The sequence below is a fragment of the Thermobia domestica genome, chromosome 11 (assembly GCF_964235325.1).
Source record: "Thermobia domestica chromosome 11, izTheDome1.hap1.1, whole genome shotgun sequence".
In the NCBI taxonomy this organism is placed as follows: Eukaryota; Metazoa; Arthropoda; class Insecta; order Zygentoma; family Lepismatidae; genus Thermobia; species Thermobia domestica.
This window is the reverse complement of record NC_137464.1, coordinates 96,545,735-96,617,823: the sequence shown is the minus strand read 5'-3', so window position 1 is coordinate 96,617,823 and position 72,089 is coordinate 96,545,735. Positions and strand designations below refer to the sequence as shown.

The 72,089-nt window shown below is 35.3% G+C and overlaps 1 protein-coding gene across 1 annotated transcript; it reads left to right on the top strand.

Moving 5' to 3' along the window:
• Positions 1–20,040: 20,040 nt before the first annotated feature.
• LOC145665220 (uncharacterized) lies at positions 20,041–62,022 on the top strand. The gene is made up of 2 exons (XM_081732505.1): positions 20,041–20,235; positions 61,390–62,022. Exons 1-2 carry the CDS (start codon positions 20,041–20,043, stop codon positions 62,020–62,022), a joined length of 828 nt encoding a protein of 275 aa, XP_081588631.1.
• Positions 62,023–72,089: the final 10,067 nt, after the last annotated feature.

Below are 72,089 nucleotides of genomic sequence, written 5' to 3'. Positions count from 1 at the left end.
CTAACTGGCAACTATGCGACGCAGGAAGAGGACCGAGAGAGAGGACTTTCATTCTCTTTCAAGATGTAAAGATGCTAGTGTTTCTATTTTGAGAACGGACAAGATTGATCTCTAACCACTCTCAAAAGAGAGAGTATAATTCTTTCAAAATGTGAAAATAAAAATGTTTCATAATGTCAAGCTAGTGCAACGTACTAAATTTACATGTTCAAATATTAATCTGCATCAAGAGACATTGGAACAGTGCTACCTGTATAAATGATGTTTCAATAGCAAGGAAAAAACATGCGTATGTGTTAATAAGAGTTATTCTTACGCATTTCCCTCGCCATATAGCGATTTTATAGAAGAACCCTGTTGTATGTCAAGGAATGGGACATTCAACTCATCACTTTCCAGCAATGGAAGTCGACCATTTAATAGTGCACTAGTGAATTTTATCCCGTGTAGTTGCCGAAATCGTCGTGCGCGCTTACGTATCGGTTCGTATATCGCAGTGATTGGGCCATCTTTTCGTTTAAGTGAAATTTTGTGCTTTGTGTCCTCATACGTTTGTAAATGTTTTATATTCATTGAAGTTTAAAATTAAATATAAGTGTTTCGCAAATATCTCTTTTTTAATATGCAGTGAAAATAATATTTAATAATTTCAAAGTGTGTGACCTATATTGTCTCTTTCTCAGCAAATAGAGAATATTACCTTTTAATAGTGTACATGGCTTAGAGTAGAATCAAACAGGTAAGGTACTTCTAAGCAGTGGAGAACAAACATTACTTTCGTCTCCCACTATCCATCTGGCGTGAATCATGCATTGCTGCCCCACTTGTATTCTTTTACAGATACCGACCAGTGAATCTTGGAGCTGACGTACCAGCGACGGTGGGTATACGGCTTATGCCTCTGATATGCATAACGCCCGAATCCTTGGACCGTGGAAGTGGTGTTATTTGTTTCGTTACCAGTTTCTTATTTCAATGTACTAATTTGTGCAAATGAATGATGTTCTTAAGAAGACTCCTAAAGAGATCCAAGGTTCGAATCCCAATATTATTATATCTGGCTTTCGTCACGCGAACCAACTCCTCTTATAAAACAGGAACAAACGGTAGTTTAACCCAACTACTTTCATAAATGGCGCCCGAACAGGGACAGGTAATGAACGAACCCACTCCTTTTATAAATGGCGCCCGAACAGGAACAAACGGTCTTCGAACCCAGAACCATCATAAAATGACGCACCGAACAAAGACAGATGTTTAGTGGGGAGAAAGCGAATTTTTGAACTTCACTGTTTTGTATTCAATGCCATTCAATGCGATAAATTTTGTGGTATAATATTTTACAATGTCAACGCTCAGTAAAATGGAAACACTGCTCGAAGCGGTGAAAAAATTATCCGTAGACTTGGCTGCAACTAACCAAATATTAAAATCAAATCAAAAAGAGTTGACCGAACAATTTGAGATTTTAAGAGCAGACGTGGTTGAATTACGTGAAAAGGTTGAAAGTAATTCTCAGGAGCTGTTAAATCAGCCAAACACTGCTGTACAAAAGCAGGTAGGTCCTAGTGTATGCATACAAGAATGCGAAACAATTACTGAAAAGGCAAATTGTGAACTTAGCAATTAATGTTCTGCGAAAGAAATATATCCTTACATTCTTTTACATGTAGTATTACTTACATTTTTATATTTTTGTGTTCGTTTTAGAATATATAATTTGTAAATCCACGTACAAAATGCTAGCGCTGAATTTAATGAATGTAAGAGCACAGATAGAGTTAGAGTACGCTAACGCAATAAATGAATATAAATATAGTACTGTTCCATTTTGCTTAGAAGAGTTTCAAAATGTTTTAGGCCTCAATGTAGAAACTCATAGTTTCAGTAGAACAGCGAAAATCGCAATTTCTGAATCTGTATTTAATTTTAATTGTGAATATAGGAGAGATATCGAAAAAGAGATCAATCTCCGCGTACGTGGTATTAGGAAATCAATTCAGTACGAGAAACTGAAAGAGAAGTGTGCTCGCGGTAAGTATATATATTTCAATTATGTAGCTAGAAAGTTGAAACTTCAATGTGATGACGTCAATGTCGAGAATAAGGTTATTGAAATAATAGTTCAACGGCTACAGAAAAAGTATTCTGATGTCAGTTCTTTTAGTGATCATGATAGTACGTTCAATGGAGAGGAGAAAGAATTATTTTCAAGTAATGTTGAAAATTCTCCTCAAACTAGTTCCAATAGTATCAAATCTATCCTCAAAAAACGTAGCAAGGATGTTAGTTTACATACTATGTTAGGTAATGTGGGTCAAACCGAAAAGGAAAATAAAATTCCAAAAAAAGTTAAATTCGCAGATGAATTTAACGTGTACCCGTTAGCACATGTTCGCCATAGTTGTCCTTCTGAGGTTAGAACTAAAAGCTATAAGAGAAAATTGGAAAATGTTGCCGATGATACTGAGATATTCAAATCCCATTAAAAGAAGTAGGTTATCTGAAGTCCAAAAATTGCATTTTGTTCAAATTAATGAAAGTGAAAATGTTAGGTGGAATGAATTGTTTCAGTTATTGGATAATAATTCTGTACAATTACAAAGCATCAAAACCCAACTGGAAAATGTATCTGTTCTACAGAGTAATAATGTCTTTATTCAGGGAAATGAAGTAAGTAATGAAAATGTCAGTGTAAATGTAAACACCGTGGAGGTGACTTCACGGAGGCTACCTCCAACAGTAGTACGAGTGTGGTTAGCGTAACCACCACTAGGGAAATAAAAAGTGATACTGTTGTAGTATTTTTAGACGAGATTAAAGTCTGCACTTGTCCCTTATGTGAAAGGAAGTGGGTGGATCAGCTGTTTCCCCCGTCCGGCTCAATGCTACTTGTTCATAAAAAATGTTTGTCTACAAGTCCTGTAGTTTTTGTGGTGTATACACGGCATGTTACAAGGTATCCCAGAGTAAGCTTCATTAGGCAACCAGTTCAGATTGATGAGTTGCGTTATTTTTCCAGTGGTAATATATCTTTAGTGTTGCTAGAAGGTACAGTGTGTATACTCGTAATTGTATGTTCTAGTAGAAATGAAACCATTCCATGTTCGCTTGGCATACATCGTGCAACTTGTAAATCTATGAAATTTCGATTCAGAAGAGGTAAGGAAAAGTGTATTGAACTAAGTCAGAACGTTCAGATTGACTATCCACCAACCAATACTTTATACTCAACTCGAAATGTTATTGAGAAATTCAGAAACAGAAATTTTTGTCTGGAAAACAAAAAAGGCAAGCAAAGGTTTTTCCACCGTGCGAAAATGAAAAATAACCTTAAACTTTGCAAAAAAGTGCGTAAGTTAGGTAAGGTATTGCGCCTATGTAGAAAGCATAAATTCTTCACTACTAACATTTGCAATGACACTCAAATAGTAAATATTCCAAGTGTACAAACAATTCGTAAGGTAACTGCTAGTTCTCATGTTAAGGTAGTACATAAATCTACTGCTTACAGAATGTTGCGTTTTTGCACAAACAAAATCCAATGGATGCCTATTGTGGAAGTTAAACTCAAAATTTTTGAATGTATGAGAATTTTAATCTACGATGTTGTACTAAATGCAATACGAAAAGGAATTGGGTAAACGACATTATTACATAGCCGGATTGCCCATTTTCCATATTTTGACCTTGCAATGAAAAATGAATATATATCCATTGCAAAAGTTCTTTTATACAAAATTCTTTGTTGTTAGTTATTATTTTTCATGCTATAAATATTTTTCAACACTGTTAGTGTTTTACAAAATTTTGAATGATTAGATAAAAGCAATAATATTTTATTGTGTGTATCACGTTAACGGCTATAGCCGATAGATACAGGAAAATTTTCAATATTAATTTTTTCACTTCATACATTGTTGCACCTTATAATATATTGAAAATGTTAAATTAGAGATACCATTTAAAAAAATCTTGATATTTCAAGCATACGTAATACGAAATTACTTGTAATAGTATATTATTCGTTAATGCATTCACAACGAAATTTAATTTTCGAATCATAGAAAATATAGTATTTCTTTTCGAAGTGCAAGAGTGAATTTGCGCAGTGAAAATTTTCAAATATAGTGAAAAGAAATAAATTTAAATTGTGAAGATGTGGAAAATGTATATAGAATATTCCATCACAGTGTTGCAATTTTAAAAATTAAAAAGGTTGTGAATCACAAATTTAAATATTTTGGTGAGAAACCATTCGGTAATAAATCTGAATAAGCACATTTTAACTTAATGAATTAAAGATTTCAATTTTTAAATAACAACCATGCGTCAATTAATAGTAACGTATACTAGTAGAGTGGGGACACTTGGGCGTGTTTTTTTTCCTACTGCGCATGCGCAAACCCTGGACGCTGATTGGCTGGCGCAGGTCACGTGACCCCGCCACGCCCCCTGACGCTGATTGGCCGACCACGCCCCTTCATGCTGATTGGTCAGTGCAGGCCACGCCCCCGACCACGCCCCTTCACGCTGATTGGTCGGTGCAGGCCACACCCCTGGCCACGCCTTTTGACGCTGATTGGCGGGCGTCGCTCACGCCCCTTGACGCTGATTGGTCACGGTCTTTTACGACCTCCTATCTACTGCGCTGACTGGCTGGCAGCGGACCCCGCCCCGTTCACGCCGATTGGCTGGCGCAGAACCCCCACCGATTGGCTGGCACCGGACCCCGCCCCGTTCACACCGATTGGCCGGCGCGGGACCCCCACCGATTGGCTGGCACCGGACCCCTCCCCTTAACGGCGATTGGTTACGCTCTTTTACGACCGGCATTTTAGGAGTATCTACTGCGCTGACCGGCCGGCGCAGGACCCCGCCGATTGGCTGGCACCGGACCCCGCCCCTTTAACGCCGATTGGCGGACCACGCGCACGGTCTGCGCAGATCGGTCGACGCCGGATCCCCGTCCACGCACATGCCATATAAGATCCGTTCCCTTTTATGAGCACTTTTAACATAGCAGATATTACACAGAGACTACGAACACATAACATAACACATATTACATAAGACTATATAGCATAGCAGGGGTGCACTCGTTCCCTTTTATGAGCACTCTTTTTAAACATAGCGGAGAATAATGGGGGAGTATTCGCCCTCCATTTTTGAGACCAATTTTTGACCTACTGCGCATATGCGCAAAACTGTTCCGATTCCGCCGGAGCAGAACTGTCGTTCTATTTATCAATGGTACCAGAACAACACACACACACACACACACACACAGCAGATCGCAGACTATTCCAGTTCAGGAGCAGATTACGGCTATGCGCAGAAACATAAAATAAGACATAACACTCCGTTCTCTTTTACGAGCACTTTATAGCAACATAATATAGCAGACCGCAGACTGTTCCGGTTCAGGAGCAGATTACGGCTATGCGCAGAAACATAAAATAAGACACAACACCCCCGTTCTCTTTTACGAGCACTTTATAGCAACATAATAGAGCAGAGAATAAAAAAATAACAACACACACACACACACACACACACACACACACACACACACACACTTGATTGCTTATGCGCAGTAAAATTAAATTTCCAATTAATTACACATTGCACGCATGCGCAGAAAAATTACACTAGACTACAGACTGTTCCAGTTGCAGTGCTGGTTCCGGTTCAATAGAGCAGACTACGTGCAACAAGCAGGTCATAAAAGACTATGACCTATTTTTCATCCCCTAAATAACATAGTATACACCCACACATGGTTGGGTATGCCAAATCCGATTTAGTACAAATAACACGCATGCCCAGAAACATTTACATTTCCGATTCGACCATGCTGGTAAAGAATACCACACTTATTTCTACAAGGGTCTTATAGTTTATGGGGGATACGCCCTTTCTGACACTTAAAACCTAATAACTCAAAAACGGATCCACATATTGAGGTGGTGTTTCCAAATCTAGTAATTGGTCATCAACTAGTACATGACGTACCGACTTTCGAGGTCAAAGGTCAACATACTTAAAACCTAATAACTCTTAAATGGATCCACATATTGAGATGCTGTTTCCAAATCTAGTAATTGGTCATCAACTACCACAAGTTCCAAAATAATGACCATCGAGGTCAAAGGTCAACATACTTAAAACCTAATAACACGAAAACTGAGCCACATATTGAGATGCTGTTTCCACATTGAGTAATAGGTCATCAGGTACCACAAGTCCCAAAATAGTGGCCATCGAGGTCAAAGGTCAACATACTTAAAACCTAATAACTCTTAAATGGATCCACATATTGAAATGTTGTTTCCACATTTAGTAATTGGTCATCAGGTACTACAAGTTCCAAAATCATGACCATCGAGGTCAAAGGTCAACATACTTAAAACCTAATAACACGAAAACTGAGCCAAATATCGAAGTGGTGTTTCCACATCTAGTAATTGGTCATCAGGTACTACATGTTCCAAAATAATGATCATCGAGGTCAAAGGTCAAAATACTTAAAACCTAATAACTCGAAAATGGAGCCAAATATCGAAGTGGTGTTTCCCCATTTACTAATTGGTCATCAGGTACTACACGTTCCAAAATCATGATCATCGAGGTCAAAGGTCAACATACTTAAAACCTAATAACACGAAAACTGCGCCAAATATCGAAGTGGTGTTTCCACATCTAGTAATTGGCCATCAGGTACTACATGTTCCAAAATAATGATCATCGAGGTCAAAGGTCAACCTACTTAAAACCTAATAACTCGAAAACGGATCCACATATTGAGATGCTGTTTCCACATTGAGTAATAGGTCATCAGGTACCACAAGTCCCAAAATAGTGGCCATCGAGGTCAAAGGTCAACATACTTAAAAAATAATAACTCTTAAATGGATCCACATATTGAAATGTTGTTTCCACATTTAGTAATTGGTCATCAGGTACTACAAGTTCCAAAATCATGATCATCGAGGTCAAAGGTCAACATACTTAAAACCTAATAACACGAAAACTGAGCCAAATATCGAAGTGGTGTTTCCACATCTAGTAATTGGTCATCAGGTACTACATGTTCCAAAATAATGATCATCGAGGTCAAAGGTCAAAATACTTAAAACCTAATAACTCGAACACGGAGCCACATATTGAGATGGTGTTTCCAAATCTACTAATTGGTCACCAATAACTACATGTTCCAAAAATACTGACCATCGAGGTCAAAGGTCAAACTCGAAAACGAAGCAACATATTGAGGGGCGGTTTCCACATTTTAGTGACAGGTCATCGACTACTACATGTCCTAAAGGTACTTACCACGGAGGTCAAAAATCAGACTAGTAAACGAAGCAACATATTGAGGTGCTGTTTCCACATTTAGTAATTGGTCACCAGCAACTACATGCCCAAAAAAGGTCAAATATTTAAACCAGAATAACTCGTAGATTGAGCGTCGGAAAATTTTTTGTACCAAGGAGAAAAAGTGAAGGAGGAATAAGTTTGAGTGCCCTATTGAATTTTGTACCAACGAGAACTCTCATTTGCAACTAGCTTAGAATTTCTGTACCTGTTTGGGTTATTCAAAATTTGGATAGACTAAGAAAGCAAGATATGCCATTTTAGCTAGCTGAGAATTTAAAGAAACAAAGGGAACCTACTCAATTTTCTATCAACGAGAAATGCCATTTCATCTACCTCAGAATTTATGTGCCTTTTTGTGCTAAGGTCTGTTTTAACTCTTCTTGACTAATAAATAAACGAAGGAATATTGTACCAATGAGAAATGCCGTTTTTTCTAGACCATGTTCTAATATTTAAACAAACGAAGGGGTGAATTTGAGTGACCTATTCAATTTTGCACCAACGAGAAATAATTGCGTATTTTAAACAAACAATCGGATAAATTTAACCGGCTCAAAAGTGTACTATTTAAACAAACGAAGGTCTCTTGAGTGAGATTTCCAATTTTGTAGCAAGAAGGACTATTTTCTAACTAACTCAAATTTGGATGGAGTGTTTAGTTTTGTTCGAACCAGAAAAGTTTGATTGGATTATTTCCTTATGTACCAACTGGAAAAAGTGAAGGGCCATTAATCAAATAAACGAAGGAATAAATTTGGGTGTTCTACAGAAGAAAACGGGGAAGTGCCATTTTATTTAATTTTGTAGTACTCAAAATATACAAAGATATAAATTTGTGTGACCCGTTCAATTTTGTACTAAGCGGAAAATTTGTTGGCTCTTTTAGAAAGACCATTTTATCTTTTGTATTCAGATTATCCGGCTACTTTTTGTGCTCTACAAATAAACGGAGGAAAAGCAAAGAGAGATCATTTTATGTGCCTTTTGTAACGAAGAAACAAATTTGAAGGAGGTTCATTTTAACTAATCCTGCTGCGAGTAGTTCAATTAGTACATAGTAAAAAAATAAAACAATATGGCATTATTGCGACTTTCATTTTCGAATACATACGGATTAAGCCACTATGGCAAAAAATACTACTCTCTCCTTATGCTTATTTGGAGCAGACTTAAGAGGACCAAGCATTAGAAACCCACTAGTAGGGCGTCGATTCAGTAAACTCTACATCTAGTAAAAGAAAACGAACCGATAATTTTGAGACAGTTCCATACGGGTAAATACTGTATTAGTAGAAACGATAGTTTTTAATTAAGTAGAGATAAGGAGAGAGTGAAAAAATGGAAAATTAAATTTTAAATCGTTATTATTATTATTTTAGAGGTCAAAAGGAAGAATAAATGAATTTGAGTGGCATATGTACGGAATTTAGTTTTTTACTGGGCAGAAAAAAATTGAATGGAATATTTTATTTTGTACCAGCTGGGAATTTAGTGTTGTACCATTGTATCAATTTAAGTATTTTTGTACTATTTAGTACCACCGAGAAGGTGTAGAATATTTAGTTTTGTACCAAGCAGAAATTTGTTGGCTTCTTTATTTTGTATTAACGACTAAAACCTTTAACACATACTTGGTTGTGTGCATTACAATGGCCGAAGTTTTTCATTTCCCTGTGGTACAACGTAATGGTCGCCCCGCTTATTCTAGGTCTACAGTTAAATATTTTCGATTGGATAATGGTATAAAGCCACGTTTTGTTGAGCACAATGCCCACTATAACGATGTGGTAGACAATTATTTGATGGATAGATATTTGTTTAATAGTCGCTATAACAAATGGTATATGATAGAATTTGTTAAGCATTTATCGCAGGTAGATATTAAGATAGACTTTTTGTCGTTGGTTACTCGTTTAACCTCACACAGTTCTCTTTTCCAATCAGCTACCTTTTTTGCCATGAAAACTAAGGGTAATAGTTATTCCGTGATAGCTTTCTTTCGCTATGGGGGAACGCAGGACACTTTGGATGAGTTATTAAAGTTTTGGAATCATGTGTGCGAGTTCAGGCCAAGTATCCAGATTGCAGATTTACTTGGTTGCTTTACACGATGTGGTAAAACTGGCCTTTTTGCGGTATCTCCTGATACCTATCTGTTGGACCTCGCGGTATTTGGAAACTTGGTGAAAAAGAATAACAAATGGTTTTTCTCACAATAAAGCTATACATATAGAATTATCCATTATGGCAAAAAAATACTACTTTCTCCTTATGCTTAGTTGGAGTAGACTTCGATAACAAGAACGATACATTGTGTAAGAATTTCCAATTAATAGCGGTATTGCACTGTACTTATACTAGTCTGTAATAGTGCGGTTTATTGTAGTCTACCAGCAATAATGATCTCTAAGAGAGTTATTAGGTAAAGATAACAATTACACCGTCATTCGATCGAACACATTTATACGATCCAATTTCTCAGATTTAAACAAAGAAAGACCATATTCTGTTACTCAAACAAACGAAGGAATAAGCTCTGAATTTCTATACTTTTTTGTGCTATTCAAATAAACGAAGGAACAAACCTATTCACTTTTAGTTTTGTACCATCCACAAAAAGGGAAAAAGGACCATTATAACAAGCTCACTATTTTTATACCATTTTGTATTATTCTATTTCATTTTTGTAACAACCAGAAGAAAAGTGAAGATGATACATTTTATATATGTTTGGGTCATCCAAAGAACAATGTTTGTAATATTACAATACTACAGATTGATCCATTTAACAGTTCAAGTTCTTCTATTTTTACACAATCAAATGCATATGCTACAGTGGACTCAGTGTTCATTTACAGAATTAAATAATTGTTTATCTTTTTCTAAAAACATTTCTACTATTTTGTTGATATAATAATCACACTCTGTAATGTATTCATATACCAGATTAAATTTTTTCTCCAAAGTATAAGTGTTCTTAATATTGCAACCTTTAAAATGCTTCTTTAAATAGAGTTTATAGATTTTCTCTCTCATTTCACGTTTAATTAAGATTGTCCACACCTTTTGCAATAATTCGTAATCATACTGCAGCAAACAGTTGTGATCTTTTTCATTCTCATTATGTTTAGAACATGCCTCACATAATAATACCGAATTTGGTGTATACTCATTAAATAATTGTATAACACATGTATGACTAATACTTTCACTAGTACACTCGCACTCATTAGCTTCCACTCCAAAACAGGTAATATTTGAAACACTGTCATCATCACTTTCCGGGAGTATTTCATCATTATATCTATTATAGCGTCTAAAATAATACACTTCTTCTATTTCTTGTGTTGGATATATGATTCTCACTTTATCACGTAATTCATCTGGCAAATCAGGGTCAGACGGCTGGATTAACAGTATTGGTTTCTCGTTCTCGCGCTGAATTTCTTTTTCTCTAGGTGAAACATAAGCAATTTCCATGCTAGTCATTTTTCTACTCTTCCGCAAAAAAAAAATCAAGTGTGACACATCTACTTATATACCTACAATAAAAGCATTCTATGCATTCGCCGTGTTTAATAATATGTTTCAAGGCAATGCAAAATAATTCGTTAATATAACGTCATGATGTATGTTCTATTATTTCCAAATATACTCCATAATCTTATATTCCATTATAATAAAATACATAACTGCAAAAATATATATTTGTCTTTTTTGACTTAGACGAGGAAGGAAAGTCTATAAATAATTGAATCGTTGAACAATAGGCAGTACCTTAGCAATACAAATGTTAGGTAACGCATTCGTAACGTTGTTTAAATATCTGCAGCAACATGGAACTTTTAAAACTTTTCTTACTTTGATATGATCTCTTCTTCTGCTGTGATCAAAAATGGCCATGCATGATGTTACGCAAATTGCTATGGAGTCTGTTCTACACAATTATGACGCAATTTAGTTAGTGACCGGGAAACTTTGGACTTTAGCGTCGCCGTTAGTATTTTGTAAACCTAATTCCCTAAACACACGACAATACCCATATAGTGACGGGAGAGGCAATTTAAATTGTTCTCTGGATGACCCAAACATATATAAAATGTATCATCTTCACTTTTCTTCTGGTTGTTACAAAAATGAAATAGAATAATACAAAATGGTATAAAAATAGTGAGCTTGTTATAAAGGTCCTTTTTCCCTTTTTTGTGGATGGTACAAAACTAAAAGTGAATAGGTTTATTCCTTCGTTTATTTGAATAGCACAAAAAAGTATAGAAATTCAGAGCTTATTCCTTCGTTTGTTTGAGTAACAGAATATGGTCTTTCTTTGTTTAAATCTGAGAAATTGGATCGTATAAATGTGTTCGATCGAATGACGGTGTAATTGTTATCTTTACCTAATAACTCTCTTAGAGATCATTATTGCTGGTAGACTACAATAAACCGCACTATTACAGACTAGTATAAGTACAGTGCAATACCGCTATTAATTGGAAATTCTTACACAATGTATCGTTCTTGTTATCGAAGTCTACTCCAACTAAGCATAAGGAGAAAGTAGTATTTTTTTGCCATAATGGATAATTCTATATGTATAGCTTTATTGTGAGAAAAACCATTTGTTATTCTTTTTCACCAAGTTTCCAAATACCGCGAGGTCCAACAGATAGGTATCAGGAGATACCGCAAAAAGGCCAGTTTTACCACATCGTGTAAAGCAACCAAGTAAACCTGCAATCTGGATACTTGGCCTGAACTCGCACACATGATTCCAAAACTTTAATAACTCATCCAAAGTGTCCTGCGTTCCCCCATAGCGAAAGAAAGCTATCACGGAATAACTATTACCCTTAGTTTTCATGGCAAAAAAGGTAGCTGATTGGAAAAGAGAACTGTGTGAGGTTAAACGAGTAACCAACGACAAAAAGTCTATCTTAATATCTACCTGCGATAAATGCTTAACAAATTCTATCATATACCATTTGTTATAGCGACTATTAAACAAATATCTATCCATCAAATAATTGTCTACCACATCGTTATAGTGGGCATTGTGCTCAACAAAACGTGGCTTTATACCATTATCCAATCGAAAATATTTAACTGTAGACCTAGAATAAGCGGGGCGACCATTACGTTGTACCACAGGGAAATGAAAAACTTCGGCCATTGTAATGCACACAACCAAGTATGTGTTAAAGGTTTTAGTCGTTAATACAAAATAAAGAAGCCAACAAATTTCTGCTTGGTACAAAACTAAATATTCTACACCTTCTCGGTGGTACTAAATAGTACAAAAATACTTAAATTGATACAATGGTACAACACTAAATTCCCAGCTGGTACAAAATAAAATATTCCATTCAATTTTTTTCTGCCCAGTAAAAAACTAAATTCCGTACATATGCCACTCAAATTCATTTATTCTTCCTTTTGACCTCTAAAATAATAATAATAACGATTTAAAATTTAATTTTCCATTTTTTCACTCTCTCCTTATCTCTACTTAATTAAAAACTATCGTTTCTACTAATACAGTATTTACCCGTATGGAACTGTCTCAAAATTATCGGTTCGTTTTCTTTTACTAGATGTAGAGTTTACTGAATCGACGCCCTACTAGTGGGTTTCTAATGCTTGGTCCTCTTAAGTCTGCTCCAAATAAGCATAAGGAGAGAGTAGTATTTTTTGCCATAGTGGCTTAATCCGTATGTATTCGAAAATGAAAGTCGCAATAATGCCATATTGTTTTATTTTTTTACTATGTACTAATTGAACTACTCGCAGCAGGATTAGTTAAAATGAACCTCCTTCAAATTTGTTTCTTCGTTACAAAAGGCACATAAAATGATCTCTCTTTGCTTTTCCTCCGTTTATTTGTAGAGCACAAAAAGTAGCCGGATAATCTGAATACAAAAGATAAAATGGTCTTTCTAAAAGAGCCAACAAATTTTCCGCTTAGTACAAAATTGAACGGGTCACACAAATTTATATCTTTGTATATTTTGAGTACTACAAAATTAAATAAAATGGCACTTCCCCGTTTTCTTCTGTAGAACACCCAAATTTATTCCTTCGTTTATTTGATTAATGGCCCTTCACTTTTTCCAGTTGGTACATAAGGAAATAATCCAATCAAACTTTTCTGGTTCGAACAAAACTAAACACTCCATCCAAATTTGAGTTAGTTAGAAAATAGTCCTTCTTGCTACAAAATTGGAAATCTCACTCAAGAGACCTTCGTTTGTTTAAATAGTACACTTTTGAGCCGGTTAAATTTATCCGATTGTTTGTTTAAAATACGCAATTATTTCTCGTTGGTGCAAAATTGAATAGGTCACTCAAATTCACCCCTTCGTTTGTTTAAATATTAGAACATGGTCTAGAAAAAACGGCATTTCTCATTGGTACAATATTCCTTCGTTTATTTAATTAGTCAAGAAGAGTTAAAACAGACCTTAGCACAAAAAGGCACATAAATTCTGAGGTAGATGAAATGGCATTTCTCGTTGATAGAAAATTGAGTAGGTTCCCTTTGTTTCTTTAAATTCTCAGCTAGCTAAAATGGCATATCTTGCTTTCTTAGTCTATCCAAATTTTGAATAACCCAAACAGGTACAGAAATTCTAAGCTAGTTGCAAATGAGAGTTCTCGTTGGTACAAAATTCAATAGGGCACTCAAACTTATTCCTCCTTCACTTTTTCTCCTTGGTACAAAAAATTTTCCGACGCTCAATCTACGAGTTATTCTGGTTTAAATATTTGACCTTTTTTGGGCATGTAGTTGCTGGTGACCAATTACTAAATGTGGAAACAGCACCTCAATATGTTGCTTCGTTTACTAGTCTGATTTTTGACCTCCGTGGTAAGTACCTTTAGGACATGTAGTAGTCGATGACCTGTCACTAAAATGTGGAAACCGCCCCTCAATATGTTGCTTCGTTTTCGAGTTTGACCTTTGACCTCGATGGTCAGTATTTTTGGAACATGTAGTTATTGGTGACCAATTAGTAGATTTGGAAACACCATCTCAATATGTGGCTCCGTGTTCGAGTTATTAGGTTTTAAGTATTTTGACCTTTGACCTCGATGATCATTATTTTGGAACATGTAGTACCTGATGACCAATTACTAGATGTGGAAACACCACTTCGATATTTGGCTCAGTTTTCGTGTTATTAGGTTTTAAGTATGTTGACCTTTGACCTCGATGATCATGATTTTGGAACTTGTAGTACCTGATGACCAATTACTAAATGTGGAAACAACATTTCAATATGTGGATCCATTTAAGAGTTATTATTTTTTAAGTATGTTGACCTTTGACCTCGATGGCCACTATTTTGGGACTTGTGGTACCTGATGACCTATTACTCAATGTGGAAACAGCATCTCAATATGTGGATCCGTTTTCGAGTTATTAGGTTTTAAGTAGGTTGACCTTTGACCTCGATGATCATTATTTTGGAACATGTAGTACCTGATGGCCAATTACTAGATGTGGAAACACCACTTCGATATTTGGCGCAGTTTTCGTGTTATTAGGTTTTAAGTATGTTGACCTTTGACCTCGATGATCATGATTTTGGAACGTGTAGTACCTGATGACCAATTAGTAAATGGGGAAACACCACTTCGATATTTGGCTCCATTTTCGAGTTATTAGGTTTTAAGTATTTTGACCTTTGACCTCGATGATCATTATTTTGGAACATGTAGTACCTGATGACCAATTACTAGATGTGGAAACACCACTTCGATATTTGGCTCAGTTTTCGTGTTATTAGGTTTTAAGTATGTTGACCTTTGACCTCGATGGTCATGATTTTGGAACTTGTAGTACCTGATGACCAATTACTAAATGTGGAAACAACATTTCAATATGTGGATCCATTTAAGAGTTATTAGGTTTTAAGTATGTTGACCTTTGACCTCGATGGCCACTATTTTGGGACTTGTGGTACCTGATGACCTATTACTCAATGTGGAAACAGCATCTCAATATGTGGCTCAGTTTTCGTGTTATTAGGTTTTAAGTATGTTGACCTTTGACCTCGATGGTCATTATTTTGGAACTTGTGGTAGTTGATGACCAATTACTAGATTTGGAAACAGCATCTCAATATGTGGATCCATTTAAGAGTTATTAGGTTTTAAGTATGTTGACCTTTGACCTCGAAAGTCGGTACGTCATGTACTAGTTGATGACCAATTACTAGATTTGGAAACACCACCTCAATATGTGGATCCGTTTTTGAGTTATTAGGTTTTAAGTGTCATAGAAAGGGCGTATCCCACATAAACTATAAGACCCAGGTAAAAGTAGGTGTGGTATTGGTAATCAGCATGTCCGAAAACCCCCATATGCCGAGTTTCATCCAAATTGGATAAAATTGTCATAGAAAGGGCGTATGCCACAAAAACTATAGGACCCGGTTAAAAATAAGTATGATATTCGTACTCAGCATGGTCGAAAACCCCCATATGCCGAGTTTCATCCAAATCGGTTAAAATTATTATAGAAAGGGCGTATCCCACATGAACCATAAGACACAGGTAAAAATAAGTATGATATTCGTAATCAGCATGTTCGAAAACCCCCATAAGCCGAGTTTCATCCAAATCGATTAAAATTGTCATAGAAAGGGCGTATCCCCCATAAACTATAAGACCCTGGTAGAAATAAGTGTGGTATTCTTTACCAGCATGGTCGAATCGGAAATGTAAATGTTTCTGGGCATGCGTGTTATTTGTACTAAATCGGATTTGGCATACCCAACCATGTGTGGGTGTATACTATGTTATTTAGGGGATGAAAAATAGGTCATAGTCTTTTATGACCTGCTTGTTGCACGTAGTCTGCTCTATTGAACCGGAACCAGCACCTCAACTGGAACAGTCTGTAGTGTAGTGTAATTTTTCTGCGCATGCGTGCAATGTGTAATTAATTGGAAATTTAATTTTACTGCGCATAAGCAATCAAGTGTGTGTGTGTGTGTGTGTGTGTGTGTGTTGTTATTTTTTATTCTCTGCTCTATTATGTTGAAGTAGAGATACCATTTTAAAAAAATCTTGATATTTCAAGCATACGTAATACGAAATTACTTGTAATAGTATATTTTTTCGTTAATGCATTCACAACGAAATTTAATTTTCGAATCATAGAAAATATAGTATTTCTTTTCGAAGTGCAAGAGTGAATTTGCGCAGTGAAAATTTTCAAATATAGTGAAAGGAAATAAATTTAAATTGTGAAGATGTGGAAAATTTATATAGAATATTCCATCACAGTGTTGCAATTTTATAAAATTAAAAAGGTTGTGAATCACAAATTTAAATATTTTGGTGAGAAACCATTCGGTAATAAATCTGAATAAGCACATTTTAACTTAATGAATTAAAGATTTCAATTTTTAAATAACAACCATGCGTCAATTAATAGTAACGTATACTTACTATGCGTTATGTCAAGTTATTTATTTTAACTAACTAGTATGCCTCTGGGATTACTAATCAGCTGAGGATACTTGAAGTTTGGTCTGGTAAGTTATGGTAGTTACCCGTACCCACCTCCATGGCGCGTTGTTTACTTGAAAAGAAAATACAACGAAACATCTTACTATAAATGAGTACCAAGTAAGTTGTGTACATGTTGATTGTTAACAACTATTGTTGCATTCACTTTGTTTTAATCTTTTCGTTGAATACGAAAATATTTCAAGTAGTACTTGAAGACATTGAAGCAAAGGTCCCTCCAATATTATGGGTTATTCATATTATGTAATGCCCGGAGTAGGCAATTTTCTTATTAGTCCCCTCTGTATTATTTTTGAATTTTAACCAAACGTTCTATCTTTTCACTTTGCTTCGGGGATGGAAAGATATTAAGTAATAATTGGGTTAGGGTCTTGCAAACTTAATGCAGGCAGTATATTTTTATATACGTCGAGCGTGACGAGCTCGCATATGCCCAGTTTATTTCATTTCATAGTAAATGAAATATTTTTAGTGTTATATTTACACATGTACTTTTAATATGTAATTATTTTGAATATTCTTAGTGAATAATTTGTGTTAATATGTCAATGAAAGTACATTTTTGAATTTTATGAGTAATATTGATGTTTCAAATATAATAAATTTTTATGCGTTTAGCCGTAAGGAATATTTTATTTTCATGAAAAATAAAATCATGATAAGTTGAATTACTTAGTGATATATGTTATTCTTGAGTGATATTATGTGTTTTATTTTAGAAATTAAGAAGTATTATTGCAAAATCTTAAGTTAATTTTACCATTTCAAATTTATTGGCATATAGTTAGTTTGTACTATTTATATTTTGTTGTGCATTCTTAAATATGGCATTGAATACGATACCTTATTGAATACAATACCTTACCAAATGTAATTTTTATTAAATATGATGTTCATTTATTGAATATTGTATTGCATTGAATATATTAATATGTTTGTGTAATTTGGTTTGAATGTTGAAAAACATTATGAAGTACAATGCTGAATAGTATTTTGAATTACAAATAACCATTGATTTATATTCAAATATTGAAATTATTTTTGTGTTTACATTTCAAGGAATAATTGAAATACATGGAAAATATAAACAAATAATGAAAATAAAAGGACTTGAAAGACATTTACGAAATCGCCCTCGCGTTATCGTAAATGGCTCTCGCGTTCGTTATTCTTCGAATTTCGTGATCATGTGCGTCCGAGTGAAGCTATAAACTGTTATTCTTCAGTGTGAACGAACTTAAAATGACATTCATCCTTTATGGACTAATGGAGTGCTGTGATTGCTGTTGTGTTGCAGTATGGTTAGGAAGATTTGGATTCCAGGGTTCTTGCCCACTTCTGTGATATCTTCAGTGGACATTCCGTTGTCCGCCATCTATAACAAGATGGATTGGCATGAATTTTTAAACCAACCCTCGTATTTCCCCAACGTCAATTCTTAGAAATGATACGCAGTGAGCTAGCAGTTGGAGGAGAACAATGCTTAAGAATTTGTCACCCAAAAGGTGCCTCACTTTTCCAGACAGTCTTGCTTCCTCCCGTCAGCCCATATTTGGAGGAAAAATTTAGCTACTCTCGTGCTGTCCGCCCACGCAGTGAACTCTCATGACGATGACAGATCTTTACGTGACAATGTGAAAATTATCAATAATCGTCAGTTCCATAACGTATTGGAACAATCAGTGTTTTTAATGTGATTTCTATTAACTTATGAACCATTCATTATATATTATTAGCAATAGAATAAAGTCAAAACTTAATGTTTTCTACGAACTATATTTTAGTTTAGTCAGTGTATTCTTGCGCCGCTAACTGGCAACTATGCGTCGCAGGAAGAGGACCGAGAGAGAGGACTTTCATTCTCTTTCAAGATGTAAAGGTGCTAGTGTTTCTATTTTGAGAACGGACAAGATTGATCTCTAACCACTCTCAAAAGAGAGAGTATATTTCTTTCAAAATGTGAAAATAAAAATGTTTCATAATGTCAAGCTAGTGCAACGTACTAAATTTACATGTTCAAATATTAATCTGCATCAAGAGACATTGGAACAGTGCTACCTGTATAAATGATGTTTCAATAGCAAGGAAAAAACATGCGTATGTGTTAATAAGAGTTATTCTTACGCATTTCCCTCGCCATATAGCGATTTTATAGAAGAACCCTGTTGTATGTCAAGGAATGGGACATTCAACTCATCACTTTCCAGCAATGGAAGTCGACCATTTAATAGTGCACTAGTGAATTTTATCCCGTGTAGTTGCCGAAATCGTCGTGCGCGCTTACGTATCGGTTCGTATATCGCAGTGATTGGGCCATCTTTTCGTTTAAGTGAAATTTTGTGTTTTGTGTCCTCATACGTTTGTAAATGTTTTATATTCATTGAAGTTTAAAGTTAAATATAAGTGTTTCGCAAATATCTCTTTTTTAATATGCAGTGAAAATAATATTTAATAATTTCAAAGTGTGTGACCTATATTGTCTCTTTCTCAGCAAATAGAGAATATTACCTTTTAATAGTGTACATGGCTTAGAGTAGAATCAAACAGGTAAGGTACTTCTAAGCAGTGGAGAACAAACATTACTTTTGTCTCCCACTATCCATCTGGCGTGAATCATGCATTGCTGCCCCACTTGTATTCTTTTACAGGTACCGACCAGTGAATCTTGGAGCTTACGTACCAGCGACGGTGGGTATACGGCTTATGCCTCTGATATGCATAACGCCCGAATCCTTGGACCGTGGAAGTGGTGTTATTTGTTTCGTTACCAGTTTCTTATTTCAATGTACTAATTTGTGCAAATGAATGATGTTCTTAAGAAGACTCCTAAAGAGATCCAAGGTTCGAATCCCAATATTATTATATCTGGCTTTCGTCACGCGAACCAACTCCTCTTATAAAACAGGAACAAATGGTAGTTTAACCCAACTCCTTTTATAAATGGCGCCCGAACAGGGACAAACGGTCTTCGAACCCAGAACCATCATAAAATGACGCACCGAACAAAGACAGATGTTTTAGTGGGGAGAAAGCGAATTTTTGAACTTCACTGTTTTGTATTCAATGCCATTTAATGCGATAAATTTTGTGGTATAATATTTTACAATGTCAACGCTCAGTAAAATGGAAACACTGCTCGAAGCGGTGAAAAAATTATCCGTAGACTTGGCTGCAGCTAACCAAATATTAAAATCAAATCAAAAAGAGTTGACCGAACAATTTGAGAATTTAAGAGCAGACGTGGTTGAATTACGTGAAAAGGTTGAAAGTAATTCTCAGGAGCTGTTAAATCAGCCAAACACTGCTGTACAAAAGCAGGTAGGTCCTAGTGTATGCATACAAGAATGCGAAACAATTACTGAAAAGGCAAATTGTGAACTTAGCAATTAATGTTCTGCGAAAGAAATATATCCTTACATTCTTTTACATGTAGTATTACTTACATTTTTATATTTTTGTGTTCGTTTTAGAATATATAATTTGTAAATCCACGTACAAAATGCTAGCGCTGAATTTAATGAATGTAAGAGCACAGATAGAGTTAGAGTACGCTAACGCAATAAATGAATATAAATATAGTACTGTTCCATTTTGCTTAGAAGAGTTTCAAAATGTTTTAGGCCTCAATGTAGAAACTCATAGTTTCAGTAGAACAGCGAAAATCGCAATTTCTGAATCTGTATTTAATTTTAATTGTGAATATAGGAGAGATATCGAAAAAGAGATCAATCTCCGCGTACGTGGTATTAGGAAATCAATTCAGTACGAGAAACTGAAAGAGAAGTGTGCTCGCGGTAAGTATATATATTTCAATTATGTAGCTAGAAAGTTGAAACTTCAATGTGATGACGTCAATGTCGAGAATAAGGTTATTGAAATAATAGTTCAACGGCTACAGAAAAAGTATTCTGATGTCAGTTCTTTTAGTGATCATGATAGTACGTTCAATGGAGAGGAGAAAGAATTATTTTCAAGTAATGTTGAAAATTCTCCTCAAACTAGTTTCAATAGTATCAAATCTATCCTCAAAAAACGTAGCAAGGATGTTAGTTTACATACTATGTTAGGTAATGTGGGTCAAACCGAAAAGGAAAATAAAATTCCAAAAAAAGTTAAATTCGCAGATGAATTTAACGTGTACCCGTTAGCACATGTTCGCCATAGTTGTCCTTCTGAGGTTAGAACTAAAAGCTATAAGAGAAAATTGGAAAATGTTGCCGATGATACTGAGATATTCAAATCCCATTAAAAGAAGTACGTTATCTGAAGTCCAAGAATTGCGTTTTGTTCAAATTAATGAAAGTGAAAATGTTAGGTGGAATGAATTGTTTCAGTTATTGGATAATAATTCTGTACAATTACAAAGCATCAAAACCCAACTGGAAAATGTATCTGTTCTACAGAGTAATAATGTCTTTATTCAGGGAAATAATGAAAATGTAAGTAATGAAAATGTCAGTGTAAATGTAAACACCGTGGAGGTGACTTCACGGAGGCTACCTCCAACAGTAGTACGAGTGTGGTTAGCGTAACCACCACTAGGGAAATAAAAAGTGATACTGTTGTAGTATTTTTAGACGAGATTAAAGTCTGCACTTGTCCCTTATGTGAAAGGAAGTGGGTGGATCAGCTGTTTCCCCCGTCCGGCTCAATGCTACTTGTTCATAAAAAATGTTTGTCTACAAGTCCTGTATTTTTTGTGGTGTATACACGGCATGTTACAAGGTATCCCAGAGTAAGCTTCATTAGGCAACCAGTTCAGATTGATGAGTTGCGTTATTTTTCCAGTGGTAATATATCTTTAGTGTTGCTAGAAGGTACAGTGTGTATACTCGTAATTGTATGTTCTAGTAGAAATGAAACCATTCCATGTTCGCTTGGCATACATCGTGCAACTTGTAAATCTATGAAATTTCGATTCAGAAGAGGTAAGAAAAAGTGTATTGAACTAAGTCAGAACGTTCAGATTGACTATCCACCAACCAATACTTTATACTCAACTCGAAATGTTATTGAGAAATTCAGAAACAGAAATTTTTGTCTGGAAAACAAAAAAGGCAAGCAAAGGTTTTTCCACCGTGCGAAAATGAAAAATAACCTTAAACTTTGCAAAAAAGTGCGTAAGTTAGGTAAGGTATTGCGCCTACGTAGAAAGCATAAATTCTTTGAAAGAAAACGATGTCCGTTGCCATAGAAACCGCCGTTTTTAGGGCAACAGGTCCTGTCACGGTTAGCCAATATTGAAAGAAAACAAAGTAAACGAAGATAAGGCGCAATGTAGAGGAGAGAAGTCGCTAAAATTAATTCTCTTTAACGAGGACGATTACGAAAGATCACTTACTGATTGAAATCCAGATTATTTTCCAATAGAGTAACTTCCAATAAACCTTTTGTTATTGTTAATTATTCCATATCGGGCTCCCGAAGAAAACTCATCTAAACAACTTATTAACCGTGCCAATAGCGACTACTCTCAATCATGACTCCGTTTTCTTTCATTTAGAAATAGGAAAGAAAGAGAAGAAAGTAGAAGGGTAAAAGAAGGAGGTAGGTAAAGAAGAAAGAAAAGAAATAGGGTATTTTAATAAGAAACAGATTACTGGATAATTCCGGAAATATAGTAAAAGGTCGGGAAAGTCGTTGAAAGATGAATCATTCTAAATGTTATTAACAACTAATCAATTTTGGAATGCTTCGGAATAGACACATGTTCCCTCATACCACCCAGACCTAGCTCCAGGCACCACGATCGTGGGGTTGCCCAGACCTAGACCTGGAAATGAGAAAAGTGAAATCATTCTTTGTACTGTTATTCCAACCGGTGATTGATAACCATCCAGCATCTGAACTCTGTTCTCTAGGATCGACCACACATATGAATTAGCCAAGAGGAAAAAAAAATCAAACTTATCAACTCAATATAAATTTATGTATCGTATCAATAAAAGTCTCAACTTCCTGGAAGAAAGATGTCGTATTTAGGCTTATCCTGATATTTTTGCTTCACTCCTCGAGCCGATTTAAACCGTTAGTGACGGTCCTTCATGACCTAGGTTATTTACCTTAACACATATATTAAAACATGACACACATATTATAGATGTTAATACAACAAATGATATCACACAAATTACTTAAATTAAATCTATCATGCATTCACACGCTCACTCACTCAGGACAGTGTATATATGTTCAAAGGGAACCAACTAACTACAAAGATACAAATAGTTTATTACATTCATAGTGAAAAGAAAAAAATTTAATTACAACGAAAATCTTAAAAGCACAAGTTCTTGGTTATATATTAATAGAGTACATAGTGTTATATTTTAGTAAATTTTTACATATTCAATCATATTGACAAATGGAAAGAAAAAAAATTATTTACATGTATCATATCTTAGGCATGCTAAAGCAAATTATGATTTGCGACATACGCAAAGAAGACACTTATTTCACTTAAAAAAAATATGAACAAAGAGGAAAGAAAAAAAACTTTTAGGTGTATTAGAACTTATATGAGTCTCTACCTCACATTGGGTAATAAAATATTAATGATTTTGAGCGTTCAAATCACAGATCACGCACTACTCATAGTGTACAAAACATTTCGCTCCATTTGACTTAGTTTGTGGTCATTTATATATCTATCTATATATATATATCTAACTATCGGTTTACAAAAACCATTTATCGTCTATATTTGGTTTGTAACTCGTAACAGTTTATGTCTGCAATCACACATTACGACGCTTTACCCATCTACGGATTTTGAGAAAATAACTTTCACTAGAGGATGTTTCTCCTCTTAGACGATCCATTTCCAAACTTATTATTTGAATAGTTTTAGGTTATTTATTTAACACTGGGACACGTCATGAGACCTTTCTTCAGGATCACTTTCGTATATATGTGTATATAATTCGGATTTTTAAAAACGATCTCCCGCAGGTATACGGAGTATAAAGGTTCAAATTGAGGATAGAAAAAAAACTGGTCAAGTCACAGGATACATATGACGGTGAGAAGGATTCAAGGTGCACTTTCCACAATGGTTTTAGGTTGGTAGTTCAGGGATAATATTCGTTATGATGTGGGTTACGTTTGGACCTGCCGTTACTTTCCAATACATGCCATTACAGAATTACATGAGGTATCATTTACATTTATTCAAAAGAAAAGGAAAATTACTTAAGTGCACGGCGGTATTCATGACAAAATCTACATTCTCAAATTCGTCGGAAAACTCACTGGCAAACTATAGCAACCAATACACGTTTAGGGGGGACAGACACGAGCGCTCTTACATATATTCATAATACATTTAATATCATACTTTTACTTTAAAATCATATTCACATATTAAGTACATATACATTTCGACGTATTCATTTCTCTCTCTCTATATATATATATATATATTTATATTTAATAAATGCGCACACATTTAAATTAATCACCCCAATAATAAAATTTTTTACAAGGTTGCAAACATTGTCCCAAAACAAATGACTTCCGACATTACATATGAAAAAGAAAATCGCTTTTCTACCTGATACCGCGCATCTATAAATTTTTCACTTTTATATAATCAATTCGTGTTTAAATCATGAAAAAAACTTTGTGAGGCAGGCACGTAACACAGAGCATTTCTAAAGATATAACTAGATAAACCAAAGTACAATTTCTGGGCCCAGGTTAACTACAAGGTAATTGAAAACCAAAACAGAAAGGAAAGTGACCAACGGATTAAAAAAAACTTAAGAGGGACGACGGTGAGAGAACGTAATCGAAGTGTCGTCAACTACGAAGTCTTTGTTCATTTCGGCGATAGGTCAAAATGTGATGGAGGACCCAATCACTATCTACTTTATCCATGAATCGTGTCTTGCAACGTCTCAGCTGGTAATTTCAGATCAGAGTTGTACGTTAAATAAATCGTTAGCAACAAGTTCAAAATCTTGGGGGGGGGGAAGGTTGAAAAATTTAAAAAAAATCTTGAAGTAATGCAGACAGAGAGAGGGATAGAGAAGAAGGAAGACGAAGAATAGGGGCGCCAAAGACTTAAGTGAGAAATAACTAACGCTACAAAGATAGAAGTCGAATTTCGCTCTCAACAAAATCCATAGCCAAAATATTCTTAACATGCCAAAAAGGGTGGTCTACTCAAATACGTAGACTCAAGGGGCGCCCTGCTGCCAAGGATGCAAGTTCTGTGTCCATCAGATCCCAATCCCACAAGAGTTTGCTTGTAAGATTGAAATCCGATCCCCGTATCCGGCCCAGACCAGCAGGATAAAAGGAGAGGGGGAAAGGGACCAGGTAACTGCGTCCCCAATTTTGAAATCTCTAAGTAAAAAAAATATTCGACCCCTTAGAAAAAACTAAGAAGGTTCGAGGACAGTAATGAAACTAGAATAGAAGTATTATCTAAGATATCCCTAACTAATGATTTGCCGAAATAAAAAAAAAATTAAATAAACTGAATTTTGGATCGGTGATTTCTATGCCAAACCTCACCGATAGCTACCCTGCGCAGACACGCCACAGTCTGGGATGTCGTTAATTTCCGTCGTCTAATTAAACTAAGAAAATAAATGAAAATACTTAAAGGGACTAGGGGTCGACATCCGGGTACGCTAAATTTCAATAATTAATTGTTTTGATTCTGTAACCCTGTCAGAGCTGTCGCCTCCATGAACATTGTAAGCTAGCCCGAGTAGGTAACGTGAAGGAAAAAAAAATCTTACGGAGCAGGATATTCTATTTTAAAAAACCGACCAGAAAATATAATTCACTACAGCCCCATTCTATAGCTACTATTGTCTTTTCATAATTTATTATTCAATATGTCTAGTCAACGATTATATGATGCTACCCCTTCTATCAGATGGTATTACTATGGTTGATTATTATTATAACACATAAAACTACAAAGTATTACCATAGTCCGACTATATATTGCCCTCCGGTCCGCGTGATATCATGGTGCAGGGGTCAGAACTTGAGATGTTTGTAGCTACACGTATCTATTTAATATCTATATATCAACACACGGCGAAGTATTCACTGGGCTACTATATATTTAACTATATGGGCGTTGTATCTTCTATATTCATTTACTACAATATTCATACACTTTATATTCATATTCACATTAATATTCATTTGCCACGACGCTATATTCTACAAACACCCTGTTTCCTCTATCTACGCCCAGCCTATTTACACATTTCATCATAACACTTTAAAATCTATAGTCACTACAAACATTTCCCATTCCGATCACCGCACGACAACCTCACTCGAACTCAAGACTCTTTCATCCCACACACAATACTATGTAATACCTGGTAGCTTTATTAAGAACGAAAAAAAAATCCTACGTATGTTCACTGAAAATATAATTATCCGCGATAATATTTAATGTTTATAAAATTCTGCAGCAACAATGAGCTTCTGCAGCCACGAAGAAAAAATGGACATTTATTATAATTTCAAAGCGAAGAACTAGCATCATATCGCCCGACTTCTGTTAAAAATTTACGTATTGTTTATTTATTTAAGTATTTCGATTTCTAGACTAGGCAGAGTGTTGAAATTTTCAGAATATATTAATTTTGGGTCACTTGACCTAACTGTACATTCATATGGGCTGTGAATTATACCTTCTAGGTTTTATTTCGGAAAGAAAGGTCAATTTCATGAAAACTAAATCACTAAGCACCTCGACGGAAGAATGGCGGTTAGTACTGACTTTTGACACTAGGGCTAGCGACGATATAATCAACCCTTGAACAACTGAATGTGACCTTGTACACGGAATTATTATACTATATTACGTTCACTTTTAAATATTGTGTATGAGTTCACTTAATGACGGAATAATAAAGAATTTATCGCATAGTAAATACTACACTGTCCATATTTAATTATCTCACACACTCTTTCATCATTTAACTACCACAATTACTACTACTAGAACATGTTTCTACATTACGAACACATACATGCCACTTTCATACTACACACTACATTAATACATGTTATACTAATAAATATACACAGAAAACATTCATATTTTACCATTTTAATTCGGCTCTATGAAAGGAAAGGGGAAGAAAGGAAACAGGGCCAACTGGCTCTGTATTCACTAAATCACATTCTTGAGTGTTTAATTAATGCCCTGAGGGGACATATCGGAGTATTAGCTAGCAATAGGACCCCTGCCCTGAAGGGGCAGGAACCCGGAACAAACTACATGTTCAACTCATCCCGCTGGAAGCCGTACTCCCAATTTGGGAGTCAGATAGGAGCCCTTATTGTAAATTTACAAGTGCATTATTCTACCTATCTTAACTACAACGAAATTAAATACCGCCATGTTACTAATGAATAAATACAAACGAAATCACATCCACTACATAGACGAAAACAAACGGCAGTGGGGCAGGCCTAACGTAACTCTAACAGGAATAGTTTTAAGGATAAAAGTATTTAAAGGGAAAAAACACTACTCTTCCGAAACTGTCTGTGGATATTTAAGAACCACTAGCAAACTGATGCACTTCGTGGAACCTGTCCATCACTCATTATATCTGCTCAACATGGCGTTACTATATTGCACTTCCTATTTCAGCTTTTTAGTTCAGTTTTTAGTATGAAATTTAATAGTTTTTTGGCTCCTAGAGACTTCCAACGATTTTAGGTGTTAATAAAATCCCAAATGTTACCTTGTTTGCAGCTTTTCTCGCTCCTTTTCGACGTTTTTTGCTGGGAAGATCTTAGTCCGGCATCTTCAGTGGAATTCTTGCAGGGAATGGAATAATTGCGCCCTAATATCATAGCGTGGGTTTATCAGCCAATCAAAACTAAGCATTTTGGCGGTGGGGCTTTGAAACGAATAAAATTTGGTAAAATCTGGATTAAACTAGATTTTAGAAGGACCTAGGTATCTAAAAGAGAGGTGAAGGGTGGTCCTGAAAATTCTGTCGAATTTTAGATTGGTTATTTGATCTGAGAAGTTCCGTCCAATGATGGACCTATGTTTTCAGATAGCACTGACACCGTAAGAATTGTAATAATCCATTTACATATACATATGCAAGACTTATAACTAATTTAAAATATAAATAAAGGTATTGATTCCCAAAACTATAATTCCTAATGAATTTTTTACTGTTTTCCATGTTAATTTGAAATAGAATAACAAATAAAATTACGAATTATATGAACAGCCAGAAATTTTTTGTTAAACATCAAGTACAGTCGGTGCAAAAAATTTCGGGCACCCTCCTATTAAAAACATAATACCATTAGACTGTAATGGCATATTACAGTTCCCCGGCGTCGTTAAAAAAATTTTGTTTGAATAACAAAATTTTGTTGAATAGAATTAACATGTATTAATACTAATAAACTAACTACTCACTCATACTCTCATGCACTCAAATGAGACAGTGTAAGATTCACTTTGGGTATTGAGATAGAAGTTCCCGTTTTTTGTCCTCAGTACAGTTGAAAAGCTTAAGATTTTGGAAATTGTGAGTTCCGATACTATCACCTTTTAGATTGTGTAATACAGCGCAATTTTTCAATAATTTAACTGCTAAAAATGTTCAGAAGGGAACAGGACTGACAGGAGTTCCAGCTGAGATATTGAAAGAGACAACTCATATAACTATCCTTCCTCATTTCACCAGGTAGTTGCGGAATTAGTTTGTCGATTTGACAGCGGTCTCGCGACTATCAATCCCTCGAGTGGCTAGAATTCCATTTCCGCCATTAGTTGGTATTTGCGAAGGGGCAGAATTCTGAGATCTACTTGCACAGTTATTGTTAATATTGCCGTTTTGACCAGTACCGTTTTCTCTTCTCCGGTACGCCCCGTTAAAGTTCCTCCTATTATCGTCCCTATTCGGGTTCGATTCCCCCATTGTGCGGTCATAGGGGCGATAACCCCGGCGATTGTTAAACATCGGTCGGTTACGGAACAGACGTCGACCATTATATTGATTGCTTTCTGAGCCACTCCCACTCGGATAGCGAGATCCAGCTTGGGTGTAACTCAGAAAGTCCGTTTGGCAACTAGCCGTTGCCTTGCTTTTCACGGGTTTCAAAACTTTTGCCTGTCGGGCGAAATACCTCTTTGGTGGGCCTCCAGTTTCTTTCCCACACAGGGCAGCTAGGCGTGACGTAACTTCTCGCACCGTTTGGCACAAGTGGGAAGCAATAGCCCGCGACTCATCTGGTGGAAGAGCGTTCACTATTATGTCTACTAGCTCGGCTTGCGATGGATTCTCTGCAATCTGATAGTACAGTTCGATGATCTTCCAAGCATAGTCCAAAAGGGACCCATACTTGGCTCGATCATATCTTAAAGATTGGAGGTTGCGTTTCTGAAGCCTCTCTATATGTTCGTTGCAGTATTCTTCCTTAAAAAGGATCAGAAAATCATCAAACGTATGAATTCTATATTTAATAGAAGCAAACCACGCGCCTGATGCTGCAATTAAAAGTTTTTCAACTATTTGTAAACGTTCTCTATCGGTCAGCCGATACATTTCTAAACACTGCTGCAATCTACGCAGAAAAACACGAGGCTGTCCATTGGTAATATTCCCGTCAAAAGTGGGAAAACGTTCGATGTCCCTCAGCGAAACCTTGGAACCCATACTAACATAAGCAGGGGAATAGTTACTGGGAATTAACATATTATCCTGCACAATCGGAGTCGTCACCGGATTTACCACCGACGACGTAGTAGCGGTGTTATAATTACCCATGTAAGTGAAAGGGATTCTGTTGGTCGTATTGAGTATGTTGGGCTCCATCCCCGGACCAATCGCACCCATGAACAACGACTCAGAATGGCACCCATCTCCTCTTCCCGGCAACACGCTATGTGATTGTATACCTCCATGTAAGGAGGGAGCACTCACGCTAGTGACCGTAGTCGTCACAACACTCGACTGATTCGGCACACTATTGGAATTGAACCACGACTTTGGTTCTGACCGATGCATGGGGTAGTGCGTCGCAATATCCCGTGCATCAACTGACACTAAATTTTCTTTTCCTGCGCCACGGGTAGTTGTTATAGCGGGTAAGATTTCTGAGGAATCGCTACCGGGGAAAGGATAGGTTACCTCTGATTTTTCGCGACTAGATTTTGTCATTTCTTTTTGAATATTTGCTATCTCGTTTTGAATTTTCGAAATTTTCTGGTCAGTTACTTCCAGTTTGGTTTTCAATGATAAGTCTGACAAGGTTGACTTTAAACTATCAATTTCGGCCTGCTGTGTTTCTAATTTATTGTTGATTGTATGCAATTTGGTATCCATTTGTTCAATTTCAGAATTTACATGCTCTAATTTACCCTCAGTCTCCTGCTGAAATTGCTTTAGGGACTGTTGAGCCTCGCATCTGACCAAATCAATTTCAGTAGACGTTTGCTGCCTCAATGTGGTTATTGAGGAAGCAAAGTCCAAACATATGTTGTCGATTTTCTGGGTTAATACCTCGAATCGAGATTCGGTTTCTCGTTTCGAGGTGTCAAATTTTTCATTTATTTCACGTCTCATCTCCAGGCTATTATTATTTATTTCGCGTCTCATTTCCAGGCTATTATTATCTATTTTCTCATTTATTTCGCGTCTCATTTCCCGGTTATTTTCATTCATTTCTTGTAGCATTTGTTGCAATGAAAGGAGGAGAGCGTAATTATTAGATGACACAGTCTTCCTTTGCTTTTCTTTGGGTTTATCACCAATTGGATCCCCATCTTTTTCATCATCATCGAGGTCAGATATCTCCACTGGAGATATTTGGCCTCGGTTCTTCGGGGTACTATACCCTCGCTCACCGTCCGAATCGGGATGTTCATTTTCTTTTTCAGAGGATAAACTCATGGGTTGACGCGACTGGTGGAGCTTCCCCTCACATTCTTTGCAGTATTTAACTATTTCACCAGCCCGGACCTTTTCTGCATTTTCAGCAGTATCCTCTAAATTAATACAACTGAAATGTATCCATTTCAAGCCCACATTCGTGACACCTCACTAGCCTACGAGAGACGCGAGCTCTTTTCTCACTACTTTCTAAAGTACATTGTGTACATGAGACTTCCGCGTTCTCGTGTGATACTACTTCCCTATTAGTTGCCATAGTTTCCATACAAAAAGACACAATATAAACACATGCAATTATATCCTTATAAACTAACAATACTTATTAATCAGGTACTATTCATAAATTAAGGGACTCCTATCTAATTCCCTCCTAGGGTCAACTTCCAGCATTTTCAAATTTTAGAAGTCACTTTGACAAATTCCTTCATTTCCCCCTTTCTACAGAGAGAGACAAAGATAGCAGAACAGCCAATGACTATAATTATTTAATCTCACTGTAACTTTTTAATTATGCACCTTTTGTGACCAAGACAATATGTGCTCGATCCTAAACAGTGTTTAATAAATAATTCCAGATTCGTTACCAGGGAAAACAATTGTTTCCATGGTAACTGTCCGATGTCAACGGTCGCCAATATTGAAAGAAAACGATGTCCGTTGCCATAGAAACCGCCGTTTCTAGGGCAACAGGTCCTGTCACGGTTAGCCAATATTGAAAGAAAACAAAGTAAACGAAGATAAGGCGCAATGTAGAGGAGAGAAGTCGCTAAAATTAATTCTCTTTAACGAGGACGATTACGAAAGATCACTTACTGATTGAAATCCAGATTATTTTCCAATAGAGTAACTTCCAATAAACCTTTAGTTATTGTTAATTATTCCATGTCGGACTCCCGAAGAAAACTCATCTAAACAACTTATTAACCGTGCCAATAGCGACTACTCTCAATCATGACTCCGTTTTCTTTCATTTAGAAATAGGAAAGAAAGAGAAGAAAGTAGAAGGGTAAAAGAAGGAGGTAGGTAAAGAAGAAAGAAAAGAAATAGGGTATTTTAATAAGAAACAGATTACTGGATAATTCCGGAAATATAGTAAAAGGTCGGGAAAGTCGTTGAAAGATGAATCATTCTAAATGTTATTAACAACTAATCAATTTTGGAATGCTTCGGAATAGACACATGTTCCCTCATACCACCCAGACCTAGCTCCAGGCACCACGATCGTGGGGTTGCCCAGACCTAGACCTGGAAATGAGAAAAGTGAAATCATTCTTTGTACTGTTATTCCAACCGGTGATTGATAACCATCCAGCATCTGAACTCTGTTCTCTAGGATCGACCACACATATGAATTAGCCAAGAGGAAAAAAAAATCAAACTTATCAACTCAATATAAATTTATGTATCGTATCAATAAAAGTCTCAACTTCCTGGAAGAAAGATGTCGTATTTAGGCTTATCCTGATATTTTTGCTTCACTCCTCGAGCCGATTTAAACCGTTAGTGACGGCCCTTCATGACCTAGGTTATTTACCTTAACACATATATTAAAACATGACACACATATTATAGATGTTAATACAATAAATGATATCACACAAATTACTTAAATTAAATCTATCATGCATTCACACGCTCACTCACTCAGGACAGTGTATATATGTTCAAAGGGAACCAACTAACTACAAAGATACAAATAGTTTATTACATTCATAGTGAAAAGAAAAAAATTTAATTACAACGAAAATCTTAAAAGCACAAGTTCTTGGTTATATATTAATAGAGTACATAGTGTTATATTTTAGTAAATTTTTACATATTCAATCATATTGACAAATGGAAAGAAAAAAAAATTATTTACATGTATCATATCTTAGGCATGCTAAAGCAAATTATGATTTGCGACATACGCAAAGAAGACACTTATTTCACTTAAAAAAAATATGAACAAAGAGGAAAGAAAAAAAACTTTTAGGTGTATTAGAACTTATATGAGTCTCTACCTCACATTGGGTAATAAAATATTAATGATTTTGAGCGTTCAAATCACAGATCACGCACTACTCATAGTGTACAAAACATTTCGCTCCATTTGACTTAGTTTGTGGTCATTTATATATCTATATCTATATATCTATATATATATATATATATATATATATATATATATATATATATATATATATATATATATATATATATATATATATATATATCTAACTATCGGTTTACAAAAACCATTTATAGTCTATATTTGGTTTGTAACTCGTAACAGTTTATGTCTGCAATCGCACGTTACGACGCTTTACCCATCTACGGATTTTGAGAAAATAACTTTCACTAGAGGATGTTTCTCCTCTTAGACGATCCATTTCCAAACTTATTATTTGAATAGTTTTAAGTTATTTATTTAACACTGGGACACGTCATGAGACCTTTCTTCAGGATCACTTTCGTATATATGTGTATATAATTCGGATTTTTAAAAACGATCTCCCGCAGGTATACGGAGTATAAAGGTTCAAATTGAGGATAGAAAAAAAAACTGGTCAAGTCACAGGATACATATGACGGTGAGAAGGATTCAAGGTGCACTTTCCACAATGGTTTTAGGTTGGTAGTTCAGGGATAATATTCGTTATGATGTGGGTTACGTTTGGACCTGCCGTTACTTTCCAATACATGCCATTACAGAATTACATGAGGTATCATTTACATTTATTCAAAAGAAAAGGAAAATTACTTAAGTGCACGGCGGTATTCATGACAAAATCTACATTCTCAAATTCGTCGGAAAACTCACTGGCAAACTATAGCAACCAATACACGTTTAGGCGGGACAGACACGAGCGCTCTTACATATATTCATAATACATTTAATATCATACTTTTACTTTAAAATCATATTCACATATTAAGTACATATACATTTCGACGTATTCATTTCTCTCTATATATATATATATTTATATTCAATAAATGCGCACAAATTTAAATTAATCACCCCAATAATAAAATTTTTTACAAGGTTGCAAACATTGTCCCAAAACAAATGACTTCCGACATTACATATGAAAAAGAAAATCGCTTTTCTACCTGATACCGCGCATCTATAAATTTTTCACTTTTATATAATCAATTCGTGTTTAAATCATGAAAAAAAAACTTTGTGAGGCAGGCACGTAACACAGAGCATTTCTAAAGATATAACTAGATAAACCAAAGTACAATTTCTGGGCCCAGGTTAACTACAAGGTAATTGAAAACCAAAACAGAAAGGAAAGTGACCAACGGATTAAAAAAAACTTAAGAGGGACGACGGTGAGAGAACGTAATCGAAGTGTCGTCAACTACGAAGTCTTTGTTCATTTCGGCGATAGGTCAAAATGTGATGGAGGACCCAATCACTATCTACTTTATCCATGAATCGTGTCTTGCAACGTCTCAGCTGGTAATTTCAGATCAGAGTTGTACGTTAAATAAATCGTTAGCAACAAGTTCAAAATCTTGGGGGGGAAGGTTGAAAAATTAAAAAAAATCTTGAAGTAATGCAGACAGAGAGAGGGATAGAGAAGAAGGAAGACGAAGAATAGGGGCGCCAAAGACTTAAGTGAGAAATAACTAACGCTACAAAGATAGAAGTCGAATTTCGCTCTCAACAAAATCCATAGCCAAAATATTCTTAACATGCCAAAAAGGGTGGTCTACTCAAATACGTAGACTCAAGGGGCGCCCTGCTGCCAAGGATGCAAGTTCTGTGTCCATCAGATCCCAATCCCACAAGAGTTTGCTTGTAAGATTGAAATCCGATCCCCGTATCCGGCCCAGACCAGCAGGATAAAAGGAGAGGGGGAAAGGGACCAGGTAACTGCGTCCCCAATTTTGAAATCTCTAAGTAAAAAAAAAATATACGACCCCTTAGAAAAAACTAAGAAGGTTCGAGGACAGTAATGAAACTAGAATAGAAGTATTATCTATGATATCCCTAACTAATGATTTGCCGAAATAAAAAAAAATTAAATAAACTGAATTTTGGATCGGTGATTTCTATGCCAAACCTCACCGATAGCTACCCTGCGCAGACACGCCACAGTCTGGGATGTCGTTAATTTCCGTCGTCTAATTAAACTAAGAAAAGAAATGAAAATACTTAAAGGGACTAGGGGTCGACATCCGGGTACGCTAAATTTCAATAATTAATTGTTTTGATTCTGTAACCCTGTCAGAGCTGTCGCCTCCATGAACATTGTAAGCTAGCCCGAGTAGGTAACGTGAAGGAAAAAAAAATCTCACGGAGCAGGATATTCTATTTTAAAAAACCGACCAGAAAATATAATTCACTACAGCCCCATTCTATAGCTACTATTGTCTTTTCATAATTTATTATTCAATATGTCTAGTCAACGATTATATGATGCTACCCCTTCTATCAGATGGTATTACTATGGTTGATTATTATTATAACACATAAAACTACAAAGTATTACCATAGTCCGACTATATATTGCCCTCCGGTCCGCGTGATATCATGGTGCAGGGGTCAGAACTTGAGATGTTTGTAGCTACACGTATCTATTCAATATCTATATATCAACACACGGCGAAGTATTCACTGGGCTACTATATATTTAACTATATGGGCGTTGTATCTTCTATATTCATTTACTACAATATTCATACACTTTATATTCATATTCACATTAATATTCATTTGCCACGACGCTATATTCTACAAACACCCTGTTTCCTCTATCTACGCCCAGCCTATTTACACATTTCATCATAACACTTTAAAATCTATAGTCACTACAAACATTTCCCATTCCGATCACCGCACGACAACCTCACTCGAACTCAAGACTCTTTCATCCCACACACAATACTATGTAATACCTGGTAGCTTTATTAAGAACGAAAAAAAAATCCTACGTATGTTCACTGAAAATATAATTATCCGCGATAATATTTAATGTTTATAAAATTCTGCAGCAACAATGAGCTTCTGCAGCCACGAAGAAAAAATGGACATTTATTATAATTTCAAAGCGAAGAACTAGCATCATATCGCCCGACTTCTGTTAAAAATTTACGTATTGTTTATTTATTTAAGTATTTCGATTTCTAGACTAGGCAGAGTGTTGAAATTTTCAGAATATATTAATTTTGGGTCACTTGACCTAACTGTACATTCATATGGGCTGTGAATTATACCTTCTAGGTTTTATTTCGGAAAGAAAGGTCAATTTCATGAAAACTAAATCACTAAGCACCTCGACGGAAGAATGGCGGTTAGTACTGACTTTTGACACTAGGGCTAGCGACGATATAATCAACCCTTGAACAACTGAATGTGACCTTGTACACGGAATTATTATACTATATTACGTTCACTTTTAAATATTGTGTATGAGTTCACTTAATGACGGAATAATAAAGAATTTATCGCATAGTAAATACTACACTGTCCATATTTAATTATCTCACACACTCTTTCATCATTTAACTACCACAATTACTACTACTAGAACATGTTTCTACATTACGAACACATACATGCCACTTTCATACTACATACTACATTAATACATGTTATACTAATAAATATACACAGAAAAATTCATATTTTACCATTTTAAATCGGCTCTATGAAAGGAAAGGGGAAGAAAGGAAACAGGGCCAACTGGCCCTGTATTCACTAAATCACATTCTTGAGTGTTTAATTAATGCCCTGAGGGGACATATCGGAGTATTAGCTAGCAATAGGACCCCTGCCCTGAAGGGGCAGGAACCCGGAACAAACTACATGTTCAACTCATCCCGCTGGAAGCCGTACTCCCAATTTGGGAGTCAGATAGGAGCCCTTATTGTAAATTTACAAGTGCATTATTCTACCTATCTTAACTACAACGAAATTAAATACCGCCATGTTACTAATGAATAAATACAAACGAAATCACATCCACTACATAGACGAAAACAAACGGCAGTGGGGCAGGCCTAACGTAACTCTAACAGGAATAGTTTTAAGGATAAAAGTATTTAAAGGGAAAAAACACTACTCTTCCGAAACTGTCTGTGGATATTTAAGAACCACTAGCAAACTGATGCACTTCGTGGAACCTGTCCATCACTCATTATATCTGCTCAACATGGCGTTACTATATTGCACTTCCTATTTCAGCTTTTTAGTTCAGTTTTTAGTATGAAATTTAATAGTTTTTTGGCTCCTAGAGACTTCCAACGATTTTAGGTGTTAATAAAATCCCAAATGTTACCTTGTTTGCAGCTTTTCTCGCTCCTTTTCGACGTTTTTTGCTGGGAAGATCTTAGTCCGGCATCTTCAGTGGAATTCTTGCAGGGAATGGAATAATTGCGCCCTAATATCATAGCGTGGGTTTATCAGCCAATCAAAACTAAGCATTTTGGCGGTGGGGCTTTGAAACGAATAAAATTTGGTAAAATCTGGATTAAACTAGATTTTAGAAGGACCTAGGTATCTAAAAGAGAGGTGAAGGGTGGTCCTGAAAATTCTGTCGAATTTTAGATTGGTTATTTGATCTGAGAAGTTCCGTCCAATGATGGACCTATGTTTTCAGATAGCACTGACACCGTAAGAATTGTAATAATCCATTTACATATACATATGCAAGACTTATAACTAATTTAAAATATAAATAAAGGTATTGATTCCCAAAACTATAATTCCTAATGAATTTTTTACTGTTTTCCATGTTAATTTGAAATAGAATAACAAATAAAATTACGAATTATATGAACAGCCAGAAATTTTTTGTTAAACATCAAGTACAGTCGGTGCAAAAAATTTCGGGCACCCTCCTATTAAAAACATAATACCATTAGACTGTAATGGCATATTACATCTTCACTACTAACATTTGCAATGACACTCAAATAGTAAATATTCCAAAATGTACAAACAATTCGTAAGGTAACTGCTAGTTCTCATGTTAAGGTAGTACATAAATCTACTGCTTACAGAATGTTGCGATTTTGCACAAACAAAATCCAATGGATGCCTATTGTGGAAGTTAAACTCAAAATTTTTGAATGTATGAGAATTTTAATCTACGATGTTGTACTAAATGCAATACGAAAAGGAATTGGGTAAACGACATTATTACATAGCCGGATTGCCCATTTTCCATATTTTGACCTTGCAATGAAAAATGAATATATATCCATTGCAAAAGTTCTTTTATACAAAATTCTTTGTTGTTAGTTATTATTTTTCATGCTATAAATATTTTTCAACACTGTTAGTGTTTTACAAAATTTTGAATGATTAGATAAAAGCAATAATATTTTATTGTGTGTATCACGTTAACGGCTATAGCCGATAGATACAGGAAAATTTTCAATATTAATTTTTTCACTTCATACATTGTTGCACCTTATAATATATTGAAAATGTTGAATTAGAGATACCATTTAAAAAAAATCTTGATATTTCAAGCATACGTAATACGAAATTACTTGTAATAGTATATTTTTTCGTTAATGCATTCACAACGAAATTTAATTTTCGAATCATAGAAAATATAGTATTTCTTTTCGAAGTGCAAGAGTGAATTTGCGCAGTGAAAATTTTCAAATATAGTGAAAGGAAATAAATTTAAATTGTGAAGATGTGGAAAATTTATATAGAATATTCCATCACAGTGTTGCAATTTTATAAAATTAAAAAGGTTGTGAATCACAAATTTAAATATTTTGGTGAGAAACCATTCGGTAATAAATCTGAATAAGCACATTTTAACTTAATGAATTAAAGATTTCAATTTTTAAATAACAACCATGCGTCAATTAATAGTAACGTATACTTACTATGCGTTATGTCAAGTTATTTATTTTAACTAACTAGTATGCCTCTGGGATTACTAATCAGCTGAGGATACTTGAAGTTTGGTCTGGTAAGTTATGGTAGTTACCCGTACCCACCTTCATGGCGCGTTGTTTACTTGAAAAGAAAATACAACGAAACATCTTACTATAAATGAGTACCAAGTAAGTTGTGTACATGTTGATTGTTAGCAACTATTGTTGCATTCACTTTGTATTAATCTTTTCGTTGAATACGAAAATATTTCAAGTAGTACTTGAAGACATTGAAGCAAAGGTCCCTCCAATATTATGGGTTATTCATATTATGTAATGCCCGGAGTAGGCAATTTTCTTATTAGTCCCCTCTGTATTATTTTTGAATTTTAACCAAACGTTCTATCTTTTCACTTTGCTTCGGGGATGGAAAGATATTAAGTAATAATTGGGTTAGGGTCTTGCAAACTTAATGCAGGCAGTATATTTTTATATACGTCGAGCGTGACGAGCTCGCATATGCCCAGTTTATTTCATTTCATAGTAAATGAAATATTTTTAGTGTTATATTTACACATGTACTTTTAATATGTAATTATTTTGAATATTCTTAGTGAATAATTTGTGTTAATATGTCAATGAAAGTACATTTTTGAATTTTATGAGTAATATTGATGTTTCAAATATAATAAATTTTTATGCGTTTAGCCGTAAGGAATATTTTATTTTCATGAAAAATAAAATCATGATAAGTTGAATTACTTAGTGATATATGTTATTCTTGAGTGATATTATGTGTTTTATTTTAGAAATTAAGAAGTATTATTGCAAAATCTTAAGTTAATTTTACCATTTCAAATTTATTGGCATATAGTTAGTTTGTACTATTTATATTTTGTTGTGCATTCTTAAATATGGCATTGAATACGATACCTTATTGAATACAATACCTTACCAAATGTAATTTTTATTAAATATGATGTTCATTTATTGAATATTGTATTGCATTGAATATATTAATATGTTTGTGTAATTTGGTTTGAATTTTGAAAAACATTATGAAGTACAATGCTGAATAGTATTTTGAATTACAAATAACCATTGATTTATATTCAAATATTGAAATTATTTTTGTGTTTACATTTCAAGGAATAATTGAAATAAATGGAAAATATAAACAAATAATGAAAATAAAAGGACTTGAAAGACATTTACGAAATGGCCCTCGCGTTATCGTAAATGGCCCTAGCGTTCGTTATTCTTCGAATTTCGTGATCATGTGCGTCCGAGTGAAGCTATAAACTGTTATTCTTCAGTGTGAACGAACTTAAAATGACATTCATCCTTTATGGACTAATGGAGTGCTGTGATTGCTGTTGTGTTGCAGTATGGTTAGGAAGATTTGGATTCCAGGGTTCTTGCCCACTTCTGTGATATCTTCAGTGGACATTCCGTTGTCCGCCATCTATAACAAGATGGATTGGCATGAATTTTTAAACCAACCCTCGTATTTCCCCAACGTCAAATCTTAGAAATGATACGCAGTGAGCTAGCAGTTGGAGGAGAACAATGCTTAAGAATTTGTCACCCAAAAGGTGCCTCACTTTTCCAGACAGTCTTGCTTCCTCCCGTCAGCCCATATTTGGAGGAAAAATTTAGCTACTCTCGTGCTGTCCGCCCACGCAGTGAACTCTCATGACGATGACAGATCTTTACGTGACAATGTGAAAATTATCAATAATCGTCAGTTCCATAACGTATTGGAACAATCAGTGTTTTTAATGTGATTTCTATTAACTTATGAACCATTCATTATATTATTAGCAATAGAATAAAGTCAAAACTTAATGTTTTCTACGAACTATATTTTAGTTTAGTCAGTGTATTCTTGCGCCGCTAACTGGCAACTATGCGACGCAGGAAGAGGACCGAGAGAGAGGACTTTCATTCTCTTTCAAGATGTAAAGGTGCTAGTGTTTCTATTTTGAGAACGGACAAGATTGATCTCTAACCACTCTCAAAAGAGAGAGTATAATTCTTTCAAAATGTGAAAATAAAAATGTTTCATAATGTCAAGCTAGTGCAACGTACTAAATTTACATGTTCAAATATTAATCTGCATCAAGAGACATTGGAACAGTGCTACCTGTATAAATGATGTTTCAATAGCAAGGAAAAAACATGCGTATGTGTTAATAAGAGTTATTCTTACGCATTTCCCTCGCCAATATAGCGATTTTATAGAAGAACCCTGTTGTATGTCAAGGAATGGGACATTCAACTCATCACTTTCCAGCAATGGAAGTCGACCATTTAATAGTGCACTAGTGAATTTTATCCCGTGTAGTTGCCGAAATCGTCGTGCGCGCTTACGTATCGGTTCGTATATCGCAGTGATTGGGCCATCTTTTCGTTTAAGTGAAATTTTGTGTTTTGTGTCCTCATACGTTTGTAAATTCGTTTGTAAATTACCTTTCTTCTTACGTTTGTAAATTACCTTTCGTTTTCTAATTTACTTGTTAATCAGGCCACAATTTACGTTATTTGGCGCTCGGGGTTTGAGGATCATATGATTAAGTCATTTCTGAAAACACTTCTGTATTAACATGCACTTTCTTATTATAGTAAAGCAAAACCTTCTGGCAAGAAATTCACAATTACCACTAATTTCATGCCGATTGATGACTTAATACCTTCTGATTTCCTTCCCTTTACTGTTGGGTGATCTGCAAGTAACTAGTATGGTGCAAGTCTGAATAAAGTTCGAGCAACTTTGAACAGATTACTTGTTTTGCACATTGATAGATTCCTCCATGTGAGTCTCAAGGGGATGGTTTTCTTTTGCTGCTTGAGATCGGTAGTTTCATCCAGTACGCAATTTGAAGTGCCATTTTGGAGTGGCTGATGGAACAGCCATTGTAAACACGTGCTCGCTTAGTGCGGTGACCCTTTATTTTAAAGATGGAGAAAAAAATCCGTTTGGTGAGTAGTTTTCTGTTGGAGTAGTTCTCTGCATCTGTAACAGCTGTAGTATGCACTGGCGACCATATAGATAGCATTTCCAAGAAGGATTTGACTTAGGGTCGCTCTTAGATTCCACTACTGTATTTGGTTTTCTGTTAAGGATTCGACCTTATGACGTAGTTTTATTATTTCAGCTACATCATAAGAAAATAATTGGTAATATTGTGTATGTTCTTTGAAGTTTGAATCCTACTTGGATGTTGATATCTTGCTGTTGGAGTTCTTGTTGATCCACTGAGTTTGCAGGTTGCTTAGCGAGTCAGTAGTAACGCAGGTGAATGTGTTATTCTTTGCTAATTTGTTGTTCGGTTTGATTTGTTAATGTTCTAGACTTATGTTTTGTGAGTGAGAGGTGCATGTTGTTCTCCTTTGCGATGGCATTCTTCTTTGTCTGAGTAAATGAGGAAGGAATGGTAGTTAAGCATCTTTAGGAGTTTGTTCAGTGTATCCCCTTGGTTGTGATTTTCATTTATGTTTCTTTTCTGATCTGCACGATAGCTCTCTTCACTGTATACAAATGCGTCTTTTCTCTACTTCTTGAATGTGTTCAGATGCTTACTGTGATGTTTCTGATGTTACGGAGTTTTCGTGAAACTAGACAACTCTTCTGGTTTAGTGCACTAATGTTTACTATGCTTATAGATCCTCATTTGCACAATTTCTTCTTTCTTCAGCGATATGTGATTCTAAATCAATCGAATTCTCCATAAGAATCCTCTATTTAGTGTGTTCAGATTAGTTTATATCTGACCAAATTAGGAACGCCACTACTGCTATCTGGGGATAACACTAGAACACACATTTACTGTACTGAGCAAGTAGTGTTTCTGGAGTATGGGTAGTGTCATGCATGGATGTCATAAAATGGCGTTGAGTTAAAAGCTTACTGAGGAGGGTATCATGGCTGGTTTTTGCTCGTTTCCCCTACATATACATGTAAAACAGTGTCGGAGGAATGAATTTAAACTCGGGATTACTACTACCTAGGATATTATAGTCATTACACAAACCATGAGCTCGTGGCGAAACAATTGCCCACGAAAACCAACCTCCTGGAACACTGAGGGTTCCATGGTAAGTGACATCCTCAGTGTTCCAGAAGATTCTCCTATTGGTGGGCCATGAAAGTCCCGAACTCAACATACGATTGGCCAGCTATTCAGTTAGACATCTTCACAATTATGAGCAGAGCCATATCTTAGCATATCTGGTTGGGGTGCTTCCGTAAAGCTCATGGATACATCCTGCTGGTCTCACCTTATAGAAGGAGAAACGAACTGCAAAAACTGTATGAAAAGCACCTGGTTAGAACTGTATGACAGGCAGTCGTCTCAATGAATGGAGCTTACTGCTGCTGATCACATTCATGTACTGACATCATGACAGTGATGGCAAGGGCTGCATTAACTTTATTTGCCACTACTGTGAAAGTTCCTTCGTGAATTTATGATTTGAATGCTAGTCTCAGAGTTTCTTTTCAATTCATCAAATATAGCATAACGTTGTTCTGCAACAATGTTCTTGATGAATCAACAGAGCGAATTGTCATAGGTCGTTAAATCCGAGCCACAAAGTGGCCAATCAGGTAGAGAGGGCAATGGAGCCGATTCTTTGCAATCCAGCGTCCTGAAAACACCACACTGAGATGTTGTAGAACCGAAGTGGCAAAATGAGAAAGCACTCCATCTTACTAAAATCAGCATGTTTTCTTGACCCCTCGGGTTTCCAAAAAGGGGAATAAACCAGTTTTTATTTTTTTAGCATATGAAGATACTGATGTTGGTTAACAGCTACATAAAAAAGACCGTTAATTTGTTTACTGTTCACGCCAGCCCATGTTGTGATATTGGGAATACATTGTAATTCTGTCATATATATTTATAGTTTACATATATGTATGATTTATATAATTACCGTTTACATAGTTTATTTTATACTTAAGGGGAATGACGGGACTTTATGCCCTCCCTGTAGAAACCATGGATAAAGTTTTACAGTGTAACCAGAATTTTGTAATGTAGATAGTTAGAATTCCAAAATTTCCACCATTTTGATTATTTCAAAAACAATTTAAAATCCAATATATATATACTGTATATATATATATATATATATATATATATATATATATATATATATATATATATATATATATATATATATATATATATGGTAAGTCCGGTAGAAATTGACCCGTGGGTGAGATGAATCAGGACCATAATTCGGAAACTATCCACCAGAGTGCAGTGTGAATATTGGTATAGTGTCATGGCGGATGTATGCTGACACTGTGTTTTCCTAAAGCAGAAGTCCATACCTTTTTCAGTAGACCATATTTTTGATTTCAGGTAGATCGAAACGTTTTGAACACATTTAATTAAAAGCAATATTCTTTATGTACATTTCTTAGGTTTGCTTCTTACTAGCGGTTTTGATCATAAAAGAATGTGTTAATGAAAACAATTAAGTTTCTCGCATTCAAAAACTATTACAGCTCTTCTTCTTGGGATAGATGAACCACTACGAATGTAGGAGAGAAGAACTACATAGGAACACATCAACTTACAAAGAAATAGCAACAGGAATATTAAGTACACCAAATCGACCACAAAAACAAGAGAAATGAAATAGGAAGAAGAGAATTCCGATCATATCTTCATCTTCATCCAGCGCTAATGATCAATCGATAATATATGCTAACAATGATGTATGAAGGAGTATGATGAAAACGAGTATGTTGGATGAGGTAAGAATTGTGATGAAACACGAAGAGAAGACGCTGGTTACATGATGACTGTTTAAAATATGAGAATATTTGTGCTTTGTGTGGCAAAGTTTTCAAATAAACAAAACAAGATGTAATGTGCGGTACAATGTAGTTACTGGCACTTATTTTTCTTCTAAAAACATGAAACTTTGTATTCTTGCCATTTGCCAATGTTTCTACATTACATGTTTAAAAAGAAGTCCATTTTCTATATTTCTATCTTACTTGATATAGATATTGGTATTATATAATATTAGATTTCAGTAAAAAAACATAATATATACTTTATTAATAAACCGCATTTAAAGACAAGATAGTTCCAAATTATTTATTTATTTATTTAATGTTTAGGTGCTACATATGGTCCATCACTCCCACAGTGCACGGTCCATCTAACCTATAGTACTATGGGATTGATGGAGCAGTTAGTGATTTTTTCAAGCTAATGTTTTGGGTAGAATTATAGCTTTTGTGTCTCTAAAAACCATTATTTATGGTTAAAAAAGTCCTTAGTTGGATTCGTGCAGAAAAATATGCTCTCAATTCACAATTATTCGAGTTATTGGAGGCAGAAAAAAGTGGTCCATATCTACCGGATTTACTATATATATATATATATATATATATATATATATATATATATATATATATATAACTACAAATATTGAACAAATGAATAAACATGCATAAATAGTGTACTCAAGGCTATAAATTAAAAAAGACTACTTACAGAATAACATAATTTGTAGAAATAAATAAATATATAGCATGAAATTTATAAATTTTAAATGATATTAAGAAGAAAGAATAAAATTACTTGGGAGGTAGCATCTCAGGGAGAAAGCTTCTGTAACAGAACGGGCAGTTACACATCGCATACTCAGATACTATTTCTTGTGCCACGGATCACAGGCATTACTACCGTTATGAGTAAATGTAAGAAATTAGTTCTTTACAGTATATTTTTTATCCTGTTATTCTAATTCTTGAGTTTAACTGTAGGAATATGATTTTATTTTCATATTCACATTCACGAGATAAGTGAATGACAAAGTAGACATCTAAAAAGCAATTATACTTTCTAAATAAATTAATTTCGTTTCACAGTGTCAAACTATGGAAGATTTCGAAACTGCAAATTCAATACTAAGTTTGAAGTAGTACAGATAATTACTGGATGCAATAGATTATTAAGGGAAAATGGAACCTATTCATCGGATGCAAAATTCATATCAAAAAGCCATTACTGTCTATCTCTTACTATTCCCGTTCTCTGGCGATAAAAGATGAAACTTGAAATCGTTAATTTGAACCACTTCCGGTTTGAATACTGAGTTAACGAAAGATATGGAAAATATTCTTGGGACACTGAATCCATTGCAAGAAAACCGAATTTTGATATCCTTAACTGTTTTTGGCCTCTGTCAATGTTGCGGGTTGTAATGTTATGTTTTCTTGAGTCCTTGAATCAATCGTAAGAGACAATGTATCGCTATGTGTTACCGTTTTCATTCTGTGGCGACAAACGTTGAAACGATATGGTTACTTTGTGCCATTTCTGGTTTGAATAGAAAGCTACCGAAGTAGATGGAACCTGTTTTTGAGACCATGAATTGATTCTAAAGCTGCATGTCAATAACTCTTATTCTTTTTGCTCTGTGGAAATCAATGTTGAAACTGAAAGTTCTAGTAAACTTAAACCACTTTTGGTATTAGTAGGGTGTTATAAACAGTTATGATATGTTGTCTTGAGACGTTGAATAGCTCGTATGAAAGTCTTTCTCGCTATCTTTTACCATTTCTGTTCTATGGCGATAAACGTTGAAACTGGAAATGGCTAGTTTGAACCACTTACTGTTTAAATAGAGGGTTAGAGGAGGAGATGACACCAATTCTTGGGACGGTAAATCTGCATTTTCACATCTTTTACAATTTTTATTCTACAGAAATAAGTATCGATGCAGGAAGTAATAGTAAATTTAAGCTACTTTCGGTTTTGGTAAAGTATTGTGGATGGTCAAGGTATGTTGTCTTGAGACGCTGAATCATTTTTAAAAAATTCAGCTTTCGCTGTGTGTTACCATTTTCGTTCTATGGAGACAAACGTTGAAACCAGAAATGGCTAATTTGAACCACTTCTGGTTTAAGTATAGATTTATGATGGAAATGGAATCCGTTCTTGGAATGCTGCATCGATTTCAAAAAGTCGCTTCTCGATATCACTTACGGTTTTTGCTCTGATACCAGTCGACAGACGGATGGACAAAACCGTTCTGGAAACCTTCCAACACTTATGCATAGCATATTATAAGAGTCTAAAAATTACAAAAATGAAACTTAAGAATTCTAACTGTTTTATACGGATAAAGACAAAAAAAATTCTGTGTTCATGAAACCATCACACAGAAAGTGCAGGATATCCTACATTATTATTAGCCCTTAACAGAAGAAAACGCTTAACGTTAGCTACGTATAAAAATCAATAGATTTCATTAAGCTTAGGAAAATGTTGAGTGAGTGAGTTGGATGGGTGAGTTGAAATCCTGATGCGTAGTTTTCGGAAGCATCGATAAAAACTAGTTTCTATTTGGTGTAAACATAAAGATGTATGCTGTACGATAAGCTGAGAATGACTCTCGAGTGTCCACAAATCAAACTTTTTGCAATGACACTAGCAAAATGACAGTATACAGTATGGTGAATGAGATATTGCAGAAAAATATGATCTACTTTTAAACACTAATTTTTTTTTACTATATTATCCAGAGATATAAGTCATATAAGAGAGAGGGTCAGAAATTAAAGGCCGATATTTCTGGAGTTTCATTTGTTATAGAGGAATGAAGAGTGTGCAGTAATTTTAACTCATGGATTTGGCAACTGTGCAGAGTTTCAGCCACTCGCCACCTACGGTACTAGTTGTAGGTAAACACAAACGGCGACTCGTGAGGAAAACTGGTCTCGCGAAGAAGTCCGCTGAGATATTATTCTATTTCTGTAGGCGAAACATGTAACAGGGGATGAAATTTACCGGGAGCTGGTAGAGATTTACGGAGAGACTGTAATGCTGCGTTAGTATGTCGTGGAATGGTATCGAAAGTTTGCGGCTGGTAGAGAAAACGTTACTTACGAGGAGCGCTATTTCGCTGGGAAATAATGAACCACTCTAACTACAACCAGGATCTCATTTCAAGAGACTTCCATCTGTTTCCGCATTTGAAGGTGTATCTCGGAGGTCGTCGCTTCGCTTTAGACAAGGAAGTGAAACACATCGTGACAACGTGGCTGAAAACGCAAGACAGGATTTTTTTACCAGGAGGGAATCTTCAAACTCATCCCACGATGTGATAAGTGCAACAGATATGGAGACTATGTCGAAAAATAACCTAATGTATGTAGTATCTGTTGATTGTATTGGTTGTATGAAATAATATGTACACGTTTCAGTGCAGGCTTTGTAACCTTACTTTTTGATCACTCCTCGTATAATCGGTAAGCATTGACGTGGACATAATTTCATGCTTGAAGGTGAATTATTATGCATAATTTTAAAATTAAAATCGTGACAAATCATTTTTTATGAAGTAAACATGTATATCGTTCGATATCAATTTAGTGATAGCTTTTATTCTGCTAGAATAAGGCTCTTTCTGATTAATTTGTGTAGTATACAAGAAAATTACGAACCGTTAAGTAGAAAATTATATGTTTAATATTTCTCACATGCAACGTGTAAAAATGAGTTTAACGACGTCCGTCTAAGAAAACAATAAATAAAATCGAGTTTAACTACGTTTGTCCGCAAACTACTCCTAGACCGATTGACCGATTTTGATGGTTTTTGGTACATGAGTTGGCTCTGGCCCATTTAGGTTTATATAGTGTTAATTTGATTTAAAGTGCATATTCTTAGTGTGGTAAAGGGGAGGGGTTCCATAACTTATTTGCTAACAATACAGTCTCTCACGTGTCCATCAAATTAGAAAGAATAAACTTGGTACACAAACTCCTTATTAAAAGTAAGTAAACACATTTTCCCACATTGTTGAAAATCGTAATTTTAAAAGAGAGGGGCCTTTCTTTCTTTATACCTATATATAGATAGAAATAAATAATTGTGAATATATTCTAACGATGTTTGTCCGTAAAACTCTACTACACTGACGAACTAATTTTGATGTGTTTTGGTACAGAATTAATCCTGGCCTAATTTTTTATTTGTTTTCATCCTATTTTCGTCATGTAAACAGGGCCGGCTCATCCATATAGACAATCTAGGCGACCGCCTAGGCGGAAACATTTAGGAGCGGAATGGCAGGCATCTTTTTTTCTACATGACGTTTATCAACATTAGCCAAAACGTACGAGCGACAGTGTCCTACACATTTAGGAAGTTAATGAAAAGTGAGATCACTCAAGATCGATTAATACTCACCTACCAGTATATGGAGCGGGGGAACATCTATATGCCCATAGTACATTCCCATGTTCCACTTTTCGTTCTATGACTAAAGTAGATCTCCTGCATTATCTTAATATCCAGATTCCGAACGCTCGCAGAAATGTTACTGACCTAGTTTTTACATAAGGTATTCAGTGGAAATTTAAGGTCTGAAACCCTATTTCAAGAATTATCCCTTCACATTTCTACCCTGTAGCATCACATACCCACCTTTTCCGCTCTAGACTGTCGATAATCCAACGGTCCTTTCTTCACAGAGCACCAAATTTATATAACCAAATAACAACTGAAGTGGACATTTTTAAAGCTATTCGGTTTTTGACAGAATAACTACATAAATTCAAGGTGACTAAAATAAATTAAGAAACTTCAACTTCGCATTGTCTTTTCTTATTATTTTTTTTCCTATTGTTAATACATGTTTATGTTTCTCTGTGTAAATTACACTAGTTATGCTATGTCTGAATATTTGTTGAAATAAATAAATGAGATAAAAAACAATTATTCAGCTTGGTAACTATACGAAGAGAATGAGCATCTACGAAGAATCAGAAGTGATGATAAAAGACATACTCATTTCATTAACTGGGAAAAAATATATAAAATGAATTGATCCAATTGTTAGCTAGTGCCATAAATAGAGAGAACTTGTCCTCAGTTTAAAAAAATGTTTTTATCATATTAGACTGGCCCAGACGCTAGTCACACAAAACAAATGGCTATCATCGTTAGATTCGTACAAATAATCTCTTCTTCTGAGGTAACGTCAAGAAACAAATCAGAATTTAAGCAAGTTCTGGTGAAAGAGCACTTTTTGGGATTTATACCCTTACAAGAAAATACTGGAGCGTCTATGACTGAGGTACTTCTTGAAAAGTTAAAAGGTATGTCACTTCCTGTTGAGAATATTCGAGGAAAAGGTTACGACTCTGGCAGTAATATTAAAGCAAAGGAAAGTGGTGTTCAGAAAAGGATTCTGGATATTAATCCACGTACATTCTATGTTCTATGTTGCTCTCATACTCTACAAATCATGGTCAATGACGCAGCTTCAGGCTGCTTGAAATAACCATCTTTCTGATGTGATCCAACGAATTTATTTGTTGTTTTCAGCATCAACACTTCGATGGGAGATTTTATGCCGTCACGTGCCATCTTTGACTATAAAACTCCTGAGTGATGCACAATAATCCAGTCGAATTGATGCACTTACATTTCTGCGTTATCAGTTGTCTAGGGTATATTATGCTTTGGAAAAAAATAGCTCAAGATACCTCTCTTACAGTCACCAGTGGCATTAGAATCAAGGCAGTGTCACTTGAGTTATATTAAAACCTCTCAGACGTCAAGTTTGTAGTTGCTCTTGTTACATGGCACAACATTTTGTTTCAAGTCAATTTAGCAAGTAACATACTGCAAGAAAAGAATTTGCTCTTGAAGGAGCAGTTAGTTACCTGGAAAGAACTGAAAGTGGAATAGAACAATTTTTTGAGAAAGAGAAGGTCCGCATTCGAAATCAAAAGACAATGTTTGACTATGAATCAATAGTTGAATTTGCATTTTATGTAGCTGACTCCGCAAAAAATTTCAAGATCCATTTTTATTTTGCTGTTTTAGACGGTTATGCAGTCGAAGAAAGATTTTCCCAATTAAATGATGTATGTGTTATCTTCGGATTTTTGTACAACATTCATGATCTTAAAACCAAAAGCAGAAAAGAAACTATTGTGTGAAAACTAGGAAGAGGCCTTAAGAGTTGAAAATAAAGAAGAAGGGGTGAAGGGATGTGATATTGACGCTTTAGGACTTCTTCTGACCTCAGAGGAATCTGTCATCATCTTAAGACTCAGTTTCTACCCGTGAAGAAGTCCTAAGCTACATTTACAACCATGGTCTTGAAAAAAGATTTAATAACGTATGTGTAGCTCTTCGTATTTTGTTCACGCTGCCAATGTCCGTGCTAGTTCAGAACGAAGTTTTTCCTAATTAAAATTTGTTAAAAGATATCTTGGTTCTACATTGTGCCAGAAAATACTAGTATGTATTTCTAGTAACAATTTCTATTGAAATTGAGTTAGCAAGACGAATAGATCCGACAGTCCTAGTGAAAGAGTTTGCAAGTATGATAACAAGGAAAGTACCGTTGAGGTTAGGAATGCTGTTGCACAATTTATCTCAAACAATGAGTGAGAAACTTACCTAAATATTAAAATGTACTATCATAAAATCACAAACTTCATGTTTTTTACACTGGCACTGGTGCAAACATAACTGATTTTTCTGTGATATAGATAGAATATAGATAAACTACTACAATCAAAAATAATATGTAAGTATAAACTTTCTATTACTAGTTGAGACTAATTATTAACGTATAAAATGTTCAAAACACAAAGCTGTTTATAGTATATCTCTTTAACTTTTGATTTCCTTAAATAGGTCAAATTTAAATTTTTGGACACATTGCGGTTAGTAATCACGTTTTCTATGGAATCCTTTTTGAAAGAACTACAACAATCTTTCGTTTTATATTTAGATTGGACATCGACATGGTTTACATTACAATAAAACTTTAATTTCCTTTTGCTCTGTGATTGTTTAGTAAAATTTCACTCCATGCTCCACAGCAATAAAAATGTTTTAAACAAATAATTGGCTTATACACTACTTTTAATACCATAAATAGAGAGAAGCATTGGGAGTAAGTTTTATTTTATTTAATGCTTAAACAATTGGTAACAATGTGAGGATGTGGTGAAAATTTCAAGGGTGACAAGACTTCACTTTAGTTTGGGTTTGGGCGAGAAGAAGATTATGGGGGCACAGACATGTTATTCGCCTAGGGTATAAAATATCCTAGAGTCGCCCCTGTATGTGAGAAGAAAGTGAGAGTGGGTGGAGACGGGATGATATAAACAATAATTAAATGTATTGCATTAATTAAAATTAACCTAACGATTCTTCAAAGTGTATCTATGCCACTGAGAAAAATCCATCAACCGGAGAGTAGTGTATTGTACAAATATACAAATAGTACGGACCATACATTATTCATACGCTACGTATTACGTCATGCCTTTGCTGGATGTCTGACATATAACAGTCTTCCTTATATTACATACGTATATGTATGTTACACATGTCAGCTATATATTACATACTTTCATCTATATGTCAGATCCTGACTGTCTATGTACAATTCTTTCGTTCATACGGAAAGTACATTTATTCGGAACTCTTATACGGCAAGTACGTATCAAATATATTTTTCGCCTTATAGTTTGCTGTACGTTAAGTCCAAAAACTACAGGATTTACACATATAATCTACGTTTTTACGTACGCCACATACATTTTTCCCTCAGTGTGATTGTGTAATTGTCTTGTCAAAATCATTAACACAATCTTCCACAGATGATAATTTTTATTGTATATCTTGTTTGGCAGGGGTGCCCACAAGGGGGGGGCTATGACGCAAAGTGCGTCATTGAAATATTTGGGTGGTTAAAAAATCTGTATAAATATGTTTGAGGGAGTGTAAAATTTAATCGAAAAGAAGATTTTTTTCATGGAAGAACACCTACGGGTAAACAATTGGGGGGGTGCGTCATGGACATAAGGGGGGGTGGGCACCACTGTGTTTGGTATACACATTCCACATGGAAAATCAAAGTATTTACTTGATGCACAACTACCGTTAATAAATAAGCTTAAAACTACTTACATTAATAAGGAAAACTTCGGCTCGGCTGTCCTGTCCTTTTGTCAACATACGGCCGGATTTTTTTTTTTTTTTTTTTAAATTTCTCTCTCGTCAACAACTTCTCTTCTTCTGCATATCATACTTCGATCTCTACATTGTGCTATACCACCCTGGAAATTTGACCCACAGACCAGAACTCATGTGGTTCGTGCCTAAATACGGTCTGTTAATCAGGGGCTCTATCATATTTGAAACACGCGCATTTGCACGGTGCGGAAAGTTTCGAATTGCGGCAAAATCTGTATAACTATATTACTTAAAATAAGTATTTCTTGTTGGAAATACACTTCATGATGATGGTAGTTAAATTTACTAAGCTGACCTATTTGAATACTACATTTATAAATCATGTTTAGGTCGCATTAGTTTAGGGTAACATGGACAGTTCTAAAGCAAATTATGAAACAAATCCCGGCATGAATGGCTTGATTGTTGTCAAATACAAGAACTCAATTCCTGAACAGTAGCGAACACCTTTTCCATTTAGTTAGTTATCATAGTTTTGATATGAAAACTAGTCTTGTTTTTGTCACTAACAAGTTACTTACCATTGAAAGTGGATACATTTTTTTTTTTTTAATTTTTAAGAGATGTAGAACAAAAATCAAGAAATAAAGATAAAAGAGCTAGTTGCACTGGAATTGCAAACTGATATATTGAGAAGCTCGATATTAAATTCTACAAAAGAATTACCATCTTTACTCGGCAGGTGTGCTTGCTGTATCTTTCACTAACATAATAGATTATTATTTAAAGCAAGAAAACAGACATAACGAGATTGTAGTGTTTAGGCCTTTCTGAGTGCGAGTGTTTTTCCCTCCCCTTTATTGTTCATGATGCGGTAGCATACTTAAAATTGTGGCCTTTAAGAATTGTTCTTTCGGGAGAAAGGAAGCGGCAAATGATGTAAGTGCACGGAGTGGCAAATTTTCTAGGTCGAATATATAATGAATGATTAGGTGACGCAATGTATGGATGTGTCTATATTTTTACGTAGTAAGTGTTGATAAATAGCGCCTGTTACACATCGCAATTGCAAGCATGTTCACTATACGGAAATTCTCAATGACAAAGAGCGTGATCTATGATCTTTCTCGTTAAACTTAGGACACAAACACTACGTGAGAAGCTTCTCACGCTGTCTTTGTTCTAACCCGTTCTCTTGTTCATGAAACTTCGTTAATATATAATGCATACAAGCTCGGATAAAGGGATACACTCTCTTGTACTTGTAACAAAGTGTGAATTTAGCATAGCCGACTTCCTTTTCTCTTTTTCTTCATTTCTTTTACATTATGTTTCAAATCTTGTTTGCAATGGAAAATGATATTTGATTTCAAACCTTGACCATCAATGAGTCTCTTATTGTATTTGATCGAGATGTTTGACTTCTCTTACTCGAGCTCACTATTTCTTATAGTGCTTTGATGCTTCTTTGTTGAATTAGCGTATCTCCTCTAGCAAAATACTATTCCAACTACATATTTGTTTAACTCAGTACCATCTGGACGTGAGATTACGTCTTTGCGGCCAATTGTTAGTTACAAGAGTAACAACTGAGAGTTGCAAACATATTTTTTTAAAGGAAAAATCAATTGAGAATAAACAAAAAATATTTTAATTACCCACATAGGAACTCACTTTCCTTTTTATATTTCCGAATACTTTCCTTGCAATAATAATTTAATTGTATACCTCGTCCACGCTTAGTGTGCGACTGTTCGAAGCGTTCGCAACGCGTTTTTTTATTGCTCATGCATACACTTGGAATACGCTGACCGTGCATTTAAATGTGGATGGCTAATCACAATGCGTAAACGAGAAAGCAATAAAAACGTCGGCGAGCGTATTTGGTGCGTTTCGGAACAATAGACCGCCTGCTGTTAGAAAAACGTTTAAAGAAAAGAAAAAAGGAAAAACGTGTTGCCAGGCGAGGGGATTTTAGCAACAACAGCTGCTTGGAAGATGCTTTGTGCAGAGCGTTGGAACTCTGCTATTATAGACCTGGCAAAAAGACCTGGAAACCCTGTCTGGCTCACAGTATGATTTATAACTCTGACGAAAATAAAATTTACCGAGTGCCTAGCTAGGTCACTTTCGCGGGATAACTCATCGGAAACTCATTCTTGAATCCATACACTTATGGTACTTAATCTTCCATACTACAATCAACTAATACTAGTACAAGAATAATAAAATGTTCTTACTATACAATAGTAAAACTAAGAATCTTAAATGCAGTTACAGGAAGTCGGCTTTGTCAGGATTTCTGAATCTATTTCGTATCGAGACAATCATTTATCATATCCTCTTACCAGCGACCGAAAGAAGTAAGTTCCAGCTTGTAAGCTTTATGATTATTACTGCCTGCCAGTGTTCGAAAGTTTCCTTAAGGAAATTTCCTTCAACTGACACAAAAGTTTCTCTTTTCTCATCAAATTTTCTACCTTTTGTTGCGTGTTCAATCCCTATGACAGAAGCTACAGTATGTGATAAGATTAATTTAGCTAGGCTATATTAAAGGAAATGTCAATCACATTTGTTTTCTTAATTTGCTTTTTGTTTCTATTTTTCTTTTTTCCTTCACATTTTTTTTTTTTTTTACGAAAATGCACTCAAATACACAGAGCTAACAATGAGTGCAAATGATGCTAGGTTAAATACATACTATTCAATTGTATTGGTCTATTTCTAAGAACAAAAAAAAAAAAAAAAAAAAAATTAACGAGATCTATTGGTGAATCAGTCAATGCTAGAATTTCCCTGGATTTTCACGTTTTATCGAAAAAATCCCTTTTTTTCTTTTTGGTAAATTTACGAAAGAAATGCCCCGAGATTAGGGAAAATTCGCTCAAACTACGGACACTGCTGCTTATCTACTTATGAAGCCTTCTGAAGGCACACCATGCTCAGTATTCACACCAGCTTTAATTTTAAATTGTGCTTAAATATTAATTTTTTGCTGAATGTCTATTTCTTTTGTATTTCAATACATAGTTATTCACCAGTTTCATTTCTCTCTTATTTCAGTTCTTTCTTAAAGCATTCTTTACTTGTTATACAAGGTGTTTCAAAACAACGCAGACAACATTTGGGAGGTAATTCCTAACACGAAGATAAGACAAAAAGTATAATCCAACCTGGGTGGGAAAATGCTTCCTTTCGGAGTTATAGGCTGCCGAAAACATGAAAAATTGAACTTTAAAGATTCACAGCTCCAAAACTATGAGATCTACAGTAGTCAGGTCAAGAGTTCTCTTAAGAACTAATACGTGCACTATCCAAAATGCTTGTTTCAGAATCCTAAGGTACTCACGCAGGATTTTTCGCAGAGAAAGTTTGACTACGGGCAATATAACTTGAAGTACTCACTAACTACCTCTATAAAATTGTTGCGGAAGTACCGCAAGATTCTGAAGTATTGATATTTGAATAGGGCACATACTATTTGCTAAGTGAAATCTTGACTCGACTATGGTAGGTAGGCCTACCATAGTATTAGAGCATAGTATTAGTGTGGACCTTTAAAGTTCATTTTTCTTGTTTTCGGCAGCCTGTATCTCCGAAATAAAGCATTTGTGGACCCAGTTTGGTCTATACTTTTTGTCTTATCTTGGTATCAGGAATCACCACCAAAACGTTGTCGGTGTTGTTTTAAAACATCTTGTATATTCTTTGATGTTGTTTGGGACTATTTGTGTATTTAATAGTGTGTGTGCCTTTGACTGGCATTAGTGTTCAAGTTACTTAACGTTTTTTATTGTTTGTGAACAGGGGGAGTATGTGAGGTATGGAAATGCAGTGTTTTGGTGGACCATATTTCATGGTCGAAGTTCATACAATATAGTTTGAGCAATTAGCCATCGCTGTTACAAGCAGTTACAACTAAAAAGACCTCAAATATGTTTATTCTCGTGTACTATTTTTGTGTGCAAACTGAACTTGTAATCAATTAAATACAGTGAATTTATATTTGGTTGCATTCATGTGCTATACGAATCAAGCCTTTACAGTCCTCTACTCTAAACATTGTTTTTAGCATTGTCATTGTACTTTAGTGAAATTACAAATATATACATTCATATTGTACATTTGTCCTCCGGGCCGATGAGTGCAAAGATTGCTGAGAAATGTTCTGTGCTGTTGTGAAGAGAAACGTGTTTGTGTCGGCTTATATGTGGTGCTATAACGTACTTTGAACAATAATCAGGTTGTTGTGTAGGCGGACACCTGTCGTATCCATAATCAGGCCTCTGGAATCCATTTCGTAGGTAAAAAAGAATAACACAGCATTTGCAGATCAGTAGTTTTTTATTCTTCATGTTTTTGCGTAGCATTTAATCATCACTGAATTTCACCCGCTTATTTAAGGTAAAGATCTGCATACAGAGGCCAGTTAACCAGAATAAACACCTTTGTTCAGGCTTTTGATCCAAAGGAAGGCAAGATCGAAGAAATACGTGCACACTTAAAACATCTAAATAGCGTCTGGTCAAAGTTGCAGGAGGTGCAAGATACTTTTGAAATTGATCAAATCGAATCCGAAGCAGAAGCAGAAAACGTTGGTGCAGAGATTGAAAATGTGAATTTTTCTTTAGAGAGTAAAATGCAAGCACTTGTTTCAAAGAATGGAAATATAGAATCAGCTGTTAATAATAGCACTAGCAGTAGCGAACATGTTAAATTACCGGTTATACTGTTGCCTCTATTTGACGGGAACTGTAAACATTGGTTATCATACAAGAACACTTTTAGACCTCTTATTCACGAGAACAAAGACATTTCAACAGTGCAGAAGTTTCAGTACCTCCTAACTTCTCTTAAGGGCGAAGCGTTAAACCTAATTGAAAATTTGCCAATTATCGAAACGAATTATTCAGCAGCATGGCAATTACTTGTTGATAGATTTTCACATAGAAAATAATTGCTTCTTCTTGCATTCATGAAATACTACATCAAGCCAGTGTATAAAGAAAATGTAAGTGAACTTCGTGCTTTTATAAACACAGCTACTAGCAATATAAATGCGCTACAAGCACTTGAACCAAACGTAAACCTCGCAAACGTAATTTTGACCCAACACTTTGTATCATGGGAGCTTCAATAAACAAATTCTGATTTTCTTGCTTTATCAGAATTCTTTTCGTTTGTAGAGAAACATTGTCAGGTGCTTGAGAACATGAAAACTAGTATTGATGGTGTGAAGCAGGATAATAGCATACAGAACAAGCAAACAAAAAGAATTCAGTCATCAAAGACTTATTTATCAACATTTTCAAATGCATGTGAATTTTGTAATAGCCGGCATCTCTTATATTCTTGTTAGTGTTTTGTGAATGCAGGACATAGTCAAAAATTAGAGTGCATTCGTAAAAATAAATTATGCATGAATTGTTTGAAAGGTAATCATTTTTGGAAGAATTGGAAATCGAGGGAAGTAAAAATTGTTCCAAAAAGCACAATACATTATTGCATGTAGACATAACAAAGGACAAATCAGTGAGGTTACCAAGTGTAAGAGTGCCACGGTGCAAGAGCGTAGTAACAACTCAGATTCCAGTGAAAATTTAGGGCAAGTGTCATATTGTGCATTAAAGGCTAGACCTAACGCAAGATTGTTGTAATCTACTGCAATAGTAAAAGTAAGGGATAACAAGGGAAATTTGGTTCCTTGTCGCGCGCTTCTAGACAGTGCTAATCAGACCAATTTCGTAACAGAGAATTTGGTGCTACAATTGAACATCAAACGGTACAGACAGTATACTCCAATTCAAGGTATAAATCAAGCAATATCTAATATAAAATACTCTGTAGATAGTTGTGTCCATTCATGTATGGCATTTTCATTGAATATAAGTTGTTCAGTTCTCCCTCACGTTAATATAAACTATCGGAAGAAAGAATTAATAATGACGATTGGAACATTCCCAAGGACACTGTTCTAGCAGATCCTACGTTTACTACGCTTGGAGACATAGATATTCTTTTGAGTGCGGAAGTATTCTACATAATTATGAAGTCAGGGCACAAAACATGGCCAGGTGATTTTCCCGTGTTTCAGGAGACAGAATTGGGATGGATCGTGGCAGGACGCATTACACAAGAACGTGACCCCCATATTCCGTTAACAACATGTTTTGTTAAGACAAGTATAGATCTACAGCAACAACTACAAAAATTCTGGGAACTACAAGAAATTACTGTTACACCTGGTCAAGCGAAGAGCTTGCGTGTGACTGACATTTCGTTTAGAATACAACAAGAGATCATACAGGGCGTTTCATTGTACGATTGCCTTTGCTTGAAGACCTAAGGCCTTAGGTAATTTTTATCAGCAGACATTGGTTATATTAAAGCAATTGGAACAAACATTTGATCAACACCCGAACTTTGAAGCTAAATATACGGAATTCATGCAAGAATATGAAGATCTTGGTCACATGCTAAGGATAGATGAGCCTAAAAAGGAGGACGTCAGCGTTGCATACTGTTAGCCATATCATGCAAAAAAGGAGGACGTCAGCGTTGCATACTGTTTGCCATATCATGCAGTTTTTAAGCCCACAAGCTCTACAACGAAGCTCCGTGTAGCATTTGATGCTCTAGCAAAATCTGACAGCGGGAAAGGCCTCGACGACATTCTCTTAATTAGTCCTACAATACAGCAAGATTTGTTTTCTATCATTTTGCGCTTTAGAACTCATTCTGTAGTATTCACAGCAACTATCGCTAAGATGTATCGCATGGTAAATGTTCATTCAGAAGACACGCCACTACAACGTATATTATCAAGGAGATCTAGAAATTAACCGATTTAAGTTTTTGAGTTGAAAACACTAACGTATGGTATGGTATGTGCTTCATTTGTGGCCACAAGGTGCTTATAGCAATTACCAGACAAAGAAGAGCATAATTACCTTGTAGCAGCAGAAATATTACGTCGAGATTGCTACGTTGACGATCTCTGTAGTGGTATAAGGAACATACAGCAAGCTCTAGAAGTCCAGAAGTAGTTGATAGAGTTACTGGGAAAGGTAGGCTTTACACTTAGAAAATGACGTTCGAATGATCCAAGATATTGGAATCCACCTCGCCACAGCTTCGAGAAATGCAGCGTCCAATCCAGTTCCATGAAATCCAAGGCGTCAACGCATTGGGATTGTCATGGCCTCCAGACAAGGACATATTTCTCGTTGAAAGCAAGACGTGAACAATGAAGGTTCAAGAGTGCATTACTAAACGCTAGATTGCTTCAATCATTGCCACTATAATCGATCTGTTAGGAATAATTTCACCAGTTGCCATTTCATACAAAATATTTTTGTAAGAATTGTAGCTGATAAAGATTCAATGGGACGACAATATACCAAATTAATTAGCAAAGAAATCGACTCAACTGTACATGCAACTTCCGTTAATTAATCAGATAAATTTCGATAGATATGTACTCGTTGAAGGAGACATAGCGGAAATCAGATCCATGGTTTCTCAGATGCATATCAAAGGGCGTATGGAGCTTGTATTTATATGCGATCGATCAATTAACAAGGAGAAATATCAGTTAAGTTATTATTGCTAAATCACGTGTGGCCCCAGTCAAGAAAACCACTCTCCCACGTCTGGAGTTTTGCGCAAGAGTTGTTTTGACAAAATTAGTTCACAAGATTTAACCAATTTTAAAATTGTACATAGCGTCCATCTTTGGACCGACACCCAAATCGTGTTAGCATGGCTAGCTTCTCCGTGCAACAAATGGAAACCTTTCGTGGTAAACAGAATAACTCAAATTCAAGACTTAACTGACGTTTGCTGTTGGAAACATGTGACTTCTTCAGACAATCCTGGAGACTTGATTTCAAGAGGAATAGATGCAGTTTCCATAAAGGACAATTCATTATGTTGGCACGGTCCACAATGGCTTTCTAGTTTAGAATCTAATTGGTCAGTCACAAGTAAGCATTGATTGCAACCAAACCAAGTTCCAGAGAGTAAGGGAGCCATAACATTGACAGTCACTATGGACAATTGGTGTAATGAAATCGTAACAAGATTCTCAAACTTCTTAAGGTTAGAACAATATCATATTGTAGACGTTTTGTTCATAAGTCGAACACAAGCAAAACAAACTAACAGAAGGTCTTTCCGTACAAGAACTCGTCACAGCGCTCCATATTTGTATCAAATTGACACAATAAATTGGATTTTACAGCGAATTACAGCATCTTCGTGATGGAAACATTACTCCGCCAAGAAGTAAATTGAACAATTTACATCCATTTTTAGATAGTAAAGGTATCATCCGAATTGGAGGAAGATTGGAGAATAGACAACTTCCGTTTGACGCCAAACATCGAATAGTTCTGCCTTCAAATCAATACTTAACAAAATTTATAGTTGAAGCAGAGCACTTAAGATTATTTCATGCTGGACCCCAACTATTAATATCATCACTATGCCAGAAATATTGGATCATCAGTTTCAAACAGGTAGTAAAACAAGTGATCCATCATTTTTTGACATGTTTCAAGTTAAAGACCAGTGGTTCAAAACAACTTATGGAATAGTTGCCAGCAGCTCGTGTGCAGCAAGCCAGACCATTCCTAAACGTAGGCGTGGACTAAGCTGGAGCGCTTTATATAAAATCAGGAGCAGTTAGAAATAGATCTGTACGTAAGGCATATGTTGCATTATTTGTTTGTCTATCCACCAAGGCAATACATCTGGAATTGGTAACAGATCTTAGTGCGCAGTCATTCATAGCAGCTTTACGCAGATTCATAGCCAGACGAGGAAGATGTCTCAAAATATATAGCGACAATGACACAAATTTCGTTGGAGCCAACAACGAATTGAAAGAATTGTATCAGCTGTTTTCGTCAGATCATTTTAGTTCTCAAGTTCATGATTTTACATCGACCGAAGGAATTCAGTGGCACTGCATACCACCAAGTTCGCCACATTTTGGAGGACTATTGGAAGCCGGTATAAAATCAATGAAATGCCGGTATGCAACATTACTCACAGAGATTGAGGCCTGTTTCAACTCTCGACCACTTACAGTGCTATCAAATGAGCCTAACGACATTAGTGTTCTCACAGCTGGACATTTCTTAATTGGCGAAACACTTACTGTTTTACCAGAGCCTAACCTCATCAATATACCAGACAACCGTTTATCTCGTTGGCAGAAGATAAAACAATTAAAACAACACATTTGGAAAAGATGGACTCGAGATTATTTACATGGTCTTCAACAACGCTCTAAGACAACTTCACCGCAACACAATTTCAAGGTCGGAGATGTAGCTTTGTTGATTGAAGACAACGTTCCTGCATTGCAGTAGAAATTGGGCATCATTGAAGAAGTGTTCCAGGAAAGGATTTCTTAGTTCATGTAGTGACGGTTCGTACTACAACTGGAACATACAAACGTTCGATCAAGAAACTAGTTGCATTGCCACATAACAAGGACTAGAACTATAACGAGGACTTGCATTTGTGTAATATAAAATAATTACAGACATAATTTTGTGTTAGTATTTCGTTTTTGATATATATCATTTTGTTGTATTTGATCAGACTTTATCTGACGAACAGAGAGGGAGTATATTTGGGATTATTTGTGTATTTAACAGTGTGTGCGCCTTTAGCTGGCACAGTGTTCAAGTTGCTCAACGCTTTTCTATTGTTTGTGAACAGGGGGAGTGTGTGAGGTATGAACATGCAGTGTTATGGTGAACCATATTTCATGGTCGAAGTTCATACAATATAGTTTGAACAATTAGCCATCGTTGTTACAAGCAGTCACAACTAAAAAGACCTCAAATATCTTTATTCTCGTGTACTATTTTTGTGTGCAAACTGAACTTGTAATCATTTAAATACAGTGAAATTATATTTGGTTGCACGAATCAAGCCTTTACAGTCCTCTATTCTAAACATTGTTTTTTAGCATTGTTATTGTACTTTAGTGAAATTACAAATATATGCATTCATATTGTACAGATGTGTAGGAAACAATTATGGGAATAAAAATTTATCCATCAAAATAATCTTTTAAAATATATTTTTTCGCTACTAGATCCTAATTATATTTATCGTTTTAACCTCCTTCCGCAGCCCCAATATTTCTCTCATGACCCCACTAGAGATCTCGACCTCCAGGTTGAGAAACTCCGGTATAGGACATATATTTATAGGTACAATTCCAGAATGTTCTGGTGAAAATAAGGAAATGTTTCAGGATGGTAGATCATGAATTAGTACCCAACACCTATCTATTCATTGGCGGATCTAGGCCGGGACCAGAGGGCCTAGACCCCCAGTTTTTTGAGTGACAAAATAATCTATGTTATTATTTAAATATTTTTGAAAGTTCATAGTAAACCTGATATACATATCACAGCCGGGGTTCTGACTAGCCCCCCAGTTTTTACCTTATAGATCCGCCTCTGTATCTATTGTGAAGCAAGACCTGGAACCATTAGCCTACACATAGTCAATTAACATAGGTTTTATTGCTAATAGTTTTAACTCATAGCTTGTGATGTTAAACAACGAAAACCATAACATGACCAAATTTTTTGTTCACTTCCAGGATTCGTGTTCACGCTCAGATTGATATTGAAATACATGTATCAATGTGAAATGGTTGCACATTTGAATCTCCTTGATGCAATAAGCATCGTAGGTAGCAATACTTTAAGCACTTCTCAATAATATATGTTTACTTTGAAAACAATTCTTAGGTTTATATGAATAACAATTGGGAGATAGTTGTAGGATATTGCAGTCCTAGAACTAATTTAGTTTTACAAGATGGCTGGGAAAATTACATTGATAGTTCGCAGCTATAGCGAGTATCTTAAACAGATAATTAAATTTATAAGTACTGAAACTTGCTGGATTTGTCTTTTCAAGTTGACATTACTAAAAGAGTTCTTATAATTATTTTTGAGATATGGAATAGAATAGGACTGGACAGTAGCTAGGTAGAAGAAACTTGCTGTAAATCTTAAAATAAAGAAACATAGAGGAAGAATTATACATTTAGATGATCCTTATATTACCATATCACCTACTCGGTTAAGGAGTGAAGATAGAAGATGATTTGACACAAATCTGGCAGTATTGTATTGCTACAGGATCTTATTTTTATTTCCCTTTATGCTTAAAATTATTTGTTTTCTAAGCTACGGAGAGACTGAATTAGAGAATACAAGTTGCATGGAGTATTAACTAATTTGTTAAATCTCATGGTCATGAAATCTCCCATTCCATGCAAGCAAATAACGTATCATTGTTTGATATTTTAATGATGTGCATATAGGGATTTCATTCGTTTGCTTTATTAGTTTATTTAAATGAGCCATGAAGATTCAATTAAAATGCATGTAATAATTTGTATCATTTTGTGAAGCAACAGCACCACTACGGAAATATAGCTACAAACATAAATAACAAATCCATCAAAAATTTTGTAAATTGATTTCACTTCTCTGTTATTGTATAATTCAGTTTCCCTTTTTCAAATATTATTTACTCTTTCTGCAGTATTTTCAATTCATAATGAGAATTAAATTGTATATTGATTTTGCTTAATATACGTATATCTAAGCGGAACTGTTTCATTAAGCGTTCCATATGAGTTTCCAATGCCTTCAAGGTATATGATCCTGTAACTATACATTTTTATATCTTCATTTAAAAACACACATATAAGTTTATGGTTATTTAAGTATATTATAGTTAATGTAAAACAAAATGACCAAAATAATATATAAAACGTTCAGTTTTTAATCATGGAAAGTTTCTTTGTTATTGGTTGTGTTCTTGTTCTGTATATTTGTTATTATGAAAAATAAATTTCTCTTTAACATTCGATGATTATGTCGTTTAGGCTAAGGGAAACGGATAATTAAGGCAAGTGAATGATGATGGAAGAATTGGTGGAATGATAATCTGGGAGGAAACAGGAGTACCCCGAACGTGCCCACGGAACCAGGGATCGGACTTAGCCGGAGATCGGACCAGGGACTCCACACACGAGAAGTAAGCACTCTACCACTGAGCTAAAGTGTTCCCGTTGTGATTATCAGAATTAAAAGCACATAGTAATTAAGTGTATTTTTATATACTAGTTTCTAAATTGATTTCTGTTTCGGTTGTATCGTTTCGTACCGGTATTTAAAAGGTTTTGAAACTATGCTATATATGAGTATAGAAAGTGTAATAGATCGTATGTCTGTCTATCGACAGGTATAGAGCAAAAACCGTAAGAAATAGCGAAAAATGGTTTCTTGAAATCGATTCAGCGTCCGAAATAATAGATCCTGGTTCATGTCTTAATCCTCTATTGAAATTGGGAGTGGTAAAAATTAATAATTTCCGGTGTCAACCTTGATAACAATACAGGGCAAAATAAACAATAGATAGAAAGAAGTGGATATTTGAAATCAATTCAAAGTCTTAAGAATAGATTTTATCTCTGTTCTTATATTTCTTCTAAAAACCGGAAGTTATAGAAATTCACTACCAATTTCGGTTTCAACATTGATCTTAATATAATAAAAACGGTAACATATATCAAGAAAAAGTGACTTTTTGATATGAATTTACCATTCCAAGAATATGTTTCATGTTGATCTTATGTTATTATGTCGATGTAATGTTTATTGGTAGAGACAATAATAGTCATCATATTTTATTATACGATAAATAGATTACAAAATATCTTTGTATATTAGTGTTTTCCAATTATTTCTTAAATAACTAATGATGGTTAATGTTAGGTATATACGGAAGCCTTTTCGTCCAATACAGCTCAAGGGTTGTTACTAAGGAATCTTTTTATTAAACAGCGACGAAAGGACGGTGAGTGGGAAATCTCCTGTTAAAGCAGTTCTACAGGTCGATTGTAGTTAGGAATCTCCTGCGATACCGGAGATAAGGTAGTAGTAGGATACTCCCTTATGCAATTCGAGTTCAGGAGTAGGTTTGAGGTTAATTGATCAGTGGCAGTTGATAATTTGGATGACTCCTGGTCCTCTATTATATATGCGACTCGTGAGTAGTTCGTTCTTCCTCGGGTTTCGTCGTGCAGTCTTCGTGTCATCCTGTTTATTTCATGTGTTGTCTGCTTGAATTGGTGATTACAAACAATATCACGTTTTATAAATGTTACATGTGCTCGATGAAATAGTACACACTGAAAGGCGGAGATCCTTATAATATGGATTCGTTGCATCAGGAGTACCTTATACTTCTCGCTTTATTCCTCTATTTCACTGGGAGCCGGTGAAAATCTGACAATAAGATACAGTAAGAAACGACTTCTATGATTCACCAAACCAAGAATAAATTTAATTTCTGTTTTTCTCCAAGTCGAAAGCAATAGAAAAGATTTTAGGTTTCAAAATGATCGCCATAGTAAAAAAGACGATAATATTTAGAGAAAGGCATTTTCTGTTTCGGATCAAAAGGTCCAATATGTTTCAATCAAAAATTTTCTCGCACGTCTTATATCTGGAGAACTACATATACTGTAGCCAAACCCAAACTATCACTTAACTCAGTATTATGTGCTTATTTCGTAAAAATAATACGAAAACTCAATTTAGGGGTGGTTAAAAATTTTTCTGGCCAGCGAACTAAAAACTAATTATAGGCAAAGATCGCAATCTTTTGATGCATTTTTCGGATCATTCCTAAACTTCTTGGCCAAGAGCGCAATCTTTTGATCCATTTCTTTGGATCATTCCTAAAATTCTGTTTAATAGAATTCAATACCACAAGAATAGGTCACATGAATGACTTTTTTTCTCTTTTGTAACCAGAAGCGGTAGAAATGTATTACTGCTTCTGGATTCAAGATGAATTATCTCCATACACCAAACGGTCAGAAATACTGGGTGAGTGATAAATAGCCTAACTAGTTATTTTTAAAACTTTATAAAGTAAAATATATTATTGTTGAAAACAAAATCATAATACAAAATATTTATTAAGATTTTACACCGGCTACTTCGCCTTGTTCAATCGTTGACCGCTGAAAGCAGCACGCGCAATGTGGGCCCCCTATCTGTTTATCAGCGAGCTCAGATCGCTGCGCTGGACCACATGAATGGCCAGCTCGAAGTCCGAATATCACACCGAGTGATATTTTCTTGTAGAGCTACACTAAAGAGGAAATATACAAGGCCAAGCCTTGCACAGTGTGAAGAATTGCAGGCACAGATTCGAGAGGTTATTGCCAAGATCCCAATTGTCTTTCTTCATAAAAGTATCAATTGTATCTCTGGCCATTTAAGAAAACTTGTTAATAACACACATGTCTATTTTGAAATTTAACACATTTTCCTTTTTTATTTAAAGACATGCACGTAATTCTTCTAATTAATAGGAATCAGTATTATAGAATTTGTGCCAGCTTAGTAATACGTAGTTGTTCATTTTACCCGCCCTATGGAAGGAAATCGATTTAAAATGTGGATCCAGTGCAGTAGTATAGCCAGCGAGATGTTTTTCAAGAGGTCGGGAGTTTTACATATTAACAACAAATGAAAAAACTTGTTTAAAAGTGTGAAGTACTAATAACTCACCAAACATACATATATATTGCATACTTACATATTATTATATTCCCAGTATGTTACCTTAATATAAAATATGTATAATGCAATGCCTGAAGTTACAACTATAGGTTGCAGGGAACTCACGAACAAGCTATTCGTAACTAATCAAAAATTGTTTATACAAGCCAATTTGTTTGACTGCATTTATCCCTATAAATATAACAGGTCGTAAGTCAGTGCGTGACTGATCAACGCGCAGGACAACCCTCCTAAGATGGAAACTTGACATTTTGACATAGCAAAGGATTTGTGATGTAGGGTATAGTGCGGTTCTCTGACCAATTTCAAAATTTCTCTTCTAACCCTTGAATAAATACTTAATTAATAAGAAAATCTAAACAATGAGCCGAGAAAGCACAAAATATTCCCCAGATTGGTCGACAATTAAAAAAACTACATAGATGATGTTACACGACCTTAACAATAATAGTTGTAGGCGTACTCGAGCTTTTACATATTTGTACTATTATGTCATTAGTTTTTTGAATGATATTTACAATAGAGATCAAACCAGTGTCCATGATTTAAGAGGTTGATTAACAAATCAGTTCCTTCAAACTCAAATATAAAATATTTTGTTTGTCTTCACGTAATTCAACTTCGAAAATTTGACTTTTATTTTAACATTTCGTAGCAAGTAGTTAGCAGCGTAGCAAGTAGTTAATCACAACGTTATTTCATAGTAAACAAATAATTATCTTAATAAGCTTCATGAAGTAATAACTTTATACTTGCAAAGGTTATGACAAAATAACCAAATGAATTTGAAGAAATATCCAAAATACGTATGTTTGATGCAGAAGTCCTCAGGTTTGATTCCCAGTGGGGGCTAAGGGAACACAGTCTTGGTGCTGGTTTCCATAATAAAAATAAATTAATAATAATAATTTATTTGTTATGCTTACTACAAGTAAAAGAAAGCGCTCCGAAACAAGCGTATCACTGTTTTAGACTTTTGATAAAATGCTTTGAACCCCACATGTAAGTTTGTATCCAACGGATCAAAAACCAGTTTCTACTATGTTTCATTCTTAGTAATTTTTGAGTTATAAATTCTACCACTTTATACATAGGGAATGCAATACGAAAGCTATCATGATTTCCTCAGTGGGGTTATTTCAAAAGATTACGATTATTACTTCTTCTTGTTTAAGAAGGAGAACTTGCATTCTCCTAACCCTCCGTCTACTTCCATAGCTTAAACAGACAACATTGAACTTAAGACATAAAACCTCTGTGTTTTTCGTCTATTTATAAAGGTATTTAAGTTGAAAGATTGCAAAATTCTCGCAAGTAGGTCTCATTCTTGCCCGAGTGTTGCGTACTTGGTCTTAGACTTGTTTCTGCACACTTGATCTTGATCTCGGTCCTGCATATAGATCTCAGTCTTGGTCTGCGAATCAGGGAGTTTTCATCCAAGTTAGCACTCTTATCAGTTTCACACAGTCCAACCTTCAGACTGGAGGTATAGCTCGATTGGTAGTTTGAGTTCGGACATTGAGGTCGAGTGGAGATCGAATAGTACTTGGAGTTCGGAGGTGAAGATCGATGGAGATCGATTGATTGTTGGAGCTTGGAGGTTGAATGGTAGTTGCAACTCGGAGGTTGAATTGAACCGAGTGGAGGTCAAGGAGCAATCCGAGTTTGAAGGTCGAGTTCGTAGTTTCCTGGAACTAGTGTTGTCAACGGCTCGAGTGGCTCGGTTCACGGCTCAGACGCCACCTACCCGAACCAAGCCGATGACTCACTTGAGCCGAACCGAACCGAGCCGGTTGATATCACTACAATGCACTTAAATCATTAAGGATATCGAGTAACGAAACTATCTTTCTTTTTTTCTAGCTTATTGATATTTATGTGAAAAGTTCATCTTCTCTTTTTCTTCAAATGAACCATAATTTTAATGCCTTGATTGTTCCTGATTTCTTCTAAAAATCTATTGCAAAAAGTATCCCTTGCTTCGTGGAAATTAACTTGGCAAATGTGGGTCTTGGAAGATTTGGTGTAAGAAAAGTCGAAGTAGGGAAATGCGGTGTACAGAAAATTCGATGTGAGGAAAGTTAGGTGTAAGATAGATTCAGTGTAAGATATTGCATATTACGGTACCGCTTAAGATAACTTATAAATCTTCATATTGTGGAAACGAAAACGCCATAAAAATGCACCGAATAAAATGTTATTATGTATTCTCTTAGATGTCTTTTCTGGGGGATTACTACATATAATTTGTTTTCATCACGGAATCGATCACACACTTTTTCTCGAAAATAAAACAATCACAACTGTAAGTTCAGAGAATAGTTATAGAAACGGAATTTATAGAAACTAAAAGTACCTTCCATATAGTACATCATAGAACATAAATACATTAATATTAAGTATTTATGTTTTGTAATACATAATACATACATAATATATAATATATTATAGTAATATAATAAACATCCTATTATAAGATGCAAAAATATATTGATCAAAAAAGTCTTAGTGGGATGGACAATAAAAAGTTTATGGGTTTATCGGATAATAGTTGTAGAAACAGTATTGAGATAATAATAGGTTGAGTTAAATTTGAGTTTAACGTCCCGTTCAGCAGCGAGGCTATATGAGATGTGAACGTTCTGATTAACGTGGAGTCCGAACCTCATGAACACCCGCCGGGAGTCGAACCCAGGTCTCCCACGCCAAGGGCGCGTACCCTAACCGCTTAGCCACGAAGGGGCACAAGAGATAATATAGGAACAAAGGATAAAATAATAAATAAAAGTAACAAGTTCAGTAAAATATTTACTACGTCCTAAAAAGATCTACAATATATATTATGAATAATATGTCCATAACAAATACGAGATTCAGAATTATTTGTCAAAATGACAAATTGTAGACCACTCTTCTCAAATATTGAAAAATGTTCCCATTATCAAAAGTAGTTGCAAGCGATTGCAATCTGAAGTTGTGCACTTGCATTTCTTCTTAATATTATGGAAGTAACCTACATGTAACCGTTCAATTTGGAGGGTCACTAACCCATGGACTCTTTGCAGGACATCTAGCTATCTCCATATTGATGGATGGCTGCCAACACTGTGAGCGCTAAAACCCCGATACCAACCCTCAACAACGTTGATTGTTTTTGGAGGAACTCTAATCCCAGAATCATACTGATTGTAAATGAGGAGCGTTTCTTCAAAACACCCTTTCTACAGGAATTGCATTTTTGTTATTATTGTAAATAAATCTTCATGACAGAAATCTAATTGTAGGTAATACTAGTTATTATCCTGGGACAAGTACAGACAACGTGAATCTCGTAGAGAACACAAATATTTGTCATCGAATTGGCTACTTAAAAAATGCAGGTTTTTTCAAAACTCGATAGAGAACGTGGACGAGAAACAAAGGAATATGACTGAACCTGAATTTGCTGCTATGTTATTGATTGTATTACAGTTGTGATTCTTTTTATTTCGTCATGATGTATTCTTTATTTAGTTTCTATTAGTCTTTTGTTTTATTAAGTAGTTTTATGTACAGTGTAATGGGTTACATCTACATTGTTACATGAATGAAAAAATAATAGACATTATGAAAAATTGCAAAAGGTGACATCAAAATGAACCTAAGTAAGAATACAAAGTGATTACAGTAGTAAGTAATGAAGCATACATTTACGTTGTAGTTAACACTTTCTATCCTGGGCTAATCTGACCTTGTTTATTCCAGTATCTTGGGACTTTAGGACCTTTTAAAAAAATTATAACACATTGCTAAATAATATTAGATGCACTAAAAACACTGCAAAGAAGTTTTCGAACTTTTGATTTTATTATGAATATATAATTTGATGACGTAAGAAGGGGTAGTTCGCTACACTGCTGTTTGAAATATGTACTTTTTGGACAAACGAAAAAAAAAAATTACAATAGAAATAATAATAATCCTGCTGCTTCTGAAGTGCGAGCAGTGACAATCGTGTGTAATAAGGAGCGGTTAATCTGCGGGAACTGACCGCTAAGTTACGTTATTGTGAAGCGACGATTCTGCATGATGCTTTCCCGAACAAGGTCCACAAGGTCAACTGTGATGACGGTTGATTTCCGCTGCGCTCCTCGTCATGCACATTTTAGTGTCCTGCTGCAAATTGTCTACACCAGCAACGAATCATCTACTAGCTCATGACGTTAGATCCATAGAACTGGCCCAACTGACGATGGATTCCAATCGGCGCTATGCCCTGTGCATTCAAAAATTTTATAACTGCTCGCACTTGACACGCTGCTGGAGCTGGAATAGGAAACCACTTCCATCTTCAACCACTGCCACGACGCTTATGAGAGCACTGGAAAAGTTCCGTTGACGCATGCGCCAAGCTAGGACCTTACTCCCTTATATTAATACAGTCGCTGCGCGACACATAAGGTTTCCTAGCTTTGGACGCGTGAGAAAGTTACTTTCTGGATGGGCCTCATACAAATAATTTTATAGGGGTGTTCTCATGTAAAGTACCATGTCGCGGGGGAGGGAGACAAACGGGGCAACGGCCCGGGTGCCTAAGTAAGGGGCCTAAATTCGGGAATAAAAAAAGAATATATATATATATATATATATATATATATATATATATATATATGGAAGGAAAATGCAATAAAAAGTTATCAAAACCAAGGAAAAGCAGGTTTATTTTTCAAAAGTTTCTTGCGCTTTGCTCCAACCATGGTGGCGCTTCACGCTGGTCTATCGACTTCACTCATATGTACGAGGCGTAGGGTGCTGTCGTA

What these genes read in the sequence shown, in the direction of transcription:
- LOC145665220 (XM_081732505.1), top strand. Translation starts at nt 20,041, where the DNA reads ATGGAAACACTGCTCGAAGCGGTGAAAAAATTATCCGTAGACTTGGCT. An exon ending in ACACTGCTGTACAAAAGCAG is followed by an intron (nt 20,236 to 61,389) that starts GTAGGTCCTAGT and finishes CTATCCACCAAG; the next exon opens with GCAATACATCTGGAATTGGT.